The sequence below is a fragment of the Microcaecilia unicolor genome, chromosome 4 (genome assembly GCF_901765095.1).
Source record: "Microcaecilia unicolor chromosome 4, aMicUni1.1, whole genome shotgun sequence".
Lineage (NCBI taxonomy): Eukaryota > Metazoa > Chordata > Amphibia > Gymnophiona > Siphonopidae > Microcaecilia > Microcaecilia unicolor.
The window spans coordinates 105,648,083-105,720,171 of NC_044034.1; positions in this window are offsets into that span (position 1 = coordinate 105,648,083).

Here is a 72,089-nt window from a genome sequence, read left to right on the forward strand (position 1 = left end):
ACAGAGAATGGGGGAGGAGGAGAGGTTGGTTTAGGGGGAAAGAAAAGAAGCTCAGTCTTGGTCATGTTTAGTTTTAGATGGCGCTGAGACATCCAGGCAGCAATGTCAGACAGGCAGGCTGATACTTTGGCCTGGATTTCGGCTGAAATTTCTGGTGTGGAGAGGTAGATCTGGGAGTCATCAGTGTAAAGATGATACTGAAAACCATGGGATGAGATCAGAGTACTAAGGGAAGAAGTATAGATGGAGAAAAGAAGAGGTCCCAGGACAGATCCCTGAGGCACATCAACTGACAGTGAGATAGAAGTAGAGGAGGATCCACTAGAGTATACACTAAAGGTACGCTGGGAGAGATAAGAAGAAGAAAACCAGGAAAGAACAGATCCCTGAAATCCAAGTGAGGACAGTATATCAAGGAGTAGGCTGTGATCAACAGTGTCAAAAGCAGCAGATAGATCGAGAAGGATGAGGATAGACTAGAGACCTTTGGATCTGGCCAGGAACAGATTATTGGAGACTTTAGCAAGCGCAGTTTCAGTTGAATGAAGGGGCAAAAGCCAGATTGAAGTGGATCAAGAATAGCCTGAGATGAAAGAAAGTCAAGGCAATGACGGTAAACAGCACGTTCAAGTATCTTGGATAGGAAAGGGAGGAGGGAGATGGGGCGATAGTTGGAAGGACAGGTAGGGTCCAATGAATGTTTTTGAGAAGGGAAAGTCCAGTAGCTTTGTAACCAGTGGATTGATTATCTGGACAGTAAGGTTATATTGCATCAGAAATTGTAGAAGCCAGAAATTTGGTAGACTTGGGAGTCTGGTCATAACCGGGGCTCAGGTGGAATTGTAATCTACACCTGGCTGATAGCGAGACCTTTGGGGGGCAGCCTGAAGGGAGTATGCAATTACTGGAAGTCCAGCCTGGATGGTATTGAAGTACATTGGGAGTATGAAATCCGCTCTGGGTTCTGACTGAGCTGTAGGACAGTCATCAGGGTTAAGCATGTGTATTAGCCCAGATATATATTATTGCTTATGATCACCTGGAGCGCAATATAAATTACAATTTATTTATTTATTTATTTATTAGGATTTATGAAGGAATTTTTTGAAGGAATTCACTCAAGGCGGTGTACAGTAAGAATAGATCAAACATGAGCAATAGGCAATTACAGCAGTAAAAATATTCAAAAACAATACAAAATATGGCATGATATACTACTTACAATGTCAACTGTAAGAAGACCAATACAGTGGAAACCATCAGTTAAGAGTTAATAAATGTTCCAGTTCTTTTAATCCTCTGTCATGTGGTTTCTAAGTGGATAAGCTGATGGGACCCGAGTGAGTAAGTAATAAAATATGCAGTGCCTCTTGATAGCCTTCTAACCCAGTATAGCAGAACCGGGTTACATATGTATGGGCTGGGGTTGATGAAAAAGAGAGTGAGTGATTAATGTATATACTCTTGCAGTTTTTGCTTCAGGTAGTCTGCCACTGGACATCTCATTTTGTGGGACCACAAGCAAGCTCAGGAGTCTTGTTGGGGCCCCAATTTAGGAATTGTTGAGCATGGCATTTGGATACAACGGTTGCCCTCTCTTTTCCAAGCACGATGATTCTCCTCACCAGAGTTGAACTGTATACATCTGGGTGACAATGATTTATGTCATGTAAAGGGGGTTGAATTGATTAGAATGATGAAACATGTATCTGTTATGTCTTATTTCCCTGAGTTACATGTTGTCTGGTCTCACATTCTTCCCTGCAGATTTTAGAAAGGAGCGGAGAAACCTGCTGCAGTAGACCATATGAGGTGGAGAATAAATTCTTAAGTTTCCAAATTTATTTGTCAAAGGGGGGGGGTCTAGTTTTGGTTCATGGTTTGATCACTGCTGATTGTGCAGGGTTGTACTGCCCAGACGGTGTCCACTTCTTAGATATCGGATTGAAAATCTTTAGCAGCAAGATACAAGAGCTGCCTAAAGTTTGATTTGGCCACAGTTTGAAGGTGGGGGGAAGTGATAACAAGATAGAATCTGTCATTGCTTGTGGCCTGGTGATGAGGGAAAAAGGGGTACCAGATGAGTTGTGTAATAACTGTTGGGGAGAAATGTTTGAAGGTATATAGAAACTTGTGGGCAATACAACCATGAGCAGGCGTGTCTCTACAGCACCATGAGTCACATGATCAGCAAGGGGAAAAAAAGGAGAAGGAGGGAGCTAATTTTGATACTGAATAGCTCTGTCTTGTTGTTGAGAAGCCACTATTTGTGATAACAATGTTGATTATAAAGCTCTTTTATAGCTGTTTCCTATTTATGCTATGTTACGGCTGGTTCAATAAAGCTGCAGCCAAATCAATTTCCAAGAAAGAAAATGTCTCAGTGTATTTTGTTTGTTAATTAATTTGTTGTCATGAATGATTTGACTGGATGTCAATGTTATGGCAATATTATTGCATGGTCATTAATGGAAAAAAATAGAAAACAAAAAGGCATTTTTATGGCTGCTGTAAAAATAACCCTTACACGTGGGAATGGCCTGCACAAGGGTGCACTAAGGACACTTTTTACAGCAGCTTAGTAATGGGACCCCTTAAATTGTAATCTCCATATATTTGCATGCTCATTTAAATCATAGAATATGAAGCTGCCCATTTCAGGTTTGAGTTACAATGGGTTTCACAAAATCAAATCAAAGTTTCATTTTAAGTGTATTTGATGATAATACACTTAGTTAATGTGCTGAATGGAAATTGAATATTGTCTATGTTGTTCCCTGTGCCTACTTTCAGCTAGCTCTTTTTACTTCCAAAATATGTTTTCTAGCTACAAATCACCTCTTTCGCCACATTCAGCACTCTTGGAAAAATTGTAGTATTCATTACTTCATGAATTCCCTGCCAGCATCCTCAGAACTAATTAAACTATAGAAATTTGTAGTAACCAAAATATTTCTCTTTACAGTTTGCATACAAGAAGAAAGCTTCTGGATCAACTGCAGTGGAGGAAATTTCTTTACTGGTTAAAACTACTTTGGTGCTTTTCTGCCCTGATAAAAAGTAATAGGAACATTTAGGATTTCTTTTCTTCATTGGCCTACTTTGGATAGTCTATTGAGATTGGTTTATGAAGGAAGGTGCATGCCTGTCATAGGCACATCAGTTTTAGGAGCTTAAACATTGGAAACATTTTAGCCATGCTAAGGCATCACAGTTGTAGGTGGAAAATCCTTGAAACCGAAGACCTTTGTGTATGTGCATAGATTAAACACAGGGTAATGTCATTTCCTCTGCCATATTAACAGCTAACAAAGAATGGGCAGGAACTGTGCCCTACACTTAATATGAAAGTAGTTACAGCACATCTACTGATTACAACACATTATCAACTGATAATGTGCAAGAAAATGAGGTGCAGTTGACACCACTTGAGCACCATTGAGCATCTATCTTATTTTTCCTTTTCCAGCCACAACCCTGACCCTGCTACTTCTAAGCATCCAAATTTATAAAGCAACACTACTGATTAGTGTGGGCTGAATGCGAAGAAGTCCATTCAGTTCCCATGAGCTTCTTCGCATTTAGCACACGCTAATCAATAGTGTCGCTTTGTAAAAGGAGCCCTTAGGCATTATTCAGTATCTTTATATGCATTTTATAAAAGGCTCTGCATTCATGAAGCCTTTTGTGAAATACACAGGAAAGTGTGAACGTCCCAGCTTAGATATCCCAATTTTCACCCGAATGTCCTGTGTAAAATGGGGCTTCACATGCTTATTTTTCATAGACAAGTATTATACTCAGTAGTTTGCAATATATAATATTTTTTGTCACAATAATTTATGAGTAACGGGAAATTAGAAAATTATGCAACGTTCATGAGAAAATAATTAATACAATATGAACAGTCAGTACAATTTGAGATTTTTTTGTGGTGATATGGATGCCTGGGTTGGAAGTGCCATCAGACACCCTACTCTAATGTTCTTTCTTTGATATGGATGCCTGTTGATAGGGAAGTGAAATGAGGTTATAAATTATTTTTTATAGGCTACTAATGCAATTTTTTGGAAGTTCACAACCTCCCTGAACCATATTTGAACTGAATGAGACTGCCAGTGCTTGAGCTTAGCAGTTATGCCACTTCATCCCTAATTCTAAGAAAATTCCTTGAACTATACACTACTGTTTTATCATCCTCAACATAAAAGCCAGGTTTCTTAGAAATAAAACACACTGTGCAACTTTTCTGTTTTACAGCCTCTTGTTCTATTAGTGGTCATGGGATTAAATAGTTCCCCTGAAAACTCTGTGCACATTTAATGCACTTTTATAATGGCACTGCTGCTGTTGATTGACTTACTATAATCCACTGAGAATCAGATGTCACTGAGGTGCTTATGCCTAACTATGCCATATCCTGAGGCACTACATGAGGGAAGTGATGCTAAAAGGGTCATGTCTATCCACTTGCTGAAATGTTCTTTACTGGTACATCATGTACTGAACTTCTAATGCAGTGGTTAGTGCCTGGCGACACGGCACCATTTCTCTGCAGTTAAAAAAAGTGATTTTTAGTGCTATTTCTTTTATGTTCTTATTTCTCTCTGCCTCTGTTATATCTTCCTAAATCTGCTTCCCTTATTTTTTTTTCTTCCCTTCTTCCTACAATAGTACCAGGACTTGATTTCTGGGCAAATGACCTGGAACACAGTTCTACCATTTCATTTCAGGCTCTGAAGCAACAGGGATGTTCTGCTTGAGCCCTTTCCTTCAAGTTTTTACTATCCCGCCCTTTGGGGTACCTTCAGGATGGCTTACAGTCTAAAATACAGTAGAAATGAGCATTTACTCAAAACCATAGACCAGTGCCGTAGCGAGGGCGGCTGACACCCAGGGCGGGTCGCCGCTGTGCACCCCCCCCCCCCGGGTGCAGCAAGGCGCACCCCCCCTGGAGCGCTTACCACTACCATAGAAAACGGGGTAGGCGGGCGGGAGAGCCATTCCGCCCGGAATACACGTCGCTGGGAGCTGCGTCAGCTCCACTGGTTCCCTGCTCTCTCTGCCCCGGAACAGGAAGTAACCTGTTCCGGGGCAGAGAGAGCAGGGAACCAGCGGAGCCGACACCCCCCCAGTGGCGTGTACCCGGGGCGAACGCCCCACCGCCCCCCCCCCTTCCTACGCCACTGCCATAGACATGACTATTAGGGCAGAGGAAGAACTATGATTGATAGGAAAGGAGGGGGAGGGAAAGAGCAAAAGGAAATGCTACAAGTGTCTTCCAAGGTGGTTCCGTTATGTCTGCTGGGAATAATGGAATCTTATTTATATGCATCTTTAAAAAGGTATGCTTTAAGGTCAGTTTTAAATTGATCAAGTGATGTCTGATGACGAAGAGTAACAGGAAGTGAGTTCCAAAGACAAAGCCCCTGCACGCTAAAAATAATATGCCTTGAGTTGCTTCACAATAGCTCAGTATGTCTAATTGATTTTGCTGTGCGGACCTAAGTGTGCATGCAGGACTGTAAGGAATAAGATAATGAAAAAGATAAAAAGGTTGTTCATGATATAAGATTTTAAAGACAAGTAGGATTAATTTATAAGTAATACAATGGAGAGCCAGTGAGCTTCTTTAAGATACAGGGTAACATGGTCATATTTATGCATATTAGAGATAAGGCGGATAGCAGTATTTTGGATAATCTGTAGGCAGCGGATTCTTCATGCAGTTTTTAGGGAAGAGAAGGGAGGGTATGAGCCTGGATCTGAGATGAGAATGGTAACTCTACACTCTAATCCAGCTCCTCTTCTCCTGTTGCTCCAGATTCTAGTCCACCAAACCCTCTCCAGTAGAGTGCAGTGACATTTATAGCAGGGGATTCAGCAGATGTGTTAAACATTTGTGCAATGCATACCCTTAACCAAGGTTAATGTACTCACTGTTTATGCTGAACAATGTCATGCTTTGGTCTCTTTCTAAGAGTCACCTATAACATTTGCCATTTCTTTTGACTTCTGTGTTGATTTGAAGACACTTACGTTCTGTATCATCATCACCTTTATAAAATCTATCCTTCTAAGTTATACACAGATTGACATCATGTGTTGTAGAACTGCAGATTTCATGAAAAATACTTTGTGCAATACAGACTTTTCTGAGGCTGAAGCAAAAAGTTGTTGTCTACTCACAAACATGAAGCAAAATCAGAGAGCAGCAGACACATGGCTTCCAGGGTGCATGCAACAAAATAAAATAATTTTTGCCTTACCACTCATTCCTTCTTCTGGTCATACTAAAATAGGAGTCACAGTAGACAATGCAAGGTCGTTGTTGCTTTGGGCCAAACTGATGGTATAGCTGCCTGAAATATCCATGTAAATGCCCTTAACATTTGAAATAGAACCAATTAACAAGCTTTCAGTCAATGAGGGCTGTGGATGAATTATGTGTGGATCTAAGAGCTTTCTGGAAATGCTCAATTAAAACGAAACTCCATTCTCCTCTCCTTTTTTAAATAAAATGTTCAGTGACATCATCATAGAATTTTGTATTTGACTTTAAAGTCAGGAATAGCTTTTTTTAATTGATAGTTTTGCTAGAGATGTCCCTCCTGCCCTGCCCTATTGTATTCATGCAATACTTTTTAATTTTTTTTTTTTAAGCAGAGAAAGATGTTTCTACTTTAGCTGTGGTGCTTGAAATTGTAAGAATCAGTATGCCAAGATTGTAACTTTCACTGAAGCCAACAGAACCTAGCCCAGTATCTCTTAGTATTTTATGGATTTTGTGTGGTTTAATGACAGGTGACAGTGGGAGGTTGCTTGGTCCATTATATGGGCTGAAGCCAGTAGGCAGAGCTTGTTGCCATATCAATTACATTGTTTTGAGTGTACCAAGATGGCTGCAGCTACATTGGGGAGAATGGAAACCTCCTTTGGTGGACAGGCTTCAGCCTTGTGATGTCACATCATCTCCTGTAATTAAACCTCCTTGGGATATAGAGCTGCAGGGGAATGCAGAAAGGAAGGTTGTCTCCTCAGCTACTGCTCCCTCCTTCCCTTGCAGCCCATTAGTCAAACATTCCTTAGCTAGCCAATAAGCTACAAAGGAGACAGGGAGACTGATGGCTTAGATACCATTAGTCAGGCATTATTACTGAGCTAGCAGGTAGGCTACAGAAGGTTGTGTCTCCTGAGATACTGGTCCTGCCTCCTCTGCAGTTTTATTGGCTAGCTAAAGGATATCTGACCAATAGGATAATAGCAGGGGGCAGAAAATAACTGCAGTGTCATGAAATAGAGAGGGGGAGGAGTGCTGAGGGAGGCACTGAGAAAAGAGTGAGGAGGGAAAGAGTAGACACAGGCATTGAGAGCTGGAAGACATGGATTATAAGGGAAAGAGAGGCTGAGATTAATTAATTGTAGAAGTTAATCAGTGGTGCTAAATGCAAGATGGCAGTAACTCTTTGCTATTAAAAGTATGTAATTAAAACATAATGATATGACATGATGTGGCTAATAGTTGATGAGAAGCAGAAATAAGACAAAGGTAATTTTTGGCATTTAACCAGAGCATAACCCACAAACATTAAAGTAACAGACATTATCATTAAGTGGCTCATTTTTAAACAAACATATCTATAAACTATTACAAAGCAGCAGATAGATTTTTTTTTTTTTGCAAAAACATCCATATCACTATTTTTGAAACTTATTTTTAAGTTGTTTTTCTCCACAGTTCATCTAAATCTCAAGTGGGCATGTTGGGGACATGTTTGGGCAGGACTAGGGCGGGTTTATGTTTTGGAATTTTTTCTGCAATAATAGAACATTGTAAAAACATTCAGGGCATTAAAAGAGAACATTTTTGTCTAGGACTGTTTCAATAATGACTAAGGGCCCTGTTTACTAAGGGTTGCTAGCATTTTAGCATGCTAGAGACACCCATATATTCCTATGGGTGTCTATAGCATTAGCATGTGATAATTTTTAGTGCATGCTAAAAATGCTAGCGTGCCTAAAGCACAGCTTAGTAAATAGTGGGCACTGACTCTCTCCCCTCCATGAGGTAAAAATGACAGTACAGACCAGGCTCTATGACAGCTGCAGATATAATGGTCATTCCTCTTACAGCAGCAAGCAGACTCCTGGAGCAGCCAAGTGGTCAGTGTAGTGGACTTTAGAGAAGGGGACCCAGGCTCTTATCCCATTCTAACTGGTACACTTGTGGTAGAAAGTGTGAGCACCCCAAAAAGTACAAAATACCTACTGAATCTACATATAGGTGGCATCTGTTGGAATAAGAGCTATTGCAGTGGTATATATAGTGGTGTATATTGTGAGTCTGGAGGCTCACAGTATAATATAAGGGGAGTACCTGGGACCTTTTATGTGAAGTTCATTACAGTGCCCCCTAGGCTGCCCCACTGCTCTGTTGGGATGTCTGTGTGGCCAGTCTACTAAGACTACTGGTCCCCAGACATTTCAATGGCTTGTTTATCTGTGTTTTACCTTTGGGCATTTTTTTTAAGAGACTTTGAAAGAAAGACACACTGAGAAGGAAAACATCTAGAATAAGGCAATTTTCAAATTTGAAAAGTAGACATTTTTTTCTAGTTCAAAAATTAGCATGTTTGGCATTTTTGGATGCTTTTTTTCCAAACTGTCCAAAATCGGATTTGGATGTCATATCAAACATGCCCATCTAAACATAATAGAAAAATAAGTAACAGTAAGGGAACAAAATCCTAGTAATCATAAGGTCTGGGAGAAAATTGCATTTCTTTGCAAGATGTGATCTATTTTACTGAACTAAGGAGGTAGTTACTAACATGCACTGAGGTAATCAAGCATGCTTTATTAGTCCTAGCTGTGTGCACAAAATGTGGAATACTAGATCTGCAAGTTGCTCAAACTGTAGACATGATGTTACATATTTTCATTGTTAGCGGTCAAATCCACAAATTTCTCAATTTGGGTGTTGTTGGGGGCTCATTTGGAGCATCTTCTTAGACAAACTGTACCTCATTCAGGAAAATTTTGCTTATTGGATTTGGATGACAATTTGGAATTAAATAGTGAAGAACAAGTTTTGTTTGTCTAGAAATCATGCTTGATGGTGAAACGCTGCATATCGTTGCAAAGGATTCAACCTGAGCCCCCATCATTGCAATTGTGGAGGAATCAAATGCATCATTTACTACATATGGAAAGATTATTTGCATTGGGAAGTAGTCGTAAAAAGATCACCAGCCAGATTTGGACTTCCTTTTTAGACTTTTTGGGCCCTGTTTACTAAGTCGCACTGTATGCACGCTAACTTTTTAGCGTACGCTAACAATAGAGACACCCATTATATTCCTATGGGTGTCTCTAGCATTAGTGCATGCTCATTTTTAGCACTCGCTAAAAAGCACGTCTACAGTGTAGCTTAGTAAACAGAGCCCTTTGACTTCTAGGCTGCATAGTGGATTATTAAATGCTTTACGATGTTGAATTGCTGAGCCTTTGGTGACCAATTTCTGTGAGACAGATACTGTATAGATTACAATGCGAACTGTTAATTTTCATTTTGATTTGTGAAATGTTATACTGGGACAGGAGGTTGGTTAGGGTGAGTGGGAATTGGTGCTTAGTGGATTGAGCATTTGTTCTATGGAATATATTGTTGTAATGTAGTATGTTTATAAAAGCTGAATATACCGGTAAATGATTTTTTAAAAAGGCCTTAGCACATAGGTAACAAGGCCATTTTTAATGCAGCTATAAAAACAAGATTTTCTATTTGTTTCATTAATGGCCATGCACTAACATTACCATTAACACGTAGCCATTAAAAAAAAAAATACTGCGGGAGCACATACTGCCACTATTTTGAAGACTGTAAGGGCTCTTGCGTTATCCAGTTTGCGTGTGTTAATGTAAATGCACTAACTGGTTAGCACAGAAGCCCACTCTCCTCCCATGACATGCCCCCACAAAAAAAATAGCAATTGTCTATCTTTACTCAACCAAAACAATTATAGTTTCACTAAAACCTGATACCAACCTTCAAAGTAACACTATAATCTGAACATGTTGTTAATTTAACTCTGTTGAAATGATTATTGATATAGCTTCTGCCAACCTTTTCCTAAATCCTGTTCTTTCTGAGACCCTGTTCTACTTCATCTAAATTTTAAATGTGTCTTGTAGCAGTAGTTTTACCAACATAGGCATTTGTCATTTCCAATAAGTTTGTTTGGGGGGGGGGGGGGGGGGGGGGGGGGGGGGGAGGGGGAATTGCTAATTTGCACTAAAATATCAAATTTTACCATTATTTAATTTACAGCTGTGTTCCTTTTCTCCCTGAGAGCACTGGGCCCTCAACATACAGCCTAATGCTCTGGGGAGCCTTCTTAATTTAGATGATGCATAGAAAAAGACCTCTTGAAAACATTCCTCAACCTCACCTCTAGCAAAGATCCCCCATTCCCAAGAATCCCCAAGTGACTACCTCTACCACCTGATGATACCCCAACCCTCAAGCAAAGTCTCCACGATGCCCTCCTCCCTTTAGGAATCCTTAGACTTTCCTTTGCAATTCATTGTGTCTATTGGGTGGCAGAAAGAATCTCCAGTTCTTCCCGCCCCATTAGATGCCAGGCTCAAAATGGCATTAGTCAAACCCTAAGAGTAGTCTTGCAGTCTTGCTAGGTTTCAAGATGCCAAATAATGGCTGGCCAGCATGATCCTTAATTGTTGTACTATGATACCACTACTAGCAATCAACCTGTGTCATCTTGAACCTGGCACCTGAAAATAAGGCGTGATTGGGGATTGCTCTTGCCCTTCCCACTGTGGGGGTCTCACGATTATCACACATTAGACAATCACCCCCATGAACCTACCCCAACTGACTATAGTTGGAACACTCACGCCTAAATCTTATAGAATACACTTAGGCAAAAATGATTTCCATCCATGTGGATTTTCCAGGTGCCATATATAGAATTTCCCCCAATACTTCTGAAAATTGATCCATTGGCATTTATACCTGCTTCAATGCCAATGGATCAATTCTTATAAAATCTCTGGCTAGCTTAGTGTTAGGACCTGGACTTTTGAAGGATTGATTAAGAGAGGGCGGTGCTTACCTCTCTAGTATTCACAATCACTTTACTGGGGGATGGCTCCCTAATTAACCCCCTCATGTTCATGCAGGCTTATAAAAAGCCTAAAAAAAAGGGACCAAATAAAACGGACCAAATTCTCACCAGGGATGCCCCTCTTTTTTCCATTATTGGCCGAGGAAGCTCATCTCTCCTCGGCCGATAAACACGCCTTCGCTACACCTGAAACACACCTCCGACATGCCCCCATGAACTGTCTTCATCCCCGCGATGGACTGCAGTTGTGGGCGCCCAAAATCAGCTTTCGAATATACCGATTTGGGCACCCACGGGAGAAGGACGCCCATTTCCCGATTTGTGTCGAAAGATGGGCATCCTTCTCTTTCGAAAATAAGCTGGTTAGCATCCTTTAGTAAAAGGATTCCTAGATTGTACTTGGATGAAATCCTGACCTGGACACTACACTTTTGGTGAAATGTAAGGTTTTTTTTTAAATCTTTTTTGTTTCTTGCAAAAACTGGGATGGAAAGCCTTTTATTGTGATCTAGTTCTTGCAAAATTCTCTGTAGATTATTAATGAGGAGTTTATATAAACTTTTAAGCACAGCAGACTTCAAGCTACATGAAAGACATTTTTGGTAAGCCGCTTCCCAAAAATGTGCTTTATGTGAAAAGTGTAAAATGCAAAACATTGGTGTTTTTGTGTTGGAGAATTATACACTTTTATTACATGAAACACACCTTTATTAGCAGCTTTTCAATGGGGGTTTGAGCTGGGCCAACTGTTCTGTTTAATAAAAGAATTGTTCCTTTGCTTCTTTTCATTGCTAGATCTCTAGGTTATTTCATTACATGATTTTACACAGCTACAGCAGATAATAGGAAGTCCCAGGAAATGTTTAAGAACAACAGATGCTCTCGGATTGTGGATCAAGGTCTTGGTGTCTCCTGTTTATTTTTGAAATGGTAGACAAAGTTTTGCTGTCCTGGAAAGTGGTAAGGGTGTCCTGCCTGGGACATAGCATGGGAAGTTGAGAGGCGACATATTTGTGGGAGGGAATATTGTGTTAGTTGTTTTCTTCTTGAATTCCAATAGTTGTCTGAAGAGGCAAGGGATATGATGTAAAAGGAATTGTTTTTGGTTATAGTATATTCAGCAGAACAGAGCTGATCTGTGAATCTTGCATATGGACACCATGGGAAGAGGTTTTGTGAGGCTTGACATTGCTACTATGATCTCTCTTAGACATGTTATGGATCGAACATAAACACAACTATTATTATTATTATTATTATTATTATTATTATTATTATTATTATTATTATTATTATTATTATTATTATAGCAGCATTTATATACCACATTTTCCAAATGTGTTTGGTTCAATGTGGCTTACAAAAGAAGATATCAGAGGTAGAGAGTTACATTGTGGATGTACAATGGTGAATCATTAAATTTAAGTTATATTGTGAATGTGCAGGGGTAAATCATTACATTTAAGATGAACAAAAGGCATAGAGTTACAGTTGAGCTAACAGTAGATAATCGTTGTGAGTGCTTCAGGAGAGAAGGGGAGGGGGCAAGGGATAGGGAAAAAGTTCTTATTTTGTCATAATCTGTCATAATCCATTGAATCTACATGGTCAGTTGTACAGTGAGGTTAATTCGATTTTGTTGTCTATGTGTAGGAACTTCTTGAAAGGAAGGTCTTGAGGTGTTTCCTAAATGCAGTGTGGGGTGTTAGGGATGTTAGAGATTTTTGGTAGGGTGCTCTACATCTTGGGAAGGGGAAGTTAACAGTGTGAACAGATTTGTAGATGAGTTTGTGGCAGCTGGGGAAGTGAAGAATCAGGTAATTCCTCACCTCTTTTAGTGTGTTCTTGAGGGGTAGGATGATCATGTATGATAGGTAAGTAGGCACTTCACCATGGATTATAAGCCAGACCATGGTACAGAGTTTGAAGGATATGCGAGGTCTGATTGGGAGTCAGTGTAGTGCTTGTAGTAGAGGGGTGGCTCATTCATATCTTGGTCTCCTGAAAATGAGTCTGGCTGCTGTATTTTGGACTGTTTCAGGTTTCATTATGATTTGCTCTTTGCAACCTGAGTAGAGAGCATTGCAGTAGTCTAGGTGTGTAAGAACAGTGGATTGGACAATTAGTTGAAATACTTTAGTGTTGAAGTTTTTTCTAAGTCTCCTGAGTTTCCATATCATGTGAAATGTGTTCATTATAACCTTTGTGACCTCGGGTTTGAGTGTCAGTGTTTGATCAATGATTACTTCCAGTAGTTTTAGGTTGCCTGAAAGAGGATATGTAGTCCCATCGATGGTTATGTTGGCTGAGTTTTGTTTGTGTGATGCTGTTATTAGCAGGAATTGAGACTTGTCTCTGTTGAGTTTGAGGTTGAAGGCGCTGGCCCACTTTTCTAGTGTGTTTAGGCTTCTTTTGATTGTCTCAATATAGTATTGGTCACAGTTGATGAGACCTGTTGCAACAACCATGGAAGAAAATTTGTCCTGAGGTGCTTGGAATTGGTCATCTTTCTACTCTCTCCAAGTTGCAGGAGGTGTAGTTCTCATTAAAACATATCAGGGTATTATGGACGTGCATTAGTTTTTAAATCAATGGTCAACTGCAAACAATGAAGCCATTTTCATATAGCATATGGCCAAATTAACTGAATGGATACAGTTCCAAAATGAACCAAACATTCATGTATTTTCATTTTACATTGTAGTCTAAGGGGACAGGAAAAGATCACTTGATTAGCTAGTATAATGCTCATGGGGGATTAAACCCATGACCCTTGGGAATCTATGCTAGAGATTTGAGCTGAAGCTACAGGCACTCCACAGTCAAGGGAAAAACCAATGAAAACATATCATTTGGGTTAAATAAGGCAAGATTCATCTCCTCATAGAACATGCTGGATCAGAATTTAGATCCTAATTGCAATACATGGAAAATTTCCCTATGCTGGATTTTGGGGTGGGAATTACCCTATTGCTACTAGGACAAATGAAGGAAGAGAGTGTCCACAGTGACCATACAAGTTCATGGGGAATTAAGGTAGGAGCATCACTTGGAACCGATCTCTCTGGGGAATGGGAATGGACTGTTTCTAGGGTGGGAAGGAAGAGGAGGATAAGATAAGAGGAGTGGAGAGATATGGGTCTTTGGATCCAGCCTCCTATCATACCCAGGAAGATCCCAGAGTTCAAGGAAAGTGGGAATAGAGAGTAGAGATACAGACTGGACTTCTGCTCCAAAGCATAAGTGGCAGAAATATATCTCTCACCCAAAATTGGAGGGGGCGTGAAGATGATAAGGTCCTGGAGGAAGAGGATGCCACAGAATTGGGAGCAGGAGAAAAGAGAGAACCCTGTTTCTGAGCAAAGAGTGAAAAGAATTGTGGCAGTTTAAGCGGATACCCCACTGGGACCCTGAAAGAGGAAGAAAGGGGTCCAAAGATAAATGACAGTAAATCCCTTTGAGGTCTGGGATGGTATATTGTGAGTGTGTAAGAAGAACATTAGAGTATGAACATAGGATTGTGGCTTTGATAACAGCAGTCAGTTATATCATCTGTGAAGTGGAACTGTAAATATGTACAAAGCTAAAACCATATTGTGAGCATTTCTGGACATGCCACTATTTTTTGGCTGTTTTAATATAAATAGATTTGTGTTAAATGCATCTCTGATATGGCTTGGATTACTGTGTATGTCACAGGGCAGGATAAGAAGGGAAATGCCTCTCTGTTCTCCTGGAGACAAATCTGTTCCTGGTCTGCACCCTGAACTAAAATTGATTATCATGCTGCTATGGACCTTTAGGCAAGACCCAGGCAAGTTCCTGACAGGGCTGATGTTAAATAATAAAAGACCCACCCACTCCCTTCCCCAAGGACCCAATGGGTTCCTATAGGAATGTGTGTGGTTTTTTTTTTTTTGCTGCTTAGAGGATAGCAATTAACTACTTTCCACTTTTCCTATGTAAGTCATATGGCTTCAGCTCTAGGTCTCCATTTTGTGCTTCTGAGGGTCATAGGTTAAAACCTATGATCCTAACAGCTAGATAGAGTGACAATAATTTAAAAAGGAACAAAGGAATAAACTGGGATCAATTGCTATGTTGAATTGTTTTGACAAGCAGCCAAAAATCCCTATCCTTTTCAAGAAGTTCACTTCAAAATTCTGTGGCTAATGAAGTCATCATGAATCTAAGACTAGCACTATTTCTTTGCTATTTCTCTCTTTGAATTTCAGAACTTATCCAATCTGCAGCAGTCAAGCTCCTCCACTAAGCACATAATTTTGATCATATCTCCCCATATCTGTATTCTGAACACTTTGCAGTCTTCACCCACAACAAATTTAAGATCCTCTTCCTGGTTTTTAAAAGTTTCTTTCCATCTGCTCCAGCCTACATCAACAACCTCCTCATCTCCTATATCGCCAATTGTCCTCTCCGCTTCTCCTAAAATGGCTTACTCTTCCCCCTCTCATCTAAACATCTCCCACAAATCTTTCTTTAGCTAACTTAGACCTAATATTGAATTCCCTTCCCTTGGATATTAGATTTGAGATATCTTCTGCTAATTTTAAGACTGTACTTAAGGCTCACCCTTTTCCAAGAAACCTCCATCACTTTCCAAGAAACCTCCACCACTTCAACCCCACTTTCTACCCCCTCCTCTCTTTTGCCTCTTCTTTCTTACACTCTTTCTTTCCTCTCTCTCTCTCTCTCTCTCTCTCTCTCTCTCTCTCTCTCTCTCTCTCTATCTCTATCTCTCTCTCTTTCTCTTCTCTTTCCTTCTCCTCCTTATAGTTTTGTTTTTCTTTTGGTTGGTTGTATTGTAAACCACATAGATGCCACATGCATGGCCCTTTGTGGTATATCAAGACTTTCTATATTACTAAATACATAAACAAAGAAAAAATAATGTTCTAGGATAGCGTAAGCTTCAGTGTAAAAAGGGTTGACAACATCAGACTTTGAGACAGAGAGAAGACACTGGACTCAGATACAGAGGGATTATTCACTGACTGAATTTGTGTGTCAGAAAAAAAAAATCAGGGTTTATAGTGCAGAGCAGGCAGACTTCAGAATAAGAAGCATGATAGAAAAGAAACTGAAAAAAAGAAACCTACTAATGTTGGTGTCACTTTAGCTCTCTTGATATATTGAGTTTTTTCTGACAAACATTTTGCTTCTTTGTCCCTCTCCTAGTAGTTTGGGGTCTTCATGCTATTGACTGTGCCATTTTACTCTTCTGTTACAGTGCCTTGGAGCCTTCATGTCATTGCTCCTCACCCCTCTTTTGGTGAAGTGAGGTAATTGTGCCACTCTTGATTTTTTTTTCTAGTACTGTTGCCTCTGTTATAGACAGGGATTTGTTTGAGGGGGTACTTGGGGGTACTGAGTACCGGCACCTTTTCCATTGTCTGCTAAAATTGACCCATGGACCCCAAGTTTTAATGATAGAGCTCAGGTTTTACACACCAATTCTGTCTTGTAATAGATTCTGTGACTGGTTGCATGGGACCTGACTATTGTGAGATGGGTCCCTCAGTGATCACCCTACCCCTGAAGGATGGCCTGGCATTTGAGTACCGGCACCATTTTTGCTAGAAAAAATGCACTGGTTATAGATGTCCACCAGCAAGCTCATACTTTTCCAATAAGAGTTGATTATAGAAAAAGGGTGCAGAACTATTCTTTTTCTCAGCTTATTCCAGTAAAAATATCTTAGTTATGTCTTACTGAGATCTGTAATTTAACCTGACGCAATACGGCATTGACATTTAATCTCTGGCCTTCCTTGCAGTCTGGCCATAGCTCTAACCATTAGACTACTCCTTCATTCTTGCTGGGAATTTATTAACTTCAATGCAGGGGTGTGCTGGTAAATTTTTAACAACAGGCTCTTTCTCCGTACGTAGCCAGCTCTGCAGTTGGAAGGGCCAGGGGTGGCCGGGTGGGGGGGAGCAACACTTGCCTCTCCTCCCTCCCTTCGTATGGGCACGCTAGGCATACCTTTGCTGGCAGCCAATAAATGGACTGCCACCACTCCCAACATCTTGCTCTGAGCAGCATGCTGGAACTTCTCTCACATGCTGGAGAAGTCCCAGCCTGCTGCCCAGAGATGGAAACAAGGAGCTGAGAGCAGCAGTAGTCTATTTACTTGGCTGGCAGGGCTCAGCATCCCCACCAGCAAAGTAAAAGATAATTCAGCAGGGGGCCCAAGCCCACATTTTGGAAGCCAGTTGTTAAAGTAGCCATGGAGGGCCCTACTTTAACAACCGGCTCCCAACATTCTTAAAAACTTAACAACCGGCTCTTGCGAGCCTGTGAGAGCCTGCTCCAGCACACCACTGCTTCAATGGAAACTAATGAAATTAATCATTTGATATCTGAAAAGAAACCAAATGAGTGATTGATGAAAAAACTAAACAAATTGAAATTTTCCCCATACACATTCTTATATGATATCTATCTTAGACTTTGTAAATGGAATGAAAGGTTAACTGAATGCCAAGTAGTGATACACATTCATTTGACATTACATCGGAATAGTAAGGTTCACCAGCATAAGTCAAACCTAATTTGCATATGTTAACAGGTGACCAAATCCACTTTCAGTTACAGCAGCCAATCAGAATTAAGAAGCCACCCAAGTCCCACCAATTCCCCACCCAAGTCATGCCCACTTTCTATCCAAGTCTCACCCCTCCCACCCCACCCCAACTCTTTTGATTACATCACTGGAAGTGACATCCTAATACCTCCCTAATCACACTTGGGCAGACCCTACATTTGGATTAGCTGATACAACCAGAAGTGGGCATGGCCACCTATCAAAATATGTAAATTAGGTTGGACAAATGTCGATGAAGCTTGCTACTCATGGGAAATATCAATTAACATTTCTCATGGCATTTCATGATATTTTAAACTTTTTTTTTTGTTGGGGGGTGAATGTGTCTACTCTATCAAAGAATAATGCACAGTTTTGCTCAATAAAGCACACTACTTGAACCCATTAGTGGGCACTATTAATGATATTGCCCCCAACATGAAATATGAAAAAAATCCCATTAATGACAAGAAGCTAATCAAAAAAGTTGGGCTTTTTGAGCAGCTTGCTTACTTACAACAGTATATTTTACTGAACTCTACCAGCATATGCAAACAGCTTTGGGCCTATTTTAATCTGTATCATTTACCCTATTTTAACAATGTGGTTTGCTTATGGATTTGGTTAAATCCAATGCAGCTCCTTATTGTTGCATTGAGTTAATCTAATAAGAATATATCTCCTACAGCATGCTTTTTGTCCTTCAGTTATATGGTTTCACATTAGCATGTCAATCACAACACTTTGATCTGGAAATACACTGTAATAATGTTTTGTATATGTGCTTAGGAACCATAGCTATTTTAAGCAACCTTATTCTAGGATACATAAAGAAGGTCATGCAGAACAATTTTGAAAATAGAAGATAATTTAGAACTAAAAACACTTCTTAGTTTCCATTATCAATACTAGCAAATTAAACAGATTTGAAACTGCATGTAGAGGCAGAAAGGTAACATAATAACCCATCCATAGCATTCTAGTTTAATTTTAATTTCTTAAATAACTGGAATTCATAGCATCTGAAGTATCAGCTGTATATTTATGCTAATTGTATTTGTGTGCAATCTAATTAGAACTACAGATGAAATTAATATTTGAGTAACTAACAAAGCAGATTTATCATCTTTAATAGATTCAAAACATTTGAGGTGCTAATTTATTTTGCACTGCACCTGCCTATAAATATGTTCCACACCTACATATAATTAAGGTCTGTAGAATAATTCATGAAGGAACTTATTCCATTTGCATGTGCATATTATAAAGTCCTATTAACAGATATACAATAGAACGGGACTTCTCATCTCTGTCCTCAGGGTACACCCAGCCAGTCAAGTTTTCAGGATATCTACAATGAATATGCATGAAAGAGATTTGCATACTGAGGCAGTGCATGCAAATCTATCACATGCATATTTATTGTGGATATCCTGAAACCCCGACTGGCTGGATGTGCCCCAAGGACTGAGTTGAGAAGTACTGCTATAGAACCATAACTTACTACAACTATATATTTTATGAATCAACAGATCAGTTTGGATAGAATCCAAAATTAATAGGACCAATTGTTTCAGGAAATACTGTATTTAAAGTGACCCAAGTTGCAAACCCACTCATATCAGTTTTGACCAAGGGTTCTCAACCCATTCCTTGGTACACACCAACTCAGTCAGGTTTATAGGACATCCTCAATGAATATGCATGGGAGATTTGCATACAACAGAGCTGCTACATGCCAGTATATCTCATGCAAACCATTCAGATTTTAACTCAGATATATTTCAGCTATTTGTTTTAGTTTGGTTCATGTTTAAGTTTGATTTGACTCTTTAGACCTGGTTTGGATGGGGATACGGTAACATCTAAGTGGAATAGTCACCAGAGTAAGAAAAAACATATAAAATTGTTGTAAATATTTATTTAGCTTTTCATAATATAGATTGTGTGTCTGAATTTATTGGGACTCATCTGTCACTCAATGGATAATGCATATTCAGTGAGATCTGATGCTGTACATTTGATTACATTTTGCCACACTTCTTCCCACAACATCCCTGCTGATTAGAATATGCAAAAACAGGGGAAAACAAACTATAGAACTGAAAAACTTATGAAAACAACCAAAGTTTAAAGGAATAAATATAGTTAAAAATTACTTGCAGGGAAAAGAATAGACCAGACTAAAGCATGGATTCTCAACCAAGCCAGCCAGAATTTCAGGATACCCACGATGAATATGCATGAAGCAAATTTGCATGCTTTACCTCCAAGGTATACAAAGTTATCTCATGCATATTCATTGTGGGTATCCTGAAAACCTGACTAGCTAGGTGTGTCCTAAGGAATGTGTTGAGAACCCCTGGACTAAAGCTTATTATTAAAATTTCAGTGCTAGACTCGTTGTTCATCTGTACACAGGTTTTATTGAAAAATGAATCAAAAGTTCATTTTTAGAACCAGTTTTGAGTAAGAAATGCATGCTTAAAGTACCCAGTTGAAAACAACTGCTCTTGCCTCAAAGGTGCATAAATGCAATGACTGGTTAATTTTTGCCTGTTTAAAACTCATAGCTGCACAAAAAGAACACACCCAGCAATTTCCTTGCTTATTTTAGGGTGCAAGGATTAGAAGATCATATTAGAAGTGAGTGGAGGAAAAATTCAATACTTGTACTTGGAACACATGTGGTGATGGGCACTACTCCCCCATATCCCCTCCAAACTATAACTACACTTATGGAGCTGTTCCAAGGGCAGGGTTAAAACCTTGATTGGCTGAGAACTGGTAATGAGTGTTGGCTGGTCAAATGTATTTAATTAAGTCTGGTAAACCAAACAGTAGGCCAAAGGTTACCAATGCAACTCTGGAACTCTCCTACCCCCCTCCTCATATCAGATATTATAATGATAGATAGATAGGGGGTGCTAAAGGACCTCAGGGTAGATGGATGTGTAGACTCAGAGCTCCTTCAAAAGCCTTCACAAAATCACATTTTTTTTTGGTGTCTTAGGCACAATTTGTTTAATATCACAGTTTACAATACTTTATGTAAACATGTCTAACAGCAAAACAGACAAGCAAGAGGTGGATTCATCATCCTCTACAGGAGCAAAAAATAAAACTAAATGTGACCCACCGTCTCCTGAAAACATTATGCTGAGCATGCCGAAAATACATTTCCCAGATGTGTTAAAGCATTATACAAACTTATTACTAAACATTTTGAAACTACATGAAGCCTCAAGAAGGAACTTTCTGCACTTACATTATTAGTTTCAGAGTTCCAAATGAGATTGAAGTTAGTAGAAAAACATTAGGAACAAACAGCTACTTATTTACATAATCATGTGCAAGCTACAACAGATAAACATCAAGTTCTTGAGAAACAACTGGAAGACCTTACCAACAACATGCCAGAAAATGCCAAAGGTCCAGATCTAATAAAGTTCTTAAACACATGGCTGCCAGCAATCCTGCATCTGCCTCATGATACACAGCTGGAATTAGAGTGTGCACATGGTTCACCAGGAAGGCTTAAACCTAGTGCCAAATCACCACGTCCAATCATAGTAATATTGCTCAGATACCCTCAAATGCTGTTAATACTATAGCAAGGTCAATTCCATCCTTGATTTATGAGGGTAAAAGAATTAACATTGTTCCAGGCCTGTTGAAAACCACAGCACAAAAATGAAAGCAGTTCCTAGCTCTAAGAGCTCGTCTTAAAAATTGAGGTGCAAGAAATGGGCTGCAGTATCCTGCCCAAATGATAATTACATTAAACAACAGAACATCATGGAGACTTAACAATCATGATAGATAGATAGATAGATAGATAGATAGATAGATAGATAGATAGATAGATAGATAGATAGATAGATAGATAGATAGATAGAAGGAATAAGGCTAGGAAAACTGAGCTAGGAAGAATTAGGAATTTATTTGTATGGAGTAGGGACAATATTCCTTCCTTCTTCCCTCCTGGAATAATTTAAAAGATACATTAAACATAAGAGTAGCCTTACTGGGTCAGACCAATGGTCCATCTAGCCCAGTATCCTATTTTCCAAACAGTGGCCAAGCCAGTTCACATGTACCTGGCAACACTCCATACTACAAATCCCAGGACAAGCAGTTGCTTCCCATGTCTATCTCAGACACACTAACCACTGTTACCACATCCTCCGGCAAAGAGTTCCAGAGCTTAACTATTCGTTGAGTGAAAAAATATTTCCTTCTATTTGTTTTAAAAGTATTTCCATGTAACTTCCATGAGTGTCCCCTAGTCTTTGTACTTTTGGAATGAGTAAAAAATCAATTTACTTCTACTTGTTCTACACCACTCAGGATTTTGTAGACCTCAATCAAATCTCCCCTCATCTGTTTCTTTTCCAAGCTGAAGGGCCCTAATCTATTTAGCTTTTCCTCATACCAGAGGAGTTCCATCCCCTTTCTCTTTTTAGTCACTCTTCTTTGAACCTTTTCTATTGTGTCTATTCAATTGTGTGAGGATAGGGCAGGATAGTAGGAAATTGAGGGCTGGGGAGACAGTAGGCCTCAGAGTGTTAGTGAGATGAGAAGGGGATTCAGGAATTCATGCAAAAGAAGACTAAACCAGGTACTTCTTAGCCAGGATCAGGTGACCCTCAGGGGGAGGAATGCTGGCTTCGGCCTAACCCCTGGTAAGCCTTTTCTTGGTTGAGAGGTGCCCAGCTCTCCCACCGGTTGCCTTCTCAGGTGCCGTGGAGGACTTGCAGCTCATCTGCATATCCTCGGAGCCTTCGCCAGAGTGACTCCCAGGTCCGTTCCGATCCACTCGGGGCCTCTGCTCAAGGTGCACAGTGCTCCTACCAGGTGCTGTGGAGGACTTGCAGCGTTCTGCATATCCTCACAGCTGCATCCGGGGTGACTCCCAAATCCACCCCGACCTTCCCAGGGCCTTCGCCACAGTTACCCAGGGCTTTCGCTCCACCTACCCAGAGCTACCAGGTACTTCTTAGCCAGGATCAGGTGACCCTCAGGGGGAGGAATGCTGGCTTCGGCCTCACCCCTGGTAAGCCTTTCTTGGTTGAGAGGTGCCCAGCTCTCCCACCGGTTGCCTTCTCAGGTGCTGTGGAGGACTTGCAGCTCATCTGCATATCCTCGGAGCCTTCGCAGGAGTGACTCCCAGGTCCGTTCCGATCCACTCGGGGCCTCTGCTCAAGGTGCACAGTGCTTTCCTTCTAATAAGTTCTGGGAGAAGAGGATATTTCTCTGGTAAGTGAACAAATTTTGCTTGTGCTTTCGGAACTTGAAGATTGGGGTTTAAAGGAGGAACTGTAAGTTAGTGATAGGCTGATATCCTTAATACTTTAGCAAGTTTTAAATTACGGAAAAAACTCAAAAAACACTAAGATGGAGTCAGCAGTCCAGCAGCGAGAGGGGTGCTATCCAGTCTTTTGCATTGAGTGTCACATGTATGATTATCTCCCAATTGGTGAGGTGTCATATGTGTGTGCCCGATGCAAAGAGCTCCTAGCTCTCAGAGAACGTGTCCGTTCCCTTGAGGCTAGAGTAGCAGACTTGATGGAGCTGAGGGAGACAGAGAGGTACATAGAGGAGACCTACAGGGATGTTGTAGAGAAGTCCCACCTCCAGTCAGGTAGCCCCTGTGCTACCTTGGAGGAGGGAGGTCTCCTAGAAGGAGAGCATCACCCTGGTGAAGTAGGAAGTACTCCTGTAGCCAGGACCTGCCCACCAGGGGATGTATTATCCTTTCGCACCGAGGATATATCTCCAAATGTTGCCCGGGAGGGAAAGGTTAGGACAGCTGTTGTACTTGGTGATTCAATCATTAGGCATATAGATAGCTGGGTGGCTGGTGGACGTGAGGATCGCCTGGTGACTTGCCTGCCTGGTGCGAAGGTGGCGGACCTCACGTGTCACCTAGATAGGATTCTAGATAGTGCTGGGGAGGAGTCCGCTGTCTTGGTACATGTGGGTACCAATGACATAGGAAAATGTGGGAGAGAGGTTCTGGAAGCAAAATTTAGGCTCTTAGGTAGAAAGCTGAAATCCAGATCCTCCAGGGTAGCATTTTCTGAAATGCTACCTGTGCCACGCGCAGGGCCCAAGAGACAGGCAGAGCTCCAGAGTCTCAATGCGTGGATGAGACGATGGTGCAGGGAGGAGGGCTTTAGATTTGTTAGGAACTGGGCAACATTCTGGGGAAGGGGGAGCCTATTCCGAAAGGATGGGCTCCATCTTAACCAGAGTGGGACCAGGCTGCTGGCATCGGCGTTTAAGAAGGAGATAGAGCAGCTTTTAAACTAGAAATGGGGGGAAGGCCGACAGTCGCTCAAAAGAGCATGGTTCGGGATAAGGTATCTTTCAAAGATATCACCATAACAGGGAAGATAGAGTATCCTGATAGTGAGGTTGCAAAAGAGATTGTAGTAGATCGGGTATCTTTAAATAACAATAAAAATCAGATAAAAGATTGCCAATTAATACTGTCAAGTACTAAGCATGATGTACTTAGGAACAACAAACATAGTTTGAAATGTCTATATGCGAATGCCAGGAGCCTAAGAAATAAGATGGGGGAGTTAGAATATATTGCACTAAATGAAAAATTAGATATAATAGGCATCTCTGAGACCTGGTGGAAGGAGGATAACCAGTGGGACACTGTCATACCGGGGTACAAATTATATCGTAGTGATAGGGTGAATCGGATTGGTGGAGGGGTAGCATTGTATATTAACGAGAGCCTTGAATCAAATAGATTGAAAATTCTGCAGGAAGCAAAACACTCCTTGGAATCACTGTGGATTGAAATTCCATGTGCAAAGGGGAAAAGGATAGTGATAGGAGTGTACTACCGTCCGCCTGGCCAGGACGAACAGACGGATGCGGAAATGTTAAAGGAAATCAGGGACGCAAACAAACTGGGCAACACAATAATAATGGGGGATTTCAATTACCCGCATATAGACTGGGTTAATGTAACATCTGTACACGCAAGGGACATAAGATTTCTTGATGAAATCAAGGACAGCTTCATGGAACAGCTAGTTCAGGAGCCGACAAGAGAAGGAAAAATACTAGACTTAGTCCTTAGTGGTGCTCATGATCTAGTGCAGGGGGTAACGATACGAGGGCCGCTTGATAACAGTGATCATAATATGATCGGTTTTGATATTGGCATTGAAGGAAGTGAAACTAGGAAATCAAGTACGCTAGCGTTTAACTATAGAAAAGGTGATTACGACAAAATGAGAAAAATGGTGAAAAAAAGACTGAAAGGAGCAGCTCGCAGAGTAAAAAACTTGCATCAGGCGTGGATGCTGTTTAAAAACACCATCCTGGAGGTTCAGGACAAATATATTCCACGTATTAGAAAAAAGGGAAAAAAGACTAAACGTCAGCCGGCGTGGCTAAACAGTAAGATAAAGGAAATCATTAGAGCCAAAAAACAATCCTTCAGAAAGTGGAGAAGAGAACCAACTGAAAGTAACAGGATAGATCATAAGGAATGCCAAGCCAAATGCAAAGCGGAGATAAGGAGGGCAAAAAAGGACTTTGAGAAGAAATTAGCGTTGGAAGCAAAAATACATAGTAAAAACTTTTTTAGATACATTAAAAGCAGGAAACCGGCCAAAGAGTCGGTTGGGCCGCTGGACGAAAATGGTGTTAAAGGGGCGATCAAGGAGGACAAAGCCGTAGCGGAGAAATTAAATGAATTCTTTGCTTCGGTCTTCACCGAGGAGGATTTGGGGGGGACACCGGTGCCGGAAAGAATATTTGAAGCGGGGGAGTCGGAGAAACTAAACAAATTCTCTGTAACCTTGGAGGATGTAATGGGTCAGTTCAGCAAGCTGAAGAGTAGTAAATCACCGGGACCTGATGGTATTCATCCCAGAGTATTAATAGAACTAAAAAATGAACTTGCGGAGCTACTGTTAGAAATATGCAATCTGTCCCTAAAATCGAGTGTAATACCGGAAGACTGGAGGGTAGCCAATGTTACTCCGATTTTTAAGAAAGGTTCCAGAGGAGATCCGGGAAATTATAGACCGGTGAGTCTGACGTCGGTGCCGGGCAAGATGGTGGAGGCTATTATTAAGAATAAAATTGCAGAGCATATACAAAAACATGGACTGATGAGACAAAGTCAGCACGGATTTAGTGAAGGGAAGTCTTGCCTCACCAATCTAATGCATTTTTTTGAGGGGGTAAGCAAACATGTGGACAATGGGGAGCCGGTTGATATTGTATATCTGGATTTTCAGAAGGCGTTTGACAAAGTGCCGCACGAAAGACTCCTGAAGAAATTGCAGAGTCATGGAATCGGAGGTAGGGTATTATTATGGATTAAGAACTGGTTGAAAGATAGGAAGCAGAGAGTAGGATTGCGTGGCCAGTATTCTCAGTGGAGGAGGGTAGTTAGTGGGGTCCCGCAGGGGTCTGTGCTGGGTCCGTTGCTTTTTAATGTATTTATAAATGACCTAGAGATGGGAATAACTAGTGAGGTAATTAAATTCGCCGATGACACAAAATTATTCAGGGTCGTCAAGTCGCAGGAGGAATGTGAACGATTACAGGAGGACCTTGCGAGACTGGGAGAATGGGCGTGCAAGTGGCAGATGAAGTTCAATGTTGACAAGTGCAAAGTGATGCATGTGGGTAAGAGGAACCCGAATTATAGCTACGTCTTGCAAGGTTCCGCGTTAGGAGTTACGGATCAAGAAAGGGATCTGGGTGTCGTCGTCGATGATACGCTGAAACCTTCTGCTCAGTGTGCTGCTGCGGCTAGGAAAGCGAATAGAATGTTGGGTGTTATTAGGAAGGGTATGGAGTCCAGGTGTGCGGATGTTATAATGCCGTTGTATCGCTCCATGGTGCGACCGCACCTGGAGTATTGTGTTCAGTACTGGTCTCCGTATCTCAAAAAAGATATAGTAGAATTGGAAAAGGTACAGCGAAGGGCGACGAAAATGATAGTGGGGATGGGACGACTTTCCTATGAAGAGAGGCTGAGAAGGCTAGGGCTTTTCAGCTTGGAGAAGAGACGGCTGAGGGGAGATATGATAGAAGTGTATAAAATAATGAGTGGAATGGATCGGGTGGATGTGAAGCGACTGTTCACGCTATCCAAAAATACTAGGACTAGAGGGCATGAGTTGAAGCTACAGTGTGGTAAATTTAAAACGAATCGGAGAAAATTTTTCTTCACCCAACGTGTAATTAGACTCTGGAATTCATTGCCGGAGAACGTGGTACGGGCGGTTAGCTTGACGGAGTTTAAAAATGGGTTAGATAGATTCCTAAAGGACAAGTCCATAGACCGCTATTAAATGGACTGGAAAAATTCCTCATTTTTAGGTATAACTTGTCTGGAATGTTTTTACGTTTGGGGAGCGTGCCAGGTGCCCTTGACCTGGATTGGCCACTGTCGGTGACGGGATGCTGGGCTAGATGGACCTTTGGTCTTTCCCAGTATGGCACTACTTATGTACTTACAGTGGGGGAAATAAGTATTTGATCCCTTGCTGATTTTGTAAGTTTGCCCACTGACAAAGACATGAGCAGCCCATAATTGAAGGGTAGGTTATTGGTAACAGTGAGAGATAGCACATCACAAATTAAATCCGGAAAATCACATTGTGGAAAGTATATGAATTTATTTGCATTCTGCAGAGGGAAATAAGTATTTAATCCCTCTGGCAAACAAGACCTAATACTTGGTGGCAAAACCCTTGTTGGCAAGCACAGCGGTCAGACGTCTTCTGTAGTTGATGATGAGGTTTGCACACATGTCAGGAGGAATTTTGGTCCACTCCTCTTTGCAGATCATCTCTAAATCATTAAGAGTTCTGGGTTGTCGCTTGGCAACTCGCAGCTTCAGCTCCCTCCATAAGTTTTCAATGGGATTAAGGTCTGGTGACTGGCTAGGCCACTCCATGACCCTAATGTGCTTCTTCCTGAGCCACTCCTTTGTTGCCTTGGCTGTATGTTTTGGGTCATTGTCGTGCTGGAAGACCCAGCCACGACCCATTTTTAAGGCCCTGGCGGAGGGAAGGAGGTTGTCACTCAGAATTGTACGGTACATGGCCCCATCCATTCTCCCATTGATGCGGTGAAGTAGTCCTGTGCCCTTAGCAGAGAAACACCCCCAAAACATAACATTTCCACCTCCATGCTTGACAGTGAGGACGGTGTTCTTTGGGTCATAGGCAGCATTTCTCTTCCTCCAAACACGGCGAGTTGAGTTCATGCCAAAGAGCTCAATTTTTGTCTCATCTGACCACAGCACCTTCTCCCAATCACTCTCGGCATCATCCAGGTGTTCACTGGCAAACTTCAGACGGGCCGTCACATGTGCCTTCCGGAGCAGGGGGACCTTGCGGGCACTGCAGGATTGCAATCCGTTATGTCGTAATGTGTTACCAATGGTTTTCGTGGTGACAGTGGTCCCAGCTGCCTTGAGATCATTGACAAGTTCCCCCCTTGTAGTTGTAGGCTGATTTATAACCTTCCTCATGATCAAGGATACCCCACGAGGTGAGATTTTGCGTGGAGCCCCAGATCTTTGTCGATTGACAGTCATTTTGTACTTCTTCCATTTTCTTACTATGGCACCAACAGTTGTCTCCTTCTCGCCCAGCGTCTTACTGATGGTTTTGTAGCCCATTCCAGCCTTGTGCAGGTGTATGATCTTGTCCCTGACATCCTTAGACAGCTCCTTGCTCTTGGCCATTTTGTAGAGGTTAGAGTCTGACTGATTCACTGAGTCTGTGGACAGGTGTCTTTCATACAGGTGACCATTGCCGACAGCTGTCTGTCATGCAGGTAACGAGTTGATTTGGAGCATCTACCTGGTCTGTAGGGGCCAGATCTCTTACTGGTTGGTGGGGGATCAAATACTTATTTCCCTCTGCAGAATGCAAATAAATTCATATACTTTCCACAATGTGATTTTCCGGATTTAATTTGTGATGTGCTATCTCTCACTGTTACCAATAACCTACCCTTCAATTATGGGCTGCTCATGTCTTTGTCAGTGGGCAAACTTACAAAATCAGCAAGGGATCAAATACTTATTTCCCCCACTGTATGTAACCTGAACAGCGATTGGGAGGATTGGCAAGAACTCAGATGTTTAGTTTGCTAGATGAGCTATGGAGTAGATCATAATGTGGATATGAGAACGGAGCAGACGGGAAGCAGAGGTCTAGATATGTTGTTATAGACTGCAAAACAATACTAAAATATGCAAATTTATTGTGGAACTCTTGAAAACCAAACTGGGTTGTGGCTCTCAAGGAATGTGGCTGCCCACCCCCTCACTAAATTGCCTAGCTTGATGATTGAAGAATACAGGTAAGAAAATGGGGCGGGAATAGCTGTTTATGAACAGGGTATCTGAGCAGGGGCAAGATTGTAGGAATATGTGAAAGACAAGTGCTGCATGCATTAACTGTCAACAATTCTATGAGCCATGATGTCATTGGATATAGTGTAATGTCTTGTGGGTGTGTCTGAGTCACTCTAGTTGCTCTGAGAGTGAGTCAGTCTGTGTCAGCATAAGATGGTGTTAGCAATCTCTTTTCAAGCTGTATGATAACCAACTGACAGAATTTTTGTATTCAGTAGTTTTACCATGTCTACTGCAAGTATGATGTAAATAGTTATCTGAAGAAACTGTAAGTAAACATCATTTTTTGTTTGGAAGTTAAAGAAGAGAGAGTAATTGAATCTTTTATTCAAGAGTCTGTGTGAAAGAGAGAGAGAGAGAGAACAAAAAAATGGGAGTTAACACTTCTAAAGCTCTGCTGCGTATGGGCTAAATCTGCTGAAGTAAAAGTCTATTTTTTCATTTTCTCCCCATCAAAGATCACTTAATTGAGTACAGACTTGCAAGCTTGTAGGGATATCTATGCGAGAGATAAAAGGAGAAGCCAGATCAGTGCTAGAAAAGTGAGAAGGCGCAGGACCAGAGTAGAAGTAATTTCCCTTCTCTTTCTATCCCAGAATCTCGGAAAAAATGTTTCTTCACTCAACATATAATTAAACTCCAGAATTCGTTGCCGGAGAATGTGGTAAAGGCGGTTAGCTTAGTGGAGTTTAAAAATGTTTGGACAGCTTCCTAAAGAAAAAGTCCATAGGCCATTATTAAATGGACTTGGGGAAAATCCACTATTTCTGGGATAAGCAGTAAAGAATGTTTTGTACTTTTTTGGGATCTTCCCATGTATTTGTGACCTGGATTGGCCACTGTTGGAAACAGGATGCTGGGATCGATGGACCTTTGGTCTTTCCCAGTATGGCAATACTTATGTACTTATCTCACTCCTCCCATTCTAGATCCCAAATTCTCCACATCACTTTCCTTTTGTCTCTTCTCAGCCCCAATACCCATTCACTCTCCTCACTGCATCCCCAGTTCTCTCCCCCTTTCCATCTCCTCTGTCTAGGTTTAGTTATCTTCCCTCCTTTTTTCTCTGGCTTTTATTGTTTATGTCTATCCTGATCCCCAGTCCTTCTACCCTCTTTTTATCCATTTTCTCCATTTCCAATCCTTTTACTATCTCTGTATCTTGATGGTGCTAATCAGGCAGCGCCGAGTGCTCCCTAGTTACCACCAGGTTAGCATGGGAGCCCTTACCACCACTTCAATGGGTGGCGGTAAGTGCTTCTTCCACAGGGCCACACGGTAAGAGCAATCTTACCACATGGCCATGTCTCTTTTTGGCTGTGGTAAAAAGGTCTCAGTGCACTGCAAGAAGAGCCCCTGCTGCTACCACAGGGCCCTTTTTACTGCAGCTTAGTAAAAGGGCCCCTAAGATGGAGGGAGAAAGAGAAAGAAAATTAGGGATCAGGCTAAATAGAGGATGACTGGTCCAAGACTGAATTTATGTCAATGAAAAGAGATAAAACAAGGGGTAGAAGTGGGAGGCGACAAGACAGCCATTACTGAAAAGTAGATGTGTTTAGTGGATGCTTTAGCCACAGTGTTCATGCTGTACCTAACCCTGTTCTTACAACAGAAATGAGAAATTTAGGGGACCTTTTACAAAAGCGCGCTGAAACATGGCCTGCAGTAGTATAGACACGTGTTTTGGGTGCACACAGAATCATTTTTCAGCGCACCTATAAAAAATGCCTTTTTAAAATTTTTGCCAAAAATAGACGTGCAGCAAAACCAAAATCGCCGCATGTCCATTTTGGGCCTGCGACCTTACTGCCAGCCATTGACCTAGCAGTAAAGTCTCGGGTGGTAGCTCAGCGGTAATGACCAACTCTCGCCAAATGCCATTTGACAAGTGTCTGATATGCACATCTGAAAATAAAAATTATTTTTTGGCCATGCGTATCAACGTGCACCAAAAGTGAAATTACTGCAAGAACCATGTGGTAGCCAGGCGGTAACAACATTTTGGCACACATAGGGCATGCGCAGAGCCTTACGTGACTTAGTAAAAGGGCCCCTTAGACTTCACCTATTGTCACAGCATAACCATATAAAATCAAGACACAACAAATTAATTCATTATTCTTTGAGATCTACTTATAATCGTATTTAATAAAAACACAAGCTGGTAGTAAATTCATTAATAGTTAATATCCTATAATTTGTCACATTTTGCTGAATAGAAACTACCAGAATGCAATGACAAGAATAGAGCCATCTGTTTTGCCCATTTTGCTTTTTTAACAACTGATCCAAACAACTTCCACAGATGTCACAAAATACAAAGAAAGGGTGGAAGGAAAAAATGTTCCAAAACTCACAGGGAAATTTGAAATATCCAAAATAGTTTATTAGCCAAAATATACACACAAAAGTCCACAAAGTGGTGAAGATGTAACCCAAATGACCCTACACAGGCCGTGTTTCAGCATGAAGTCTTCCTGAGGGGTCTAGGAAAAGTGGACACAAAATATATAAAAATATAAACAATAAACAAAAGAAACAAATGTTAAGCTAAAAACAATATAAAATAAAAAAAAATAAAATAAAGGAAGCAATTAAGGGCCCTGTTTACTAAGATGCACTGTAGGTGCGCTAATCCTTTTTAGCGTGCACTAAAAATTAGCACGCACTAACACTAGAGACACCCATAGGAATATATAAGTGTCTTTAGCATTAGCATGTGCTAAAAACACTAGCATGTCTTAGTAAACAGGGCTCTAAAAGAGAAATGGGAAGTGGTAACATTGAGAAAAAAGAGATGTGATATATAAACCAAATGTAAACCGAGGATTATATAAATATGAGATCTGTGTTAAACAGAAAATGTGATTCTATAAATATAAAAGGTGTGACAAAATATTTAAAAACTGTGATAAACTTTAAAAGAAAAAGGAGAAAAGTGCCTGAAGATAACAGTGTGTAATAATAATGTCACATACCACCTGGGATAAAGAAATAAGCTTCACAACTTCTGGATAAAGTAAATGAAAATATCTGAAAGCTAAAAATTAAAATGCTGAAGTGATCTTCTGTTATTTAAACAACAGATTGAAAAAAGTTCTGGAGTAGTGCTTTGTATATTTAAAACGAAATTCACGCTATCATAAGCAAAACCTATTAAAACAAAAGGCATATCACTTACTGAGTGGGTTGGTAACGTCTTAAGAAAATAATTATATTTGCAAACCAGTGTGACCAATAGGTTTTCCAATGCCAAATGACATTCTATATGTGAGAAGCTGGAAAGATAACCGTGCTTACCGAATAAATATATACCACAATATGGTCCAAAAATATATATAGATAACAACTGCAGTTATAGATCTTTCAGATTTAAAATGTCCTTTTGCACAGCATCATGGAGTGTGCCACCCAGCATAAAAGAAACAAACGAGGGTTTGTGCCCAAAAAAAGTCATAAAGTGATGATGGAAGCAATGATGAATATGCTAATGCATCAAAACGTGAACAATGACGTGATAATGAATATGAATGAAGTGCAAAGAGCTAGAATGTAAGCAAAGATGCATATGTTACCTTGGATGGTTACTTGTCCATAGTAAAAAAGGAAAACAGAAAACAAACGTGCAAACAGAAGAAAATGGAAGTGAATATCCATAAAAGATATATATTCAAAAATAATATTTTCCCACATTTCAACCTGTGTGCAGTTAAACTAAAGTGGTGGTAATGTAATTACTCTGAAAATCAGCGAGAGAATGTGAATACATAATGAAAGCTTATTTATAAAAAGGTTTGCAGAACAAAGGGGAAAAGGGGGAGAGGAAAGGGCACAAGTATGAAAAAAAATATTGTTTGTAACAGTATCTATATGCAGCATTGACAGATAATTAAAATATCTAATGTAATTCAAAATAATTGTAAAAATGGATATGTAATGGTCTGCAGTAAGAACAAATATAGAATTCATAATACAGTACAATCAGACCAATAGTGTGGTATTTTTAATGTACAGCATCTGACAGAGGGTGTATAATGTAATTCTCTAAACATAAATAATAACATAAAAAAACAAGCTCAGCTAACATAATTAAAAAGGTAAAATATCAGATGTGAGTTGGAAGCAATATAAAATATGTCTCTAGATATACACAAAACAAACATTTGGGTTACCTCTTTACCTCTTTGTGGACTTTTATGTATATATTTTGGCTAATAAACTATTTTGGATATTTCCAATTTCCCTGTGAGTTTAGAAACATTTTTTCCTTCCATCCTTTCTTTGTATTTTCTTATTTCTGTGGAAGTCTTTTGGACCCGCCTTTTGTTTGGATTAGTTGCTAAAGGAAGCAAAATGGGGAAAACAGATGGCTCTATTCTGACATTGCATTGTTTGTGCAGCGCTGCGTACGCCTTGTAGCGCTATAGAAATGCTAAATAGTAGTAGTATGGTAGTTTCTATTCAGCAAAAATGTGAGAAATTATAAGATATTAACTATTAATGAATTTGCTACCAGCTTGTGTTTTTTATTAAATATGATTATAAGTAGATCTCAAAGAATGTTATGTCTTGTTTAGGTAAATGCTATTACTTCCTTGTGATCTTTGGCAAGTCACTTAACCCTCCATTGCCTCAGGTACAAACTGGGACAGAGACATATCCAGTGTACCTGAATGTAACTCACCTTGAGCTACTACTGAAAAAGGTGTGAGCAAAATCTAAATAAATAAATGATGTACAATATTCAATAATAATATATGACTATGCATAAAAAAAACAAATGAGATAAAATATAAAAACCAGTATAAAGTTATGTTTAAATGAACCATGAATAAAAATAGAAATAGAAATAAAAAACATGAAAATCATAAACAGTCAAATGTGTGTAATGTAAGCTTGATATACATCCATACAATCATAAAAAGTGCACCATCTCGATTTCTTTATTGAGACCTGTTGAGTGTACTGTACTTAATTCAAAAAAAGCTTCTTTGTTCTAATATTAGTAAAGCAGCATCAGTATCACTTCCATGCCACTTCCTTTTTATAACTCGGATGACTAAAAATTGGATGTCGTCTGTGCTGTGTTGTGCAGCTAGCCAGTGTTCTACTAGAGGTGCTGATTGTATCTGTCTGTTTATGCCACTGCGATACTTGATGATTCTAGTTTTTAACATTCTTTTGGTCTTTTCTACGTTTAGTAATTTGCATGGGCAGATTATAATGTACACAGCATTACTAGATTTACAGTTACTGCTGAAATTTAAATGATCCTTCCTGCCTGTTGATGGATGAATGAAAGTGGTAAGTCTGAGAGAATGTTTACAGAGTAGGAGTTATAGGGTGTGTGGTCACTATTATGAATAGTTGACTCGTTATGATCTGGTAAAGCAGAGAGAACAAGGAGATTCTTAAAGTTTGAGTTCTGTGAGAGAGCAAAAATGAAGTGTGATTGTACAATGCGCCAGTGTTTCACGATTATCTTCTTGGCTTAAAGATGAAAAACGGAATGTGCAGACCAAATCAGGAGATCGGACAATGTCCTACTAATAGGGGACATCAATTTACACCTAGATAATCAGAATGACAGTAATTCAAAAAAATGTACTTGACTTTTTAAACTACTAGCAACTCACACAACCAACCATTCATTCAGCCATACCGCTCACAATAAAGGTCACTTACTTGACCTATTAGCCTATAAATTTGCAAACAACAACAACAACAACAACAACAACTTTAATCTAAGTAACCATACTTGGACTCAAACTCCCTGGTCAGATCACTGTAAACTTGAGTTCTCCCTCTACTGGAGGGAAAATACAAAATCAATGAAAAATAATAGTACTAAGATTCCTCACAAAATTAGAGGAAAAATAAATACCTCAGCCTTCTGGTCTAACGTCTTGAACAATCCTGCTCTTTATCCAGCAGACAATAACATCTTCTTGATTAAATGGGATGACTTATGCAAAAATGTCTTAAATAACATAGCTCCCCTCAAATCTACATACAAACCAACCCTGTAAATTTCATCTTGGTTTAAATCAATCTATCCTTCTTTTGAAAAGTAAATGGAGAAAATTGGAAAGAAAATGGGCTAAAGACAAATCAAACAAAAACAAGTTAACTTGGAAAATTGCCATCAAAACCTATAAAAATAAGATCAAAAAGTCAATACTATAAAAAATAATTGACGATAATTTCCTTAATACCAGTAAACTTTTCAATCTGATAAAATGCCTATTATCACAAAAGAAATAACCACAACCATTGAGTCCCCACCAACAGCAGATCAACTGGCTACTTTTGTTTAACAAAAAAAATAGTTAAAATCAGAGGAGTGCACAAATTAAAAATCAACCATCAAGATATTTACAAAAAACAGTCAAAAACACATACAGGAATAGCCACCAGCAGAAACTACCAACTCAACCCATGGCACAAGTAAAACATTACCTCCTAAAATACTCAACCTCGCTAATGTAGACTAGACCCTTATCCTAGTTAACCTTATGAAGACAGCTCCTAATATATTCATGAAACAACTCCTTCCTACTATTCCACAACACTTTCCCTGATAATAAAGGCTCTATTATCCTAACACCATTACCAAAAAACAATTCTATCACCATAACTGATGTAATGAACTACAAACCAGTAGCCTCCATTCCTTTGATGACAAAAGGCGCTGGAAGAAATAGTAGCATTACAAACTATAAACTACCTTTCACATTCTCTCTACTACACAAATCACAATAAGGTTTTAGACTATGCTATAGCACTGAGACTGTCCTCACTACCCTAGTATCAAATCTCAGAAAATAAATTAGCATAGGGTCTAAGATCTTAATAATGCAGTTCGATATGTCTAACGTATTTGATGTAGTAGGTCATAACATCCTACCAAACATACTAGACAACTTTGGCATATGTGGCACAGTCCACAAATAGTTTAAATGATTCCTAAAATCAAGATCTTATAAAGTGAAAATGATAGGAACATTTTCCTCTTCTTGGTCACCAGACTGTGGCATCCCTCAGGGCTCTCCACTATTAACCATACTGTTTAATGTAATGATATCACCACTAGGTAACAGACTAGAAACAGCAGAATGTTAGCATATACATAACCTTCAAAAAGAGAATTTGAGACATCCTTACAAAAGGCAAAACTTGGCTTTAATTTGATGGAAACCTGGGCCTCAGAATCCAAACTAAAGCTAAATAAATAAAAAAAAACAAAATTCATGGTCATTACCAACCTATTTGACCAAAACGACTACAACAGTTTCACAATTAACAACACTTCATTCTACATTGACAATAATTTGAAAATTCTAGGTGTAATTATAGACAAACATTTAGCATTTCATACTCAAGTTTCCACAGTAATCACAAAATCTTTCAGGTCTCTTTGGAAATTAAAAAGGATCAGACCCTATTTCTCATCAGAAACATTCAGACTATTAGTACAATCATTAACATTATCCCAATTCGATGATTGTAATGCTATATATATTGGCTGTAAGAAGTACCTGTTGAAAAAACTCCAAACAGCGCAAAACATTGCAGCCAGGTTCATATACAAAATCTCTCATTTTGAAAGTGCCTCCCCTTTATTAATCAAGTTACATTGGCTTCCCATCAAAGTGATAATCACCTTCAAATTATGTACCTTTATCTTTCAAATCCTAAATGGCACAGCTCCAGACTATATGGCACCATTAATAAACTTGCCTCAAAGAAACGCTAAATATGAGGCAAGAAACTCTCTCAGACTACACCTCACAAATTGTAAAAAAGTGATCTACAAAACTGTCCACTCTGCAGATTTCACTTACCTAGGAATCAAATGGTGGAACTCCTTACCACCCAAAATAAGAAATATACAGGACTATACTAGATTCCGCAAAATCCTCAAAATCCTTGTTCCTATTCAAACAAACCCTCACAAAGAACAACCATATCTCAAACAACTAATTTTTACCTGAATTGGTTATTACTCTGTTTACCATTAAACTTCTCTTTGCTTCATGTACAATTTCTCATTCATAATAGATTTTCTAAATGTTAAACGTTCATAGCTATCCCAGTATGTTGATGATACTGTATTGTAAAATTGGACTCATACAACAAATTACTTTCTTCTGCATTATTGTTTGTTATATATCCTATACTGTTTATTGTAAACCACATTGACCTCAAACTTATTTGGGATAATGTGGGTTATAAATACCACAAATAAATAATAATTAGATTTTAAATGTGCATCTTTTGAGACATTTTCTAAAAAGAGGAGCGCTTAAATTCTTACACGCGTAGCTGAAAAAGAGGGAAGGCCATGGAAGAAGTGTGGGCATGTCAGGGGTGTTCCTAAAATTTACGCAAATGGTTATACAATTCGGTGGGAATGTACCTACGTTTAGGCACAGGTCTCTCTACACCAGGTTTTCAGTGGCGTAAATGGCTGCACGTAAATGTAAGCAGGTTCCCTGGCCTTATTTGCTATTCTATAAGCCATGCCTAACTTTAGGCGCAATTTATAGAATAGTGCTAAGTGCTTTTTTGGATGTGCCTATATTTTAGACCCTATTTACAGAATCTGGCCCTAAATGCATCTGTGCACAACTGTGGAACGCACTGCCAAAAGCAGTAAAAACTACGCTCGACCACCTAAATTTCCGGAAAGCACTAAAGACAGAACTGTTCAAAAGAGAATACCCCCACTGACCCAACATAAAATAACTGGACATTTGAAACACAATGTAACCAAAGACTGTAATGGACATCACATGACTCTTCCTCCCCTTTCCCTATCTAAGTTCCCCTCAACTGTACCTACCATATATGTACCTCATTCTATCACAATATCACTTTGAATGAATCCAAACCATGTATTTGTGCAGACCGGAATCGGCTAACGCGTTTATGGTAATATGTAAGCCACATTGAGCCTGCAAAATGGTGGGAAAATATGGATACAATTGCTACAAATAATAATAATAATAAATCAATACATTGTAAAGAACTTTTCTATATGATAACTGCAGACTAAATGCTAGGCACATCCCTAACAGTTACCACACAGCCTTTATACTTATCATGCATTATTATTTGCTGTTAAAGCATAGCAAGTACAAAGTGTTACCATACTTTAGTGAAAGCCCCCCCCCCCCCCCCACCTTAATAACAATATATTTTAGCTGTTCTCCTGAGGCATTTTCCATATAGGCCAACCAAAATAGATGTATTTGATGAAATTTTTCTGAAATTTGTTCTCTGCAACTGTACAGTCCTCAAAGGTTTCTAGTACAAATTCTTAGGACATAGATCTTACTAAATTGGCAATACACTATTATTTGAACTCATTTTAGATCTTTAGAGCATGCATATTGTAGTATGATATAATTAGTTTTAGTTTCATAAAAGTAATATAAAATTGTAATGAAATTAATGCTAAGTTTGTATACTGTTTTAATGTATTTTTACTATGATGGCAAATATGCAAAGTATTAAAATATTCAAGAGATTTGGCATTGAACTGGCATAATATTTGTTTTTATATGTCTTAAATGTATTATTTTATGTGTTACTAGTTTTGGGACTGCTAATTGTATTTCATGCATGGTTTTGCAAACTGCTTCAAGTATTCACCTGTGATTTGGGAAAGTGGTATACATTTTTTATAAAGAAAAAAAAAAAAAAAATATATATATATATATATATATGCAATCATAATGTATGCAGTAATTGAATGATCAATTTAATTTTGATTAGTGTAGAATTACAATTGCAAATCAGCTTCAGAAGTTCGGGACAGGGGCTGGTCTAAGTCCTGCTTTTACTTCAGTGCCTGCATGGTCTTCTAATTTTGTGTTTTGCAAGAGAAAATCAATAGAGGCATCAGAACTGCAAGTCCATTCATGGGGTAAAACCAGGAATGGATCAATCTGTCCTGTAAATCTGTAGTCAGTTGACAACCCTACTACACTTTCTTTGACAGAGAATAGTATATCAAATCCTGCACAATATTTGTGCTGCATCAACCTTGTCAGAATCTAGTATCTCCACAAAGCCAGCAGCTTTAGAAAAGTGAAAAAAAAAAAAAAGAAAAACAAAAGTCAGCTGGAGTCATAAAACAATGCAGTATCAAATGAGTGAAAGTAGGATGGTAAATCACTATGGCACTAACAGCATATGCTCTTCCTTTGTACACCCTTTGTTTGTATGCTCCAACAATAAACACTTCCCTGGGGAAGTCATATCAACATAGAATATGGCAGCCAATAAATTCAGCTTTGGTCACCTAGGTTGATCATTTTCTCTGCTTACTGTAGCACTGTCAAACATGGATAATTATTTGGCTTTATCAACTCCCACCCCTATGCATCTTAAGTGCAGAAATCACCTTTTATGAAATTGTCCAGGTTATAGGCCTCTATATTTATGTGCACACAACTATGTGATAAAATTTGTCTGAGCTGAGTGGATGCATTGCTGGGGGGTGGGGTTTAGGAAGAGTTCATGAGTGTACATGGATTCAGCCAAGAGAAGTCTTGCCTCACCAATTTACTTAATTTCTTTGAATGTGAGAATAAATGCATAGATAAAAGTGATATGGTTGATGTAGCGTATCTAGATTTTCAGAACGTTTTTTACAAAATTTCTCATCAGAGACTCTTGAGAAAATTAATAGATTATGGGATAGAAGGATTAGGAATTGGTTATTGAACAGAAAACTGATGGTAGGTTTAAATGGTCATTTTTCTCAATGGAGGGTAAATAGTGGAGTTCCACAGGGATCTGTACTGGAACCGGTGCTATTTAACATATTTATAAATAATTTGGAATTCAGAATGACAAGTGAGGTGATTAAATTTGTGGATGACATAAAACCATTCAAAGTTGTAAACTGGAAGACTGACACCCAAATAGCAAATGAATTTTAATGTTGACAAATGCAAAGTGATGCACACTGGGAAGAATAATCCAAATCATAGTTACCTGATGCTAGGGTCCACCTAAGGAGTCAGCACTCAAGAAAAAGATCTAGGGAACACTCAATGATGTTACTTGAAAATACTTTTAAAACAACTAGGAGGAAATATTTTTTTCACTCAATGAATAGTAATGCTCTGGAACTCATTGCCAGAGGATGTGGTAACCGCTGTTAGCAAATCTGGTTTTAAAAAAGGGTTGGACAAGTTCCTGGAGGAAAATTCCATAGTCTGTTTTGAGACAGAAATGGTGAAGTCACGGAGCCTCCAAGATGGCGTTGAGGGAGGACGTACGCTAGTTGAGTTCCCGTTTTACACCAGAATGCCTGAAGAAGAAGGCGCGCTCCCCAGAGAATGGGGAAGAGAAAAGGCAAAGCCGTGGTGCTGTCCTCCTCGAACACGGCTGGGGTTCCCACCACTTCTCAGTCTATTTTGGAGAGATTCGGGGTCATAACGTCGGGGATATCGGTTCTTGCTTCGGGGAACAGGAAGGCTTTATTGCCGAATCTCAGTGGAGGGAGTGACTTTGAGTCCCCCTGTTGGCACGACCCCTCCAAGACCCGGAAATATTAGTGCTTCGCTATGGAGGTCAATAATAGAAACACCCGAAGTGGGTTAGGATTTTCATGTGACCCGAGGAGGTCCTGGTGCAGCATCGACTCCGGATAATAAACCAACTGGGGGATTGGAGAGTGAGCTCTTCCCCCCCCCCCGAAGATATCTGGAGTGGTTTCTGTGAAGAAATTGGACTTGGTGAAGCCAATAATGTCATAAAGGACATACTATAGGAACTGCAGCAGAATGTGAATAACTGTCTTCTTCAGATGTTTAAAATTTTTCACTATCCTGCTTATAATCGAAAGACAAAAACGCCTATATTACGACCTAAATCGGGAGATAGACGTTAATCTCACAAAAACGAGTAAATCCATATAATGGAAACCAATGTTTCAGTGCGTCCGTGTCGCTCGTACGTTCACGTAAAAACGTCCAAATAAGAGGCGTGTCGGGGGCGTGTTAGCGGCGGTGATACGACGTGGACGGGTACAACGTATAACGGATAGCGAAATGGCTCTGGTTGAGCGGGAAGATGGGCGTAATATGATGGACCCGAAATAAAAGCGACCAGAGCAAGGGGGAAAGCGTCTTTAGACCCATTAGCGATTGTGTGTAGTTGGAGAGTGGCGATATTGTTGGTGGAAGAGCTGAAGTGGTGGTTGCAGAGAGAAAGCCGAGCGTGTTCAGTACCTGTGACGGTCGTCTGTGTGCCCTGCCTCTTTTTGTGTCATACCCTTTGACCGTTCCTTACTCCTACTCTTTTGCTCCATCGCCCCCTCCCCTCCCCCTATCCCTGCCCATTCACTCCTCCCACGTGTATACTCTATTCCCTGACCTCCGTTTGTCTCTGTGTTCCTGTACTGTTTGGCGAGTGAGTGGCCAGAGGGCATGGTGGCTGGAAGTGACAGATCTGTGTGTGTTGCTGTTTGACTACTAGTCCTAATACTTGCACTGGTGGTGGGGATATGGATGCACTTAATGCACTTGTGGCATGCATGCTACACGAAGAGGCCACCCACCGTAGGAGGTATTCACGGCCCCGAGTGTTTAGGCCCCGCACCACCTTCCTACAACTCACTGACCAGCAGTGTCTAACAAGGTTCAGGTTTGATAGGGCCACCATTCGTCAGCTGTGTGAGCAGCTGAAACCCCTCCTTCAGTCCCAGACACGTAGGAATAACCCCATCCCTGCCCACCTCAAAATCACTTCCGCTCTCTCTGTCCTGGCCACTGGCAGTTTTCAATCCGTATTAGCTGCTAACACAGGCCTCACCTAGGCTTCTATTTCACACTGTCTCACCCAGTTCCTGGATGCCTTCATAACTCACACCTCACACTACATCACATTCCCCACCACCCCCCAGGCCCTGCACAACAACATGGCCGCCTTCTATGCTCTTGCTAGATTCCCCTCGGTCATCGGTGTGATAGACTGCACACACGTAGCCCTCAGACCCCCCCGGGCACACGAAGCCACCTACAGAAATAGGAAGGCATTTCATTCTATGAACATGCAAGTTGTATGTGATGCCCAGGGGGAGATATTAGACGTGTGTGCCAGGTACCTCGGCTCCAGCCACGATGCCTACATCCTACAGCACTCGGGCATCTTCCGCAGGTTCGAGCGAGGGGAGTTCATTGGTGGATGGCTACTAGGTAAGTGCAACATGCATGTACCACCCATACTAGACCTCCTCCACTGGGCAACCCTCCGCCCTGGCTTCCTCCACCACAACCCACTATCCAAATCCCCCCGCCCCCCCCTGTACCTGCTCCAAGCGATACACACTCATCTATCTCATTCTGCTTTTCTGCAAAGGTGACCGAGGCTACCCGCAGAGGACATGGCTCATGACCCCCCTGATCCACCCACAACCAGGGCCAGAAGAAACCTACAACAGGAGACATCGCAGCACCCGGGGAATCATTGAGCGCACCTTTGGTTTATTGAAAAACCGCTTCCGCTGTCTGGACCGGTCTGGAGGAGAGCTGCTCTACAGTCCAGAAAAGGTGGCCAAGATCTTTGTGGCGTGCTGCATGTTACACAATTTGGCCCAGCGCAGAGGACAGCCTCTCCCAGAGGAGCCACAGCCACCACCAGAAGAGGCCCCAAATGAGCTGGAAGAGGAGCCCCCTCCACCCCCAGCCCACAGAGCAGAGCTCAATGCCTACCAGCTTGGCGTAAGAGCAAGACAAAGACTCATTGAAACAAGTTTTAGGTGAAAGTAAGTGAACATTTATTTATTTACATTAAGTGCATGTGTGTGTTCAACCCCCCCCCCCCCCCACCACCACCACCCCCCTCCCACCAACCCTCACCCTACAGCATGTCCCATCATTTTCCCCTTCCCTTCCCCCGTTCCCTCCTACCCCTCCTAAGCCCTTCCTTTGCAGCTGGTGCTGCACGGGAAGTCTCTTCACCCTCTTCTGAGCTGCTGCTCCAAGTGTCCTCCTCCCTATCCCCATGGTAGCCTGCGGCTTCGGCTGCACCATGGAAATCGGGCCACCTTGTTGGTTCTAGTGGTCTGGCCACAGGACCCAGAATGGGAGCAGATTTGGTGGGTGCTGCAGGAGTGGGTGCGGAGGCTGATGATCGCAACGCCCACCTCTTAGCTGGTGGTTGGTGGTGGTCAGTGGAGGAGGATGTTGATGGCAGGGGCTGCTCCAGCAGCACGGGGGCTGGAGTAGGTGCAGTGCCCTGAGGGCGCAGGTGTTGGATGCTCTGCTCCAGCCATTTCAGTTGCTGGAGCACCTCCTGGTGGCCTTCACGTTGCGCCTGGAGGAGTTCCTGGTGAGCTCGCTGCTGTGCCTCCAGTGCTTGGCGCTGCAGCTCGAGTTTCTGCTGCCGGTACTCCTCCAAGCACACGTTGTGGCGGAGTAGTTCCGTGGCCAGCCGCAGGAGTTGCCTCCTTTGGCCAGATGGCCTCTGGCGGGGAGCTGGGCCCTCCTCCTCTCCAAAGTCCTCTGGTGCTGGAGGTGCGGCCTCTGCTGGTGCTGCAGGTGGTGGTGGTGGTGGCAGAGGCTGGACAGCTGGTGCAGGTGGTGGTGGAGGCAGAGGCTGGACAGCTGGTGCAGGTGGTGGTGGACGCAGAGGCTGCACAGCTGGTGCAGGTGGTGGAGGCTGGACTGCTGGTGCTGCAGGCTGTGGAGGTTGAGGCTGGACTGCTGGTGTAGGGCATTGGCCTTGCAGGCCACTAGGGCCAGCCTCCTCTGAGTCATCACCTGTATAGCACAAGAGTGAGGAATAGTGTTGGTGCAAATAACCCACTTTTGTCTTTCAGCATTCATATACATTGGCATGTCCCCCAACCTGATGACCCAGCAAAGAGATGGTGAGGAGGAATGGAATTGACACGGGTGCGAAAGAGAGAGCCCCACAGGCAGCTGGGTAGAGGTGGTGGATGAGCAGCCAAGAGAAGGACACCACTCACAACGTTGTGGACAAGCTGTTAGTTGTATAATTGTTAACTTGAACAACATTGCAGCATGTGTTGTGTTACTACTGACTTGCTAAACTGCATAGAACTGCTTTATGACCCCCATTACAGGCTCCTTCAGTTGAATGCATGTGGCCCACACTCAGTAGATCAGAGGTCACAGGAGGAACTAGGCACATTTTGTTAATGGGAAAATAGGAGGGAGTAGTAGGTAAGGACGGCCCCCAAAGTTCTGCCACAGTAGTAACCTACACACACCCATAGGAGCCAACTGGAAAGTAGTATTGGGGGTGCTAAGCCCAGTGACCAACACTCCTCCCTGCACAGCTACATGATCTTTCCTCAATATTGGGGGTGCTCACACACACACACAGCACCCACCCTGTCTGCTTGCTCCTATAACACACATGACCACTACCACTACTCAAATAGAGCTTACAATTCAATAAATATGGGCACACAGGACAAGTAAGAGGAAACCCAATGACAACGGTAGGGATAGGGAGTAAGGGTAGAGAGCTAGTGAGTAGGGGTTACCAGGTCACAACAGCATCATAAAGGTGGCCTGTTAATATACATAAAGACAGCCAGAGACACTCCCCCCCCCCCCCACCTCCCTCCTCCTGCCCCCCACTCCTCACCTCCCTCCCCCTGACCCCAACTTCTATAACACAAGTGTACTGCAGCACAACAGATACCCCAACTGCATAATGAAACACCTACCTGAGTCCTCAGCCTGGCCCGAGGTGTCCAGGGAGCCAATCCCGTGGATGCCCTCCTGGGGTAGGAGGGAGTGCAACATCAGCTCCATGGGCGTGAGGTTGGCAGTGTCATTGCCTGGGGGATTGGCCCCCGCCTTCCTCCGAACATCCCTCCTCAGCTTCCGCCACTTCCTCTTGCAATCCTCCACGTCTCTCCCAGCATGGAAGACAGCGTTCAGGCTGTCCCGTACTGCCTCCCATTCGCGCTGCTTTGTTGTTGCAGCCAGCCTCTGCCCTGTGGGAGCAAACAGACTCCGGTGCCGCTGTGGTATTTCTTGCACCAGGAGCTCCACCTCTGCTTCAACAAAATTACCCTTCCGGGTCGGTGGCATGCGTGTTGGCATTGTACCAATGGGGTTATCGAAAATACGGAGTGGGCGTTTATATAGGCGCCAAGAACGCCCATTGAGACGGGGAATAGGCGTTTCTGATATGGGCGTTTGTTGTTCAATTATACACACAATTCCTAAGCGTGCCCAGCTCAGATAGCGATTAGGAACACATGGTTTCGATTATGAGTAGATAAGTATGGGCGTCTCCACCTGCCTTCCCTTTCTTCATTGCCATTTTACCTGCCATTTCCTGCACTGAAACCTTGCCGGTTGTTCGTAATAATCATTTACAGGGTTTTACCCTCACTTATATGAAGGTATGTGTTTAGCAATGTATGCTTGGGTACACCTGTGTATTTAGGGGGGGGGGGAGGATTATTATTGGCCCTCAGCCACCACGCCTTCCGTTTCCTCTCTTCCACATCCCATGATGCTCCCTTCCTTTCTCCCATTCTCTCTGCCTGGTTGTAGTGTAGTCTGTACCCCTCTCGCTCTGGCACCAGATGTCATCAGAAATAGAGCTCCAAATTTTCAGATGTAATTAGTCGTGACTTTGGGGCTCTACACCAGAATGAAAGGGATAAGCTACAAAAACTAACCTCTCCTCACAATCCCTTGAACCATGAGGGGAAAGTAAAACTAAATTCAGGATTATCCCCTTAGTTGAAGAAATCAATGAAACTCTATTATCTTACTATAAATAAAACAAGTTTATTTATCACATTCTGTGAATAATAAAAACTAGAATCAATAACATTTTTATTTCTAACCAAATTCCCTTCTATTTTCTTTCACAATACTAGTTAAACAATTTCTCAACGCAGGTTTAATATCTTAACTTGTTTTCTCTTATCTTTTTCTTTACAGGAATCCCTTTTTCACTCAAGAACTTTCAGATAAGTATTTTTCAAAAAAACCATTTCTCAATTTCTTTAAATTCAATCAGATAACAAATAAGCTACACAGTAAACTCCTAGAATTGATACTTTGTGTATTCTTTGTTTCTATTTTCACAGGTACCAGTTTTACTCTAGAGAAGAAATCAAGGTAGGTATATATATGGTATTGTCTTTGTTTTTCTCTATCTTTTCTTTTCTATTTTTTTCTCTATTCCTTCAAAGATCACTTAGCTGATAACAGTTAGCTGAAGGTGTAGTCTGTCTTGCGGAGGGGCCCTTGTTGATTTTCCAACTTCCAGGTTCTTCTTCCCGATCTTTTCTCTAAACCTATCCCTTCAAAACTTAATGGGAGGAAAAACCCTATCTATTCTCACACGTAGTTTATACTTATAGTTCTAGTGAATTATTAGTTAATACTTAGGGCCAATTAAACTATTTAAATAAAATTAAATAAACATCCCTGTACTGCTTCAATCCTACGCTAAACATTTAATTCCCTAACTGAGGAGGCTGATAACCCTTTCACACTTGCATCCCAACATTCCACTTTCTTATGCTCACATGTATTCATACACTTTCCCCTATCATTCATACACTTCACTTCCAAAACCAATCACACTTCATACCCCCCCAAGTTTATTATAATTAATCAAAAATTAAATAACATCCCTTTTCTGGCTTTTCCTTTCATTCACTATCACTCTCACACTTTTTACTCTCACACTAAACTCACTTTTTCACTTCCAATCACCAAAAATCTCACACTTTCTCTCCCACACTGAGCTGCGCTTCCGCTCTCTTCAGTCACCAGCCTCTCACTGCAACTGCCAGTTAGCCTCATCTCCTAGGAGACCAAGCCTTGGCTTGGGATTCCGAGCAGTGCTGACCAATCCCAAGCCTTTTCCAACATTCTAAACTCTCCAGCTGACCAGCGGAATCTTGAGTAGCACAGCAAAATCTCCATTTTATTTTATAATTTCCCATAGAGTTTAATGGGAAATTATAAAATAAAATTATAACTCCTTCCCATTTTCTCCAAAACACCCCAAATTTTCCCTGCCACTAAAACCCTGAATTCTCTATCTAACCATACTTTTAAATTTTAAAAATACCCCAATTTTCCTATCCGTCGCACATTATCCCCTCTAACACCCCTCCAAAATTACCCAAATTTGTAAAACCCATTTCAAAAATTAATATACCCCTTCCTTAATCTACCCTGTCGAATTTAAGAATTTAACCCTTTATTAACCCCTTCAAATTAGCACCCCTCCAAAATACCCCTTAAAAATATTTAAATTTAACAACTAACCCACCCCAAAAATCCAGAAAAATTCCCCGATCACGAATATGCAAACCAAATAAAAATTGAACCAACCCCTGATTTTTAAAAAATTAAAAACCAAATTTACACAATTTAAAAATAAATTAAATAAAATTTCAGGTCAAAAGACCCCTTACCTTGTCTGTGATTTTCAGCACACTCGATGCCTACCCTCGGTTCCGGTCTCGGTTGTCCTGGGGCGAAAACGGATCCAAAAATAAAAAAGAACCGAAGCCGGCCCAAAATTTAGGCCCCGGCTTCGGCCTAGTCGCGAAGACGCGCGTTCGCGATACGTGCGTGTGGCGCCCCCCATCGGGAGCACGCTCGCATGCTTCCTCTCCTCTCGTCGCTTCTCCCAGGCCTAAAAACAGGCCTCGCCCGCTTCTTCGGCGCCTCTGCGCCCACCACCGAACCCGACCTCATCTATTCTGGTCCGGGGACATCCCCAATCGCCCCCGGACACGAAAACGGCGGCGCCTCCGCGCCCACAACCCCGCGCCCAAACCCCGACGCGAAATGGTCCCAAAACAGGGCCCGAAGACCCACCAAGTCGCGCTGCCTGCTGCAGCTGATTCGGGGCCCCGAATCGGCCCGAAAAAGCCCGTCTTCGTCTCTCCACACCCGGGGACATACCCCATTGTCCCCGGGTTCAAGACTACACCGCTGCCTCCCCCCAGAACGACCCGGAAAGCCTCTCCAGGAGCCCGAGCCTCGGAAGCCCCAAACCGGACCCCGGGTACGTTTTTTTTTCTTTTTCCTAACCCTAGGTTACAGTAGTAGGCAGTGTGTGGGGGCCAAGAATTTAGTACAGTCGGCCCAAATCAAGCACCCCTCGGTAAGGGTCATTTCAATCAGGGAGATGTGCAGCTAATGTTCCAGAAGATAAAAGGCGCACTACACAGTCTTGAAACAGACGTTCATGGTAAGCTCTCATTTGTCTGACACCTCTTCTCTTTGTGCTCATAGTCAAGGAGTGTGCATTCACTGTATGTATGTAGTCTGGAGTCAGATGTTAGGTAGCTCTGTTTTCACCAGGTTCCTGTGCACTGTACTGTGGGGTTTGCAGGTCCTCAGTGGTGTGGGCCAGCTGTTGGAGGTGCTGTATTAGTTCCCGGTAGCTTCCATCTTCCTTGTTTATGTGGTGTACCCCAGACCCCATTTATGACGTGGCCACCCATTCTCAAGGTCCATAGGCGGGGGAGGGGAGAATGATTAATGCAATGGATGTGTATAGCACATTATGGAACACCTTCCTAAATTGCTCCATAGGTAGTAGGGAACATGCACATTGTTTTTAATCGGTAGCCTGGACAAAATGATCGAGGTGGCTACAGGTAGTGCCACTGAGGCCTATGACGTGGTGGTGAGGGAGAGGTGTGTGTATACAGGTCCCAACCCAAAGTACCTGCTGGTGGCTAAAGCCTGGTGGCTGCTGTGGCCTAGTGGTTAGAGCACCAGCCTTATAATCATAAGGTTGCTGGTTCAAATCCCACCTAAGGCAAGTCACTTCAGGGACAAAGTTTGACACAAACCCAGAATACTTGAATGTAACACACCTTGATCGACTACTGGAGAAAGTGTGATTACAGCTGCAAATAATGAGCACCATTTTCATTTGTGCCCTTCTCTAACACAAGTATTACATTGCAACTGTGATGAAGTAACCACCCATCTATTGGGTTTCCCATTGTTTCCCTTTTGCTCCTCAGCATTATATACCATAGCTGATGTATTCAATGTGAAAATATGAGCCAGCTGTTTGTAGGTCGTTCTTGCCCCCCCCCCCCCCCCCCCACCAATGTGACTTGTGGGTAAGGATATGTGTCCATCAGACAGCAAACACTGTGTATGTGGTACCTGGAGTTATGTGGAAGTGTGTACCTGGCAGATCACACGTGGTACACTATTAATCTCTTATTGATGGCACTCTGTATTGTGGGTCAGTATGGTGGAGGGGAGGGAGGGAGGGAGGGAGAGAGAGATGCTGGCTGGCCATTTTTATTCATGAACACAAATATCCATCCAGCCTCCCCGGCCCAACCCCCCTGCACATATGGCCATGCAGGTTGGAATGAACAGGTGGCATTCTGTATGGCCAACATTCTCAGACATACATCACCTTCTCATTCACACAGCACATTTAATGCTATGCATATTGCTGCCTCCTTCCTCTCAACTCAACAGCACCATTTGGTGATATGTAATGCACAAGGGAGACAAACACACACACACACCCTGATAGTTATAGTGTAAGAGAAACATTTATTTCCCCCCACCCCCACCCCTACAAAATAACCCCCAACAATGCCCTCCTCCCCCCACAACTCACCACACAACCCCATCAATTCCCTCCCCCCCACAGAACCCCCAACATTTCCCTCCCCCCACACACACAATCCCAACAATTCCCTCCCCCACCCACAGAACCCCCAACATTTCCCTCCCCCCACACACACAACCCCAACAATTCCCTCCCCCACCCACTCCCCACACCCCCAACAGGCCCCCCTATTTAAATTAAGGGCGGCCACGCCCTCTGACCAAGGCCCTCTGTAGCAGGGCAATGAGCAGGCCCAGCAGTACCCTTAGTGGGCCCTGGAGCTGCTCATTGCCCTGCCGTAGGGCTCTCACCTCCTGCAGCAGCTGGTGCTGGCCAACTACAAGCTGCTGCTGGCCATCTACCAGCTGCTGCAGGAGCCGCACCACTGTTGCAGGGCCAAGGGCTGGAGGTGGGCCAGGGGACATTGAAGATGGCCCGGGAGATGGAGGTGGGCCAGGCGATGGCGCTGCCTGAGGCGATGGAGGTGCCTCAGGGGATGGAGATGGCCGAGGGGAGGGAGATGCCTCATACGGAGCTGCAGGTGGGGAGGGGTCCTGATGTATGTCCTCATCAATGATGAGGACCCCCTCCTCCGAGTCCTCCGAGTCCTCCGAGTCCTCCTCCTGGTGGCCCGCCTCCTGGCCTGGCTGCTCCTCCTCCTCCTCCTCATCCAGGTGCCCCTCCTCTTGGTGTTCCTCCTCCTCCTGCTCCTCCTCCTGGAGGTGGTGGCCCTCCTCATCTTCCCGCTCGGCTTCCTGCTGGTGGAGCCCTGTGTATATAAAAGGAGTGTGATTGAGATCAGCGCATACAACATGGCTTGCATAGTGCAGTAGCTGGGTGGCATGAGGCAGGGGATGGGGCAGGGTGTGGTAAGGCGTAGCCTATGCCCATGGGGAATGAGCTGCATCAGATGACATGACACAGAACCCTGGACCCTCCTCTGACACACACCACACAGGACATGTTGCCATACCAAATTCATTGCTGACCAGCATGTTTGCATTGTGAGATGCAACGAGGGGTTGATGGGCAGTTGTTGTAGGAGTTATTGGGGGGGGGGGCAGTGGGAAGGGTGTTGAGCACAATTCTTTTATGTGAGTTAGGCCATAACATGCAGTAAAAGTAGGGCCTCAGGCAGGTGTACCAGGACACACTAATCAGCCACCACAGTAAAGGGAATAGTAAAGTGTGGCATATCATCTCATTCATCTCGGGGGGATGGTTGGAAGTTGCAGGCACGCTCATGGGAGAACCCCTGCAACCTGCATCCTTGATCTGGGACAGATATGTTATTACTTACTAGGTGGCTATTAGGCACATGGGAATTGATATTGTACAACACATTTGCATTATTCATGAAATGTATGTAGTAATCTGTACAGGTGTCCTGTTTTTGAATACTTACGGCGAGCCCTGAGGTGCCTTCGCACCGCCCGGATGAGGTCGGGCCTCTCCCGCCTCACACGGCGGAACCGCCTCCTGAGGGACTCCAGGTCCCGGTGGACTCCAAAGCGTCTGTAAGATATAAGTTTGTAGAGCAGGGGTCCGGGGGGTTGGTCCTTTTTGTCCTCTGCACACATTCATTTGCTATTCACATACCAGAGAGAGAGGGTCTACAGTGTTGGGGGGGGGCACCTCCATTGGTAGTGAATCATAGGAGCCACCTTTTTAACATTTTGGGGGGTGGAACCCCCAGTGGAGATGACCCCTCCCTCCATACATATTTGATATTGGGGGTAGGGTGGTCAAGCACCCACAGCAGCCACCGAGTTGGTTCCTATGCAGATGATGCCAGAGAGGTGGGCATGAGGCCAGACAGTACCGTTTGTATACATTATAATGTATGCTTGTTAAACTACTTTATATGTGTTATCATGACCATGTTATAAAGTATGGTATAGGTTTCATTGGTCTCATGCTTCCACTATTCGGATGCGTTGTAACCCACTGGCTGCAAAGAGGGGTTGGAAAATGTGGCCTTCACATAACTAACGAAATTGTCACATAACACTAATACAATAGTCACATACCTAACCTAACGAAATACATTCTTGTAGGGATGTGGGAATGGTGGTCGTTTCAATAACATACAAATTATTAGTGATTGTGCATGTTCCTCTATTACTCATGATCCTTGCATGGACACTCCAGTTACTGCTGGTAACATTGATGACGGAGCTGTTATATGTGTAGGTACAGGAGGGGGGGGGGTTGGGCCATAACCTTACCTTTCTAGCCTGTCCCGGATGCGGGACCAGGCTCGCATGGCCTGCAGCCTGGGGGGCAGGTGGTGGTGCTGCACAAAGAGGCGATGCCGGTGCCTTAGGCACAGCCGGACGAGCAGCAAGCTCTCCTGCTCTCCAAAATTCAGCTCTCGCCGTTGTGCCATTTTTCCACGTGTTGGAAAAGAAGTGCCTTATATAGACGACCTTGCGTGAGGGACATCGTTTCATGCACAGCTCCATATATGGATGACCATTCCATATATGGCCCCTATCAGCACGTGGACGCCCTTGTAAGCATAGACGTCTTTGCCGTGCACATGCCTGCACGTGTGTGGAACGTGCCTTATATAGATGAGTATGACGCACCCCACCCGACCCTTTTCACATATACATATAGCTGCATGTTCAGTAGGTGTACAGTGCATGCAGATCCGGACATTCAGATGGGCACATATGATGAAAGTATGGGTGGAGCAGCATGATATGTCTGTAGTTGACACATATACGCGTTCCTCATATTTTCCCGTACCTGGATGGCCTGAACAACATGTACTGTACTTGCGATACACCTAGATAGGTACATTATTTTACACACCACGTGATTTGGTCCTTTGCACCTGCAATAATCGACCGTGTTAGGGCGCCCAATTTAGTCACGCTTATGCGCTCGTCATTTGATTGTTTTCTTACAGGGATAATCGATTATCGAAAAATGCCCACACTAGTTTCCCATTATACATGTCTATTTTTGGACGTTTTTGTAAGAACGTCCTAATTCGTACTTGGACGATCTTTCCATTATGCCCCTCTATGTGAGTTAAAGAATTTATATTAATACTTATCTAACAAAGTGGAAGTCCAAGTTATAAAAAGAGACTTTGATTACGGAAATGGCTTCTCTATGAAAATTAGATAATTTGGTAATGAAGAATAGTTATTTTTCTTGTAAAAACTGGAATTTCTGGAGAACCAATTAAGGGAAAATAACTTGAGAATGATAAATTTACCTATAATATCCTATATATTAGCTACTGAATTCTTGAAGAAATATTTCTCCGATACTTTGCTAATACCTTCAGATAGCCACCTTTTGGTGACTAAAATTATATTTCCTTTAAAATCTTCTTTCAGAAAAAAGAGATGTGTTTAACTGACATTTTGGAAAATTCAGAAGTTAAAGATATATTATTAGTGACTTTCGTCTTTGATTAGATAGGAACAACGTTTTGAAATTGTATTTCCGATATATGGTTGATTAGTTTTTTGGGTTCAAAGATGAATATATTTCCTGACACATCACGGGAATCGCAGACTGGGAGGTGTGAAGTCTTGGCTTTTCAGCCAGGAATCATTGCCCCAGGTGGGACCTTCCTAGCACGATTCCCTTGTAAGTGTTTTATTTTCCTTATTACTTATTTGTTTGAACCTAAGAAATTATAGAGTTTGTGGAAACAGATGAAGAATCCTCTGCAGCAACTTCCTTCAGTTACCACTGTACTGGCTGCAATAACCGATTAACCTTCCTCCCTCAGAAAATGTGAAGTGTAAGATTAACCATTTTGAGTTTTTCTTATTTTCTTTAAGATTGTTTTCCTGATCTTGGATCTTCCAATTGTGGAAAATTATGTAAATATATATTGTTGAGAAAAAATGTTTTCCTTTTTATATTAATTTCTGTATTTCCTTACATTTATGTGATAAATGTGACTGTAATTAAGTAAAATGATAAATAAAATTAAAAAAAAAAAAAGAAATGGTGAAGTCACTGCTTGCCCCTGGATTGGTAGCATGGAATGTTACTACTATTTGGGTTTCTGCCAGGTACTTGTGACCTGGGTTGATACTGTTGGAAGCAGGATACTGTGCAAGATGGACCACTGCATGACTTTTCTTATATTCTTATAATACTGAGGTAATTTGTGTACATACCTTCCACAGATTCTAGGGAGCCTGTAATAAAATTACCCTCTTAGGAATTTTTAAGTAATAGATGCATATTTCCCCTTCCAGTATTATCATACCCTGGCTTATCTTTGTGAGGTAGTTCTTGGGGAAAGATGTGTTTTGCCTCAGTAGTACAACAAGGCAGGCATATGTGGTATGGAGGTCCAAGAGTGGAGGAGGAAATGGAGAGTGAATGTTGGATTGATCCAAAAGGAGATTGTTAAGAAGGAAATGAGGATGAAGTGGGTTGAATATGAATATATTAATGATATGGAGGGGATAAAGTAGGGTTTCTTTGGGAAGTGAAGATGACCTGTATGAGATGGATTTTTTTCCAGCTGGCTGCATGTACTAAGAGAAGGGGAATGGTAGAATTAGAGGTCTTGTACTAAAAACTGGAAAAGCTACAAGTGCTGCACCAGCAGACAGGAAGTATAAAAATATATTGGAAACTGCTGGTTATTAGGGATAAAATAGGGGAGATCGAAATAGAAAGAATGGAATTCCTATTAAGAATTACAAAGAGGGATTGCATTGAACATAGTAGAAAGATAAATTAATTGTTGGCCTAGCAGCTGAGAAGGACAAGATAGGATAGGTTTGTCAAAGAAGTAGTAGACAGTGAGGGGTAGTGAATAAAGAGAATAAGGAGATATGTGAAACATTTTCAGATTTTTATGGAAGAATGAATAGGTCTGAATTAAGTTGTGGGGAGGAGCATTTTGAGAATAAAGGATGAAATGCAAAGGTATATATTGAACAGGGAAATCTCCACTCTGGAGGTGAAGGAGAAAATCAATCGGATGGCCTCAGGGAAGGCTGCTGAGGATAGTGGGTTTCTGGTAGAATATTAGAAGATAAGTGTTCAAGTAGCACCAGTTTTGGTATGGTGTTTAATGAAATCACAGAGACCGGTGTTTTGCCTGACTTCATGTATAGGGTTACTTTGGAAACAATACATAAGAAAGAAAAAAGTGAAGTACAGTATGACATTTACAGGCTAATTTCTCTCTGTAATTGTGACATGAAGATCTTTGCAAAAGTTTTGTTAGCAGGTTTGGAGAAAGGTATCCCTTATTTTATTTATTAGGATTTATTTACAGCATTTTTGAAAAAATTCACTCATGGCGGTGCAGAGCAAGAACAATCTGGACATAGGCAATAGACAATTTCAGCAGAAAAAAAATCTTCAAATAACAGTTCACATTATGGCACTGTATGCTACTTACGGTGTCAAGACAGTACACAATACAACATCTTAATGGACATTATAGCATAAGTGGAGGTGAAACATAAAGAGGCAGTTTGTAGAAAGTGCATCCAACTTAGAATAAGGTGCCATAGGACGTCCATTTCTCATGTATTTTGTTTAAACAAGATCTGATGACATACTGAACTGAAACATCTAAACTAGTGGTGTCTAACTTCAGCCCTCACCAGGATGGGTTTTCAGGATTTTCTCAATAAATATGCATTCTCAAAAAACCAAAATCATCAATGTTCCAAATGACATACAAAAAACACTCTTTATTAATAATACTCACCTAAAAAGAAACTGCTGACTAACTAACTGAGATATACAATAAGCATACCAAATGATCAAATTGCATTGATGTAGCATGATCAATACTAATACATGGAATGAACTAAGAGTAAGATAATATACAAATAAACCACAAGTCTTATCCTTCAGTTAATACTCTGAAAACTCTTCAATGTAATTGCCTTGGTGAAACACCTATATACAAATAAATTGGCCTTGCTGCAGATAACTCAAGCTCATTTTTTTTTTTAGTAAAAGACCCCCTTAAAGAAGTTGAGGGTATTAGGAAGAGTGACACATACTGATTTATTTTGTTGTCTTTTTTTAAAGTTATCATAGTTTTAAATACATTTTTTCTTAGAAATAGAGTTCCTGTTGCTCTTTGTAATGCACCAAAATACCTCTCAGAACATCCTTGGATTAAAAACAAACAAAACAAAACAAAAAAAAACAGAGGTATTGGTGAGCATGAAAAAAAACCAACAAGTGATGGGCAGATATTCAGCCAGAGGTAGTTAGTGCTTTTTAAGCCACTGACACCTGTGGGAAGAATTGTGCTCAGATATCGATATTGGACCATGTCTGGGCCTCAGCATTGAATACCTAGGGTCACCCGTTGACCCAGAAGTTATACAAGTACCAACAGATATTCAATGCTGGTATCTGCATAGCTAAATGGTCAAAGATAGTTGTACCCATTTATCGATGAAGATACTGGACAGAAAATGGCCAGTGTTCGTGTAACTGCCAGATCAACAGCAGCAGCTAACCCTGGGTATTCAGTGCTGGTTCCTCCTCAACTCCTCCCTGGGACCATCCCAGCACTAACCAGGCAGTGCCATGGTGGTCACAGCCAATATTCAGCAGCACTGCTGAATATTGGCGGTCAGGACACAACATGGTTTAAGCAGACAGGAGTCTGTCCTCCTCACTTAAACCAAGCGGAATATTGATCCCCAAGAACATTCTGATCAGTTGTTATCCAGACCATGAGGCTCCCCTATGCATTCAAATTGGTGATCAATTCACTGCAGTTATTCTTGCAAGCTTGGAATCTGGATGTCATTTTTTATTCTGACTTGTCTTTTAAACCCCAGATTATATCTATACCTTCATGATTACAGAAACATACTGCAGGCTCTGGTGATTGCTTCACTCGATTATTGTAATTTGTTATACTTTGACTTTGCCATCATCCTCTGTAAGAGCTTTGCAGCTTGATCACAATTCTAGCTGCCTGCCTATTGACAGGATGCTTTCTGCATGATCATGTTACTCCTAAGCTGTATGCATTGCATGGGTTGTCTATTTATACGCAGGTTAAGTTTAAAATTGCCATCTTGACTCAAAAAGATCTTCAGAGATAATATATTGAACTTTTTGAGTTTGCACCTTTCTCAGTAGTTCAAAGCAAATTATAGTCAGGCACAGTAGTTATTTCCCTGTCCCTGGAGGAGTTATATCTAGAGGGTTAAATGATTTGCCCAGTGGTAGTGGCATCTAAGACTGGCTTTGCTGGTTTTCAGACAACTGCCCTAACCATTAGGCTACTCCTTCACTCCTGGTACCTTATACATAGCTTTCTGAACTTTTCATTTGACTAAGGGTTGCTTTCTGCATCATCTCTGAAATGATATGTTGATGCACACACATGTGCTTCCTTTGGGTCAGTTCCAGTGCTATAAAATTCTACTACTTGTGTTTAAAGTGTTAACAAACAACATCTTGCCAATTATCTCTACTAGTTTACATGTACATTAGCCTTCACAAACTCTACGCACCTCTTCAGCGTATTTATTTATTTTATTTAAATGTATTAGATGTTCCATCACTTCAATTGATTAGGCTTGAAGAATACAGAACAATGATCCTATATAATAATTCTCACCATCAACGTTCTAATGTGTCTGCCTGTGTCCGTGGCGCCTTCGGAGTTGCTGAGCTAGGCTTCGTAGCCAGGCTGACATCACTCACAGCTGATTCCCAGGCAGGGGGAGGAGAAGGGAAACACGCGGAGCAAGTGACAGGGAGCAGCACATCAAACAATGACCCTCCTCTCCCCTGCCCCCCTCCAGTCACCCATGTCCTGCGACCCTCCTCTCCCCCTGCCCTCCCTGCAGTCAACTATGTCCAGCAACACTACTCTCCCCCTGCCCACCCTCCAGCCATCCATGTCAATCGACCCTGCTCTCTCACCTGCCCCTCCTTCATCCACCCCAGTTGTGTAAACAATTCTTTGGGGCAGGCAGGAAAGATCCCCGGTCCTACCTGCCTGGTGCTGGCGATGACGTTCCCCCGCTGCCGAATCGCTGTTCAAAATGGCCGCCGATACAAGGGCAGCCTCAAAGGCTTTCAGCAGAAGTCTCACGAGCCCGCCATTGGAAGTCTCGGCAGCCATTTTGAACAGCAATCCGGCAGTGGGGGAGCGTCAGCGCCAGCAATGGGCAGGCAGAACCGGGGATCTTTCCTGCCTGCCCCGAAGAATTGGTTACACAACCTGGGTGGATGAAGGAGGGGCAGGTGAGAGAGCAGGGTTGTTGGACATAGGTGGCTGGAGGGGGGGCAGGGAGAGAGTAGGGTCGCAGGACATGGGTGGCCTCAGACCATAAAGGGAGGGGGGCACTCACTCACTCTCTGTCTCTCACATACACACTCTATGACACACTCTCTGTCTATCACACTCTCCATCTCTCACACACACACTCTCAAACATACACTCTGAGGAAAACTTTGCTAGCGCCTGTTTCATTTCTGAGAGAAACGGCCTTTTTTACTAGTTTTTTTATAAAGCAGGGCCAAAGTTTCGGAATGAATTACCACTACAGGTTCACACAATGAGATCTATGCCTTTAAAAAAAAAACAGACTATGGACTTTTCCTCCAGGAACTTGTCCAAACATTTTTTAAATTCAGATAAGCTAACCACTGTTATCACATCTTCCAGCAAAGAGTTCCAGAGCTTAACTATTCTTTGAGTGAAAAAATATTTTCTCCTATTTGTTTTAAAAGTATTTCCATGTAATTTCATTGAGTGTCCCCTGGTCTTTGTACTTTTTTAAAGAGTGAAAAATCGATTCACTTCTACCCATTCTACACTATTCAAGATTTTTTATAGACCTCAATCATATACTCTCTCAGCCATCTCTTTTCCAAGCTCAAGAGCCCTAACCTCTTTAGCTTTCCTCAAGTATCAGGAGTTTCATCCCCTTTATCATTTTGGTTGCTCTTCTTTGAACCTTTTCTAATTCTGCTATATCTTTTTTAGAGATTTGGCGACCAGAATTGAATGCAATAATCAAGGTAAGGTCACACCATGGAGCGATGCAGAGGCATTATAATATTCTTAGTCTTATTATACATCCATTTCCAAATAATTCCTGTTTGCTTTTTTGGCCACCACCACTGCATACTGGGCAGGTTTCAGCGTATTGTCTACAATGATAACTAGATCTTTTTCTTGAGAGCTGACTCCTAAGGTGGACGCTAGCATCAGGTAACTATGATATGGATTATTCTTCCCAATGTGCATCACTTTGCACTTGCCCACATTAAATTTCATCTAACATTTGGATGCCTAGTATTCCAAATTCCTAAGATCTTCTTGCAATTTTTCACAATCCGCCTGTGTTTTGACAACTTTATATAATTTTGGGTCATCTGCAAATTTAATCACCTCACTCATGATTCCATTTTCCAGATCATTTATAAATATGTTAAATAGCACTGGTACCAGTACAGATCCCTGAGGCAACCCACTATTCACCCTCCTCCATTGAGAAAAATTGCCATTTAACCCTACCCTCTGTTTACTATCCATTAACCAATTCTTAACTACATATAACTTATAATAGCTGTTTTGCATTTTATGCTGAAATTGCTTTCAAGGTGCTATTTTATATTATCTGAACTGTTTTGTACCTGCAATTCACTGCAGAGCTACCTGTGATTTTTAACCAATCAATTGGGTTCCATTGTATCTGATGACTCATAGTCTGTGTGCCATTAAAGGTGTGTCAGTAGAGCCTTGGTGTATCCTGAACAAGTGGATATACCACTTGGATTTGTGCTTGCAAGCTGTAAAATGGCCAATGTTCTATTTTGTTTGTATTAAAGGCCATGCGCTAATGTTGGGGGACAACCAATCAAATTCCAATTCAAGAGTAGCACATTTAAAGAAAATAAAAAAAAAACATTAATGTGCAACAAAGCTAAAATGGTCCTTCTTTTTGACAATCAACTTGTTAAACAAAATAGATTCTTGTTGAATTCAATAGACTCGAAACAGTCCTGCGTTTTGGTGCAGAAGGTGCCTGCCTCAGGAGTCACAATTAATTTGGTCTAGTTGATAATACGAGGACGTAAGTCTATGCAAGGGCCTAAGTCAATAAGTCCAAACAAAAACAACTGTAGCACCATTGGTGCACAGATATTATCTGTAAAGCAGCAAAGTAGAGAAATGTCTGTCTTCAAAATGATCTATGCTGGAAAATCATGGTAAGGCTCACTGCAGTTTGTGCATAATTGGCAGTTACCACTGGATGCCTGAATTCATCCTTCAGTATGTCATTTTAAGCTGCGTTAGGCATGCTTTAGCATGTAATGCAGTTTAGTAAAAGGGCCCCAAACATGGGGGGTCTTTTACAAAGTAGCAGTAAGCCCAATCCAGGCTTACCACTCGCTAATCCAGAACTAAAGCCGGCTCAATACGGCCACAGGCAGTAGTTCCAGCTGGAGTGCATGCCTTTTCCAGTGATCCTGAATTTGTTTTCTGTAGCATGGTGCTACTACGGGAGCTCTTACCGCCACCTCAGTGGTTGGCATCAAGTACTCCCTGCCGCATGGCCATGTGGTAAGGGTTATCTTACAAATGGCACTTTTTGGGGGGGCATTTTACCTGCAGCAGTAAAAAGGGCTGTGGTGTATGGGAAAAACAGCCCCCGCCGCTACTGCAGAGCCCTTTTTCCAGCAGGTTAGTAAAAGGACCCCATAGTGAAACATTACGGATTATGGCAAACAGCCCAGTTCATACTATGAAATATGAAAATTGCTGCTTCATAGTAACAGATTTATTAGATGATGGCAACATAAAATAAAATAAATACTAACTAATCTATCTGGTGTGACTAAATATTTGTATACTGGAGATCTACCAGCTTTTTTTTCTCTTTCTTTTTAATTATACTGGCAATGAGAACTTCCTCTTGTATCCCATCCACAAAGGGACACGTTATAGCACTTTTCCAGCAGTAGAATTTACATGCTGCATACTTTCTCTCTGAGTTAGATAATCAGTTTGGTATCTGGTTCCTGCAAAGAAAAAAAGATGTAATGCAAGCAAGGGCTGATACTAGCAGTTGTTTGGCATTATCAGCAGGTTTTCATTACTCTCTGCTGCGGTAAGCTTATGAACTGTGATGAAAGAACAAGTGCATAGTATTTAGTGGGCAGCAGCGTGAAAGATTATATTTCATCACAAGACTTCAAATATCACCTCAAATTAAATGGCTATTTGCATTGAAAGAATATGAAATGCTAGAGAATGATCTGTGCATCTCACCACATCTGTTGAGAGTACACTGTCACAGTAAGGCGGCATTCAGGGCCCTTTTTACCAAGATGCGTCAAAAGGGGGCCAGCGTTGGTGTCAGCGCATGGTTTACAGGCATGCCGAGGCCCCCTTTTATCACAGCTGATATAAAGGAAGTCTCGCTTTCTGACAGGAAATGATTGGGCCAAGTAAAGCACTTGCACTTAGCCATTTTGGAGGGAGCCCTTACCGCCACTCATTGAGGTGGCAGTAAGGGCTCCCACATGAACCTGGCGGTAACCGGGCAGCACATGGCACTGCCTGATTATCACCAGGTACACTCTGGCACTACAAAATTAAATACATTTTTGTAGCGCCGGAAATGACGGCACGCTAGGGGTGGGCAGTACAACTGGGTTGCTGCGGTAGCCCGGCAGTACTTCCTGTATAGCGAGCAGTAAGCCCGCATTGGGCTTACCGCCGCTCAGTAAAAGGAACACTCAGTAATAGTAACAGAATTCTGTATCAATAATTCTGCATTGTTAATTTCTTTTCATTGAGTTCCACCTTGATTTCTTCTTCCTGTGCTCTATTCTGTTAGGCTTCTCAGAATGATAAAATGATGAAGATGCTCTGGAAAGCTTGGATCAGTGAATTCCTCATTAATAAGCTGTCCATTTGGCTGGAATAATGAGGACACACTGATAGATTAAATGTGAAGGAGTCTGCCACCATGGCAACTTCTTTATGTAGAATATTTCAAAACACAGTCAAATTACCAGTTTAGACATTATGGGGTATTGAAAAGGAAACAAAATTATAATTTCAGTGTGATGTAGTTTTGCACAGGTTTCCATGCAATGTACAATTAGATACTGGAAACAGAGGACAAGCTGAGAGGTCCTTTTACTAAGATGTGCCGAAAATGGCCTGCACTATTGTAGATACACATATTGGACATGCACATGTCCATTTTTCAGGGTACTTACAAAAAAGGCCTTTTTTTTGGCTGAAAATGGACGTGCGGTAAAATTGGCACACGTCCATTTTGGGCCTGAGACCTTACCTCCACTCATTGACTTAGTTTTCAGGTCTCACATGTTAACCAGGTGGTAATCGTCAGCATGCGTACACTGCTGATTACCGCCCGGTTAGTGCCATGTGGTAGAAAATAAAAATTATTTTGGGAAGCACATATCGGATGCGCATACAAAATGGAATTACCACCTGGGGCACGCAGTAGCAGGGCAGTAGTTCCAGATTGACACGTTGGACGCGCATAGGCGCCTATGCATCTTAGTAAAAGGGCCTCTTAGTTTGTGGATATGTGTACAAGTGGGTGGAGAGAGGGAGAGGCTAATTTAATAATAGGATACCTATAAAAATTTTCAAAAACACACTCTGTTATGGCTATTTTATTGTAAAGAAAACATAGATGACTGTGTCCCTTTTATATATAGGCTATTAAAATCCCTATCACACAAATTTATACTAGAACAGGCAAATGTAAAGAATGTGCATTTGTTAGCATGCCTTCATTTGTTAGTGCTGCTTAAATTTATGTTAACTCACAATAACCTACCAATTAATTGGTCAAAAATTGAGGAAAAATCCCAAACATACTGAAAATGAACTCCGTACCTGCTCTGGCCAAATAGATAAAAGTAATTTACTTGGTGATCCAAGTTCCCAAGTAGAGGCCTAGAGAAGGTTAAAAGAGGAGAGTTAATAAAGAGCTGCAGATTGAAATGGAGAGAGAGATGGTTCAATGGGAGGCCTGTAGTATTAGGATGAAATAATCCAAGTTGGAGGTGATAAGAGTACAGATACAAGCTTTATTTTTGTACTCAGTCATGAATTAGTATAATCCGCAAATAGGCAAACTTTACCTTCTAACCCTTCGGCAATGTCACTCACAAATATATTGAACAGAATCGGCCCCAGCACCGATCCCTGAGGCACTCCACTACTCACCTTTCCCTCCTCCGAGCGAATTCCATTCACCACCACCCTCTGGCGTCTGTCTGTCAACCAGTTCCTAATCCAGTTCACCACTTCAGGTCCTATCTTCAGCCCCTCCAGTTTATTTAAGAGCCTCCTGTGGGGAACCGTGTCAAAAGCTTTGCTGAAATCTAAGTAGATTACGTCCATAGCTCGTCCCTGATTCAATTCTCCTGTCACCCAATCAAAGAACTCAATGAGATTCGTTTGGCACAATTTCCCTTTCGTAAAACCATGTTGTCTCGGATCTTGCAACTTATTGGCTTCCAGGAAATTCACTATCCTTTCCTTCAGCATCGCTTCCATTATTTTTCCAATAACCAAAGTGAGGCTTACCGACCTATAGTTTCCAGCTTCTTCCCTATCACCATATTTGTGAAGAGGGGCCACCTCTACCGTTCTCCAATCCCTCGGAACCTTTCCCGTCTGCAAGGATATATTAAACAAATCTTTAAGAGGACCCGCCAAAACCTCTCTGAGATCCCTCAGTATCCTGGGGTGGATCCCGTCCGGTCCCATGGCTTTGTCCACCTTTAGCTTTTCAAGTTGTTGATACACACTTTCTTCCGTGAACGGTGCTCTATCCACTTCATTCTCAATTGTACTATTTCCAGTCCATCGCGGTCCTTCTCCAGGATTTTCCTCTGTGAAAACAGAACAAAAGTATCTATTTAGCAAATTTGCTTTTTTATTATAAACCTTTCTGTCACACACCAAAAGTGAGGATGCTCACAGTTTTAGACTGAGGGCATATAACATGTGCAGAGAAGATCTTTAAATGAACTTTTAAATTGGGTGATAATGGTTTTTGTGAAGGGGAGAAAAGAGGGAAGAGGAGGGAGGCTAGTGCTGGATGTTAGCTTCACAGAGTTGGGTGGAGAGCTAAGGTAATTAGTAACAGGGCAAAGTGTTATTGGTAGTACATGATGGGCACTGATTTGTGGGAATTTAGGATAAAGCTGATTGAACAGGGGATTAAGGGAGGAATTGGCAGGCTGAAAGGTTTAGTTCTAGTTGGTTGGGGGATGGTGAGGGAGTGAGTGGGTGTGAAGAGAATTTAGAGAGGTTTTTCCCACCTTTCTTGCCCTGTGGTGTTGGAGTGTTTTTCCTAAGGTTTCTTATGGGAGCTTGTTTGTTGGATGGTTTGGAATATAAGGGTTCAGGGTGAGGATGGGGGGCAGTCATGGCTTTTGGGAGTGGAAAAAGATGAGAGTTTGAAGGATATAAAAATCAGATACGCCTGAGATTTTTTGAAAGAGGACTTCAGAAGATGCAATGAGTATGCTTGTGTGTGCTACCACCATAGGTGGAGGTAGGGCTCTGCTTCATCATGGGTTTCGTTGGGGGTAGTTTGTCACTGAATGGCTTGGGCTGATATTGGGTCATACTGAGGGGAAAGTTTGGGAAATTTTATGTGATTGGTTACTTTGTTAATAACGTTGCAGCCAAACATTTGCCACTGCATTATGTGTTAATTTTGATAGGATAAGAATATTGTGAATGAGAAAGGTAGTGCAAATCAGTGGCATAGCCAAGGGTGGGCCTGGGTGGGCCCAGGCTCACCCACTTTGGGCTCAGGCCCATCCAGTAGCAGCACACTGTGTGGCTGGCAGGGATTCCCATGCCCCACCAGCTGAAAACTCCCAACGACTGTCCCTCCTGCATACCTTGTAAATAGCAGATCTTTGCCTGCAGCAAGCAGCTACTGATACATACTACTCGCACCGGCCCCATAGCTTTCCCACTGACGTATTCCTGCCTATGTGGAAATAGGAAATTGCATCAGTGGGAAGGCTGTGGGGCCAACATGAGCAGTGTGTATTAGTTGCTGCTCACTGCCAGTGAAAATCTGCTATTTAAAAGATATGCGGAAGAGGGGGGATGTTTGAGAGACCATATGGCATGCAGGTGACAGAAGGAGAGACCAAATCACCTGTAGAATGGGGCGGGATTCTTCTGCCCACCCATCTTGTGCCCAGGCCCGCCCAAAATTGGGTGTCTGGCTACGTCCCTGGTGCAAATTCCAAAGTTAAGGACATTCAATATAACACTGTCACAGTCCCAGGCTTTAGACAAACAGTCACGGACTCTGGAACAACGTGAGCCCTTGGCCTACTGTCGTCGAGCGGCAGCAGGAGGCAACCCCCCCCCCCCCCCCCCAACCAGGACTGGACAGGATTCAGGATGCTCAAGCAGGATTCAGGATACTCAAGCAGAATTCAGGATTCTGAAACAGGCTTGGCTGCAACAGGATTCAGGATTCTGAAACAGGCTTGGCTGGAACAGGATTCAGAATACTCAAGCAGGATTCAGGATTCTCAAACAGGACTGGAGCTGAAGCTGAAGGTAGAGGAGACTAGAGCAAGCGAGGCAGACTAGGCAGGACACAAAGCTGACCCACACAGACAAACAACAGAACTAAGGCTGAAGCTGAAGGTAGCGGGGTCTCATGGGCGTAGTTTGACTTTTTCCATTTAGGATGGGGTGGGACATATTAGAATATTCATTTGCATATATATATATATATACACAAATGAATATGCTAATATGGAGAAAGGAAGGAAGGGAAAGAGCTGGCTTTTTTGGGAATAACCATAATGAATATGTATGAGATCTCATAAATATACAGTATGGTTATTCCCAAAAAGGTCAGCTCTTTCTCCCTTCCTTCCTTCCTTCTTTCCTCCTTACCCAGCACTCCCTCTTCCTCTCTAGTAGTATTTCCCCACCCCCTTTCCCATATCATACCATGCCAGTGTAGACCTTAGAAATGCATAAGCTCTATATGTAGATCCTTCAAGAGGTAGTGTGTCATGATTTAGGCTCTAAAACCCTTTCTGATGTTTTGGTGCCACCTCAGTAAGACCAACACACATTCTCTCCACTGCAAAACACTATACACAAACTTGTGCAAAAACACACTCATAACCCTACCAAACCATAACAGCACCAATTCCAAGGACAGAACGAGCAACAACCTTATGCGTGGAAAGGCACCACTGTAATTACACTGGGCTCTAAAACACCAGTACACTACCTAGTGAAAAAAATAAAAAGGGCTGCAAATACTACACACTAGCAGAATACTGCACCTTGATCACACATGAAAAACACATGATACAACAGATATGACACAAGGAACTAGAAATAAAAAAATATGAAGGCAAAATACTGAATTGGAAAGTTACCTCAAGAAGTTAGACTCGGCATGCAACAATACTATAAAAATTGAAACTTACATGCAAAATATCACAAATGCACATTTCCAATAGCTGACATATTCCAATTAATAAATTCTGAATAAAATACTTTTTTCTACCTTTGTTGTCTGATCATTTAGTTTTTCTATTCGCTTTGGTCCCTTTGTCTTCTGTTTTATGCAGTGTCTTCTTTCCATTTGGTATTTTTACACTCACCATCCTCCTGTGTCCTTATGCGTCCTGTCTACCATCTGTATCCCTGTCCCTATCCTTTCTCAAGTTTCAGTATCTGCCCTCAAAGTGTTCCGATCTAGCCCTTAAATTCAGCAGTTTCACCTCCATCCATGTCCAGCATTTCTCCTCTCTCCCTTCCCCTCCATCCGTGTGCATCTCCTTTGTCTTTCCTTCCCTCCATCCTTGTCCAACATTTCTCCTCTCTTCCCTGCCCTCCACTCCATCCATGTCCAGCATTTCTCCTCTCTCCCTGCCCTCTCCATCCATCCATCCATATCCAGCAAATTTTCTCTCTCCCCTGCCCCCTCCATTCATGTCCAGCAATTATCCTCTCTCCCCTGCCCTTCCCTCCTCTCCTCTCCATGTCCAGCGATTTTTCTTCTCTCCCCTCCCCTCCCTGTCCAGCAATTCTCCTCTGCCCTCCCCTACGTCAAACAATTCTTCTTTGACCCCACCCTCCCCATCCATGTCCAGTGACTTTCACAGCTCCACCTCTTCAGTCCCTGAGTTCTAGTTCCCTCCTCTCCATTAATGTCCAGCAACTCTCTATTGTCCCCTGCCCTCTCCTCCATTCATATCCAGCAAATGTCCTCTCCCCCTGCCCCCTCCATTCCATCCGCCCAGCAATTCTCCTCACTCCTCTGTCTTCCCCTCCATGTCCAGCAATTTCTGTCCCCTTCCCTTCCAGCGATTCTCCTCTGCCCCTTCCCTGCCCTCCATGTCCAGTGATTTTGTTCCTTCCTGCCCCCCCCCGTGCATTTAAACCTTTTATTTTTAAGCAGTGACGACAGTGAAGAAACCAGAACAGCAAGCAGGCTCGCCTCCAGCCTTTCCCTTCCCTCACAGACAGTGTTCTGCCTTCCTTGATGACGTATTTCCTGTTTCCGCAAGGGCGGGACACTGACTGTGAGGGAAGGGAAAATCTGGAGGTGAGCCTGCTTGCTGTTCTGCTCTTCACTGTCATCGCTGCTGAAAACAAAAGATTTAAATGCGCGAGGGGAGGCAGGAAGGAACGGAGAGGAGGGCGGGAAGTAGGGACCGAGAGCGTGTTGTGCCGGTCCTGCGTTTGGGGGGGCAATGCCCCCCTCGCCCCCCCAAACTACACTCATGAGGGGACTAGAGCAAGCAAGGCAGACTAGGCAGGACACAAAGCTGACCCACACAGACAAACAGAAGAACAGAAGCAGAAGTGCCCACAGGCACACAGACAATGAACAAGGCAGAAGTGCTACACTGCACACGGACTAACCTGGAGACCTTTGGCATTGCAAAGGCCCTGAATGAAGGTCCACCACTTCCTTATAAACAGGACAGAGGCAGGAAATACATTGAACACCAAAGTGAGGCTGTAAACACACAGGAAGTGGAAACCCTACAGAAAAGAGGCAGGAAACACACTGAACACCAAAGTGAGGCTTGAAACACACAGGAAAGAAACAATAATGCAGACAGGAGCCAGCTCAGAAGCTGACCATCGGGAAATAAGGTGAATCAAAGAGGGATCATGACCACAGTCATGATAAGCACTTTGGGAGATGGGAATTGAGACTTCCATAGTTTCCACAATATTTTTCAAATGGGTGTGCCAAACATGACGTCTTTTGTAAAGATGTGCATGACTGCATGCGTATTTGCTGATATCTCCAAGGTTGCTTGGATTTGTGGGATCAGAGTGTCAAATCTAGTTGTATTCCAAGGTTCCTGAGTTGTGATATGAAGGGGAGTTCATATTTCCCAAAAGGGATTTAATGTCAGGTATGTGCCCACATGTGTTAGGGACTCATCCATGCAAGATTTACACCGTCTCCTTTCCAGTTTCTGTCCTTCATGCTTAAGGGTAAAGGTCCGAAGTTCTGGAGAAAACCAAGGTGAGCATTTGTGAATGTGGCATAAGACCTTTTTAGAGGTATCCTTTTCTCAAAGGCCTTAGCTAACTGTATTCCAAATATAAACCTGTTCTGACACAGTAATTGTCTTTTTCATCCACATGTGAATCGTCCAAGGTGACTAGGAATTTCTCAGCAATCAGCTTTTTCTTGTCTCTGATGTCCTATACATTCACTGGCTGCCAATCAATAACTTCATCCGCACAATATATTGACTTGTATGTTTCTTCCATGCAGTAAAAAAACAAACAAACATGAGAGACTGTAGTTTTTGCTTTTTATATTGTCATAAAAATGTTGTTTTAATTTGTTTTCATGGTGAGATTTATGCATTGGTTCTTTCAATAGAAAGGCTTTTCTTTTTTATAAGTCTTTTTGTATGTGGGTAGTTGAGGCCTTTCTTAGTCCTTAAATCAGGCAAGATGAGCTGCATGATTGAATTTGGTTCTGCAAAGAACAGACCAACCATGGCCTGAAATATAAAAGAAAAAAAAGGAGTTTCATCAACAATGTGACTTTTTCTTTTGTCCGTCAAGGTTAAACAAGGAGTTAGGTAACACTTACAGTGAAAGTAATCCATTATTAAGTGACTTCAGAGCTGACTCCCACTCTGTAGTTTCTCCGTATCCTGCACTTGGCCAGAATGCATCCTCCTCCATGTCAATGTAATGTCAGCTGGAATATGGTTTCTGATTGCAATGCTGTAAAGGATATAGATGACAAGACCTCAGACTACCACATTTTCTTCTTGGTCATAGTATAAAACATCAACTAATTTATCCACAGGTCTGAGACAATCTTTAATTACTCCAAATGTCTGCATGATGACTGAGTAGATATACATGTGTGTCTCCTTTCTTCATTGTGATGTAAGAGTGACAAAGGGAAAACTAGTCAAAAATGTATTGTTAGTCCAATAAAAGGTATCAACTTATATTCTTTTATTTTAAAATTCTGTTTGTTTATGTTTGCTTTTATTGATTAACAAAGAAGAATGCCATCAATATAATGCATCACCTATAAAATAGGATAAATCACAGGACTTAATTAGATGTATGTGCAGTGATGTGTCAGTGAATGGTTTTCTGACCTGGCAGCAGAGTACATGTGGATCAGTAATGAAAATAAAGATGCATTCACTCACTATCAAACCATCCCCAAAGCAGCCCTTCTTAAATTGCTGAAAGAGGGTGCAGTATTACCAAATATAAAAGTTTTGACAGCATCCAGATAACTTTGTCACTACATTTGGAATGAATATTTATTTATTTATTTATTTATTTTGCTGCATTTGTATCCCACATTTTCCCACCTCTTTGCAGGCTCAATGTGGCTTACATTATGTCGCAATGACAATCAGTGCAAATTCATGATTGCTTTTATGTTTGTGGTACTCTGCTTCCATTTATTTAATAAGGCAGCAATACTTATGTCGAATGGATTCCCTCATTATGTTAAATAGGCAATGATATAATGAAAGCCTATTTGAATGTTTTATCTGATTATAATTACAAGTGCTTTTTTTGTGCTGGTACGCAACGGTACAGCGTACCGGCATCCTGCACTTCCTCTCACTCCCCTACTTACTTTTTTTTTTAAGACTCAGCAGCACGAACAGTGCAGGCAGCGATTGAAAGAGACTGTCAGCGTCGGAGCTTTCCTCTGCAAGTCTCGCCTATGTTGTTTAAACTTCCTGTTTCCGCATAGGCGGGACTCGCAGAGGGAAGCTCCGACGTTGACAGCCTCTTTCAATCGCTGCCTGCACCGTTCACGCTGCTGAGTCCGACGCTGGCAGGCAGTGGAGAAGGAGGATGGGCTGGGAGGAGGATGGGCTGGAAGAAGAATCGCTGGACATGGATGGGAGGGGAGGGCAGGGGAGAGAGGAGAATCGCTGAGCAGGGATGGGAGGGGAGGGAAGGGAAGAGAGGAGAATTGCTGGACATGGATGGATGGATGGAGGGGTTGGCGGGGAGAGAGGAGAAATGCTGGACTTGGGTGGAGGAAAGGGGAGAGAGAATTATTGCTTTATATGGATACAGGGGAGGGAAGAGAGTAGGAGAAGTGCTGGACATGGATGGAGGGATGGAAAGAAAAAAGAAGATGCACATGGATGGAGATGAGGGAAAGAGAAGAAAGGAGAAAAACTGCACATGGATGGAGAAAATAGGCAAAAGCTGGATTCACGTTATACCTCCTCCAGTCAATTCCATGGAGGAGGACCCAGCTTTTACTTATGGATGTATGGCAAGAAATGAAGAAAGGAGGAAAGTAAAGAAATAAATGGAAAGGAAGCTCTGGAAACAGAGTTAAGGGAACAGATAGAGAGCAGCAGAATCAGAGACTGGGATGGATAGAAAAACAAAGTCACCAGACAACAAAGGTAGAAAAAATCATTTTATTTTCATTTTAGTGTTTGAAATATGTCTAATTTGAGAATTTACATCAGCTGTCTTATTTTGCACTGGGTATATTGAAGCTGTAACAGCTTACAGAAATGATTTCTGATGAAAAAAAATCACGTTATTTTTTTCTCCTATACTAGTATAATATTTTCAGTGATGTCTGTTTATATGCACTATAGCTGGTATAAGGGGTGTGGCTATCATAGGGTGGCGTCATATGTGGTGACCCCGCCCATAATGAGTACCTGCACCTTTTTTTCTACAAAAAAGCACAGATAATTACTAAGAATGTGCATCCCAAAAATTTTGTTTCATTTCATTTCTTGTGTCATTTTCAACATTATTTGCTTTGTTTCAGCATTATTTGCTTTTTGATAATAGCCTCTACCATTTTCCCCGGCACCGACGTCAGACTCACCGGTCTATAATTTCCCAGATCTCCGCTGGAACCTTTTTTAAAAATGGGCGTTACATTGGCCACCCTCAAATCTTCCGGTACCACGCTCGATTTTAAGGATAAATTGCATATCACTAACAGTAGCTCCACAAGCTCATTTTTCAGTTCTATCAGTGCTCTAGGATGAATACCATCTGGTCCAGGAGATTTGCTACTCTTCAGTTTGCTGAACTGCCCCATTACGTCCTCCAGGTAAGTTTCTCCGACTCGTCCGCTTGAAATATCATTTCCGACACCGGTATCCCACCCAAATCTTCCTCAGTGAAGACCGAAGCAAAGAATTCATTCAATCTCTCCACTACGTCTTTGTCTTCCTTGATCGCCCCTTTTACCCCTCGGTCATCCAGCGGCCCAACTGATTCTTTTGCCAGCTTCCTGCTTTTAATATACCGGAAAAAATTTTTACTATGCTTTTTTGCCTCTAGTGCTATCTTTTTTTCGTAATCCCTCTTGGCCTTCTTTATCTGCGCCTTGCATTTGCTTTGACACTCCTTATGCTGCTTCTTGTTATTTTCAGACGGTTCCTTCTATTTTCTGAAGGCATTTCTTTTAGCCCTAATAGCTTCCTTCACCTCACTTTTCAACCAGGCCGGCTGTCTTTTGGAGTTCCGTCTTTCTTTTCTAATTTGTGGAATATGTTTGGCCTGGGCCTCCAGGATGGTATTTTTGAACTGTTGTACAGTTTTTACCCTCTCAGTTGTCCCCCTAAGTTTGTTTTCCACCATTCTTCTCATTTTATCATAGTCTCCTTTTTTAAAGTTAAACGCTAATGTATTTGACTTCCTGTGTATAGTTACTTCAAGTTTGATATCAAAACTGATCATATTATGATGGAAGTGTAAGCAAACCCACGCTGTTGTGAC